This window comes from Coregonus clupeaformis, chromosome 17, assembly GCF_020615455.1.
Source record: "Coregonus clupeaformis isolate EN_2021a chromosome 17, ASM2061545v1, whole genome shotgun sequence".
Classification (NCBI taxonomy): Eukaryota; Metazoa; Chordata; class Actinopteri; order Salmoniformes; family Salmonidae; genus Coregonus; species Coregonus clupeaformis.
The window spans coordinates 33,264,756-33,336,844 of NC_059208.1; the positions used below are offsets into that span (position 1 = coordinate 33,264,756).

Below are 72,089 nucleotides of genomic sequence, written 5' to 3' on the forward strand. Positions count from 1 at the left end.
CAGAGTGGTCTTACCTTCCTGTGTGGTGTCCCGCATACAACAGGAGTAACTCGGGTACCCACCTTTGCTCCTTCTGGTAGGTCCCGGCATCCATTCATGAGCAGGGGATCAGTCTGGCACCCAGCTGTGTACTTAAGCCTAACAGACAAACAGGGTCAACAATTGTAATCATCCCTCAATTATAAACACAGCTCAAGAAATAACGTAATCTCATTCGGAAGCTAATTCTATGCTTTACAGATGTAAACTGACTGGCTCCAGACTGGATTAGATTCAGGCCAGTGACGCCGTTACCCCATGCAACCAACTGTGACATGTTTTGCTATGGCCCTGGGTTGGTCGCTGTTTGACCAAGGTAAAGTAGGTTTTATATCAGACATTCAACAGACATTTTCCGTTAAATCTCTTGTTCGCAATAACTTTTGCACTGATTGTCATAGAAACATCAAAACAAGTGCTAATTATTCTAACCACGTCAGGGACGTCCGAGCTGTCCTACTCCGCCCCCGGGAACACAGCCTGTTGATGAAGAGAGAGAAATGCGAATTCCACCAACAGGCCATCTCCTTCCTGGGATACCGGATCAGTCCTCAGGGGGTGTTCATGGAAGGAGTGAAGACGGACGCCGTCAGGTCATGGCCAGTTCCAACCACCATCAAGGGCCTACAGAGCATCCTGGGCTTCGCTAATTTCTACCGGCGTTTCATCAGGTCCTTCAGCTCCATAGCCGCCCCGCTCACCTCTCTTCTTAAGGGTGGGCCTCAGAAGCTGGCCTGGAACCATGAGGCTGACGCTGGCTTGAAGAGGCTGAAGGAGAGGTTCACCACAGCGCCCATCCTAAAACACCCAGATCCATCTCGTCCTTTCATCCTGGAGTTGGACGCATCGGAGGAGGGCGTGGGTGCGGTCCTCTCCCAGCGGTAAGGTAAGCCAGAGAAAATGTATCCCTGTGCCTTTTTCTCTAAAAAGCTTACCCCCGCAGAGAGGAACTATGGAGTTGGAGACAGGGAGCTGTTGGTGGTGGTCCTCGCTCTGGAGGAATGGAGACACTGTCTGGAGGGCGCAGTCCATCCATTCCGGATTCTTACTGACCACCGGAATTTGGAGCACATACGGGCAGCGAAACGGATGAACTCTCGTCAAGCCAGGTGGGCCCAATTTCTCACTCGCTTCCAATTTATTCTGTCCTACCGCCCAGGATCCCAGCATGTGAAGGCCGACGCACTCTCCAGCATGCACCATACCGGAGAAAGGAAGGATCTGTGGGGTCCTATCCTGCCCTCGTCTCTCATCGTTGCTCCTGTCGTTTGGGATGTGGACGAAGACACCCGCCAGGCGGCTCAGGAGGACCCAGCGCCTGCCAACGCCCCTCCGGGGCGCGTGTATGTACCCACCAGTGTGCATGACCACCTGCTGATCTGGGCGCACACCACCCTTACGACAGGGCACTCTGGTATTACGCACACCCTGCATTCTCTAACCCAAAAGTACTGGTGGCCCACCTTGGCTTCTGATGTCTCCCGCTACGTCAACTCCTGTTCCGTATGTGCCCAAATGAAGACACCTTGGAATGCCCCAGCAGGCAAACTAGATCCTCTCTCAGTGCCTCAGCGACCTTGGTCACACCTGTCCATAGACTTTGTCACCGACCTTCCACGTTCTGACAGCTTCACCACAGTCATGATGGTCGTAGATCGGTTCTCCAAATCATGCCATTTTTTGCCACTAACTGGTCTTCCTTCTGCTCTCCAGGTCGCTGAGGTCCTGTTCCAACAGGTCTTCTGGCATTATGGACTTCCGGAGGACATCGTCTCGGACCGTGGCCCACCAATTCACCTCCCAAGTGTGGAAGGCTTTCCTGGAGAAGATCGGGGCCACGGCCAGCCTCACTTCCGCCTGCCTCAGTTGAATGGGCAGGTGGAGCGCATGAACCAGGAGCTGGGGAGGTTTCTTTGTTGCCACTGTCAGGACCGGCAGGGTGAGTGGGCGAGGTTTCTTCCCTGGGCAGAATATGCCTAGAACTCTCTTGTTCACTCCTCCACAGGGCTCACTCCCTTCCAGTGCGTCCTGGGGTACCCAGGTCTGGGACGCTGCCAATGTCCATCTCCAGAGGGCCATTAGTCGTCACATCTCCTACCGTTGCTCCCCTCTGGCGTTCTGATTCGCCGGTCTACTGAGCCACCGGTCTGAGCACACCACCTCGGCAACACCGGAATGGAAACCCAACGCACCCTAATCAACTCCAGCGCACCTGCACCTGCACCTCATCATCTCATCACCACCCCTATTTAGCCCTGGACTGTTCTGGATGATGTTGTGTGTGATTGTTAAGCTTTGTGTCGTTTACTCTACTTGTTATTTATCTTGCTCATTGTTAAGTAAACCTTGACCTTGTTAATTCCTGCGTCTGCGTCCTGCCTCTTCGTATACTCAGTACACGTCACAGAATCCACTGCATCCTTCGATGTTGGCCTACCACATCTGTGGTGAAAGGTGGCAGAGCTACAGAGGTGTTTGTCAGACCAGGAGACATTATGAAATTCTGTCTTCTCACAAAAACGTCTGTAGTATCCGAACCACAGGAGGTTGTTGGCACCTTAATTGTGGAGATTCCATTTGCTCCGTTCTGGCCATTATTATGAGCTGTTCTCCCCTCAGCAGCCTCCACTGGTCCGCACGGTTTGGGCTACAAACTATTATGAACCCTTTTATGTAAGATGAGACTCTCACAAACACAAGAGACACACTTCAAAACAAGCTTCCTTTTGATTTATTTTTTGACTATCTGTTTTTCCATGTATGAATATGTTATTGAATGTGTTTGTATGGGATAATAGAAGTAAGTTTAATCAAATATACACTACCAGTCAAAAGTTTGGACACACCTACTCATTCAAGGGTTTTCTTTATTTTTACTATTTTTTACATTGTAGAATAATAGTGAAGACTTCAAAACTATGAAATAACACATATGGAATCATGTAGTAAGCAAAAGAGTGTTAAACAAATCAAAATATATTTTATATTTGAGATTCTTCTAGGGGTGTAACGATTCGTTTTAACAACGATTCGATTTGTATCACGATTCGTGGTTGTCGATACGATTCAAGGACGATATTGGTTCATTTAGAACGATACGATCCGAAACGATTCAGTGACTTGAAATCGATTCAGTAACCTTTTAGCCAAAAATTCAACCAGTGTGACTGAAATAAATACCTGGATACTGGACAGTGCAGGTGAAGTTTCCTAGATTCCTGTTTCTTGTAAGGACCGCAATGGTGGCTTGATAATTTCTCGCTCGTCGGCTTCTCCTCTGTCGTCCGCCATGCTATGTTTTGTTGTCTTTGCGCCTTTGCGCTGCTGCTGGCGCGGGCGATGACGTCACGGATAGGCAGACTGAATCGAGTAATGTTTAAAGCCTTTATCATTAAAAGTGCTAAGAAAAAACATCCATATAAAGTCTGACGTGCTTAAATCCAATGGGTTATTTCCTAGTATCGATACAATCGATTTATTACATTTTAAAACGATGTTAGATTGATATATGTTGTCCAAAAGGCCAACTCGCCGAGCACAGATCGATGTAGTTGGATCATAGGAATATAAATCGATACATCGATGTAGTAGATGGATCGTTACACCCCTAGATTCTTCCCTTAATAGCCACCCTTTGCCTTGATGACAGCTTTGCACACTCGTTTTGATGTTTCTATGACAAAAGTTACTTTACCTCGGTTTGAGTTTGTAGCTGCTAGTTAGTACACTGTTGTAGTCAGACATGGTTTAGCTAGTACCACCATAGCTGCATCCAATATTTATTTGTGCCCTAGACATGGGTTGCACCTGGGAGGCGTGACTGTTTTGTCTAAATTACACTAACTGTGATATGGAAATACGATGACATTACTAAAGTAGGCAAATAATTATTAGGAAACAACTTTGTCTTTAGAGAGATGGCAATGTTGTCATTACTGTTGCTAGCTAGCAAAGTTAATCAAAAATAGCTAGTGATGTTAATGTTAGCTAAAATACGGTGCTCCCCTCAATCTTAGTTTGCTGGCTAAAGTTATACTGCATCTAAAGTCAATCTGGCGACATCGCAATCCTGACAAAAGGTTTTCGTACTAATTATTTGTCTTCTTTTGAAAGGTTATTGTATTTCCAATCCAAATCCAAGTTGTATTGAGGTAGGCTAATGTTCGGTAGCTGGCTAGCTCATTAGATAGCTAGCAAAAAAAATTATAAAAATAAAAAGAATATTAAAAAGCAAACATACGAAGACAGAAAAATGTAGCTAGCTAGTTAGGTAGCTAGCTAGCTCACGTCAGCTATGCAAGCGATGATAATGATTATCAAAATATACATAACCAGCAGTCTATGGTCTAGCTACCGGTATACTAACCCCCACATATATGGCTTTTCAGTCTCAAACGGCTGTGATCCTTTGATTTGAATGCTTTGGGGGTGGTCTAAGTGGCGCAGTGGTCTAAGGCACTGCATCGCAGTGCTAGCTGTGCCACTAGAGATCCTGGTTTGAATCCAGGCTCTGTCATACGGGGAGACCCATGGGGCGGTGCACAATTGGCCCAGGGTAGGGGAGGGAATGGCCGGCAGGGATGTAGCTCAGTTGGTAGAGCATGGCGTTTGCAACGCCAGGGTTGTGGGTTCGTTTCCCACGGGGGGCCAGTATGAAAAATTTAAAAATAATGTACGCACTCACTAACTGATTGTCGCTCTGGATAAGAGCGTCTGCTAAATGACTAAAATGTAAAAATGATGAAACAACGGAGCCCTTTATGAAAAAAGATTGCTGTCAGAGTGCAGGCTGTAAATACTGCGTCCAAAACAACACCGGTTTTTTTTACTGCAGTAATTTTGCAGTGTAACTGCAGTTAGAGTGCAATTACTCCTTCCAAAATACCACAGTTGACTGCAGTTACTGAACTTTTATTGTAGTTTCAAAGCACGGGTTACCCCGGTGGGAGGACTTTGAACCGGGTGAAAAGTGATTGCATTGGTTTTGGAACCGGGCTGCCTCCCGGGCATGAGACAGGTGCCCCGCTCTGGCCGACGGCGATGTCGGCTGAAAACAAAAGTGACTTAATGATGTGATGAGTAGGATTCTGTGTTTTCACATGCAAAAGTGATTGCTTTTGATAAAAACGCGTTATCTGCCTTCCCAAAATTCGATCCCGCTTTAAATGATGTGCAGCTTATAAAGGCTTCATAAAGCCTACAGAAAGCCTTCATATAAACTACATAAATGTGTCACAAATAATCTATAACCGTATGTCATGCTCTATAAAGGGTTCATAAATGTGGCAAAACTGTGTGACATAACCACCGATGTTAAATGTGACATAACCCACTATGTCACATATGACCTGTGTTTTATAAAGGGTGGCATAAGCACTGCTTAATAAAGGCTTTATAAATAATATTCAATTGAGGCTTCACAAAGCATTTATAACTTTGTCATGCATCTTGGTAGAGCATTGCAATGCCAGGATAGTGGGTTGTATTCCTGGGACCACCAATACGTAAAAATATATGCACGGATGACTGTAAGTAGCTTTGGATAAAAGCGTCCGCTAAATTGTATATATTATATTATATTACTCTAAAACATTTATAGGATGGCCAAACTTCTTTCCCTCTTGGGTGCATAGCCAACATTGGACCTGACGGACCTCAACTTTCCCCAAAATGCTGTGCAGCAGGATGACACACACTTTAAAGGGCAGTCATGCACAGCAAAAAACGTTGGTAGGGCCTTTTAAAATCAGTTTGTATTTTTGCCTAATTCAGTTTTTTTGCCTAATTCCGTTTTCTCTGTTTTGTTTTTCCAGGTTTCGGATTCCATACACATTTCATAACAATAGTTCTACAGGCTCCGAGACACGCAAACTTCAAACACAGGACACTATGGAATATTGAAATAAAGAAACGTATTTGTTGTCAGTGTAGCAAGTGTTCATGTGCACCTGAACATCACATCCACTGGGAGGATTGCAAAATGGTAAATTATTGCATTTAAATATGAAACTGAAATGCTTCACAATGCAACTTCACCAAACATTTCCTGTACACAAAATTAGCCTTGCGCACAATAAATACCCATGATACTGGCAAAAGAGGAAAGGACAACAATATATACATTTAAGAGAAATCAATTACTAGTGTAGCTTGGAAAAAGTGGGCAGGATTTGTTTACATAATTGTAATCCAATCTCAATCTTCATTTACTCGCTGTGACGCACTGAGGTTCAAAACTCTGTTTAGATAAGACTGACTTTATGACCAAAATTATCCTATTTACACGTTGTTGTCAATTTTGACAGTAGAATGTTTTCAGACTCATATCGATGCACATAGGCCTTTTTCAAAGGGATTAGTTGGTTTCTAGGGGCAGTCGCTCTTCAAAATTCCCTAATATGAGAAACGACGCTAATATTTGTGTAAACTCTTCACAGTTGTGTTCTGTGTGTGTCACTGAGTAGGCTGATACTCCATTTCATGAACCCAAGATCCATATGTAAGGCTGTACATTGCAATATGAATGTCAATACGCACAATAGGCTGTATAGTGAGGTAATTTCCCACAGTTAAAGTTCCCTAATATAATATTTGTGTAAACTCTTCAGAATTGTAATCTGTGGGTCACCAAGTAGGTTTATCTTGTCCAAATATGGCATGATTCCACTATTTGTATCCGTTTGAATCACTTCCAATTGGGAACTTTTATTCTGAAGGCGAACCTCATTCCACTATTGTGGCTCATCCTTATTGTGGCTACTTTCACACAGGTGTCATGTTTGGAGGACGCTGCAGTCAGATGCACTGCGGTAAAAAGAACGCCAGACAGGGAGCGAGAAGTGTGTATTATTCACAATGCAAGCCCGGGATAAACATCTCTTCTAGGCCTACATGTCCAGGGTCATTTGATGGGTGGAATAATTTTTGCAACTCAAAAGAACTTCGCTTCATTAAATAATTTGTTGATCCATCAGAAGGAAAGGATAGCCTACATTTTCCCCCAGAGAAAGGACAAATCGGCATAAGGAGGCTATTTTTTTTTACACAAGGGACAGCGTGAGGACAGTAAAATGTGAGACAATGCAAATGATGATTATTTAAACCAAATAGCGCAATAACACATTTACAGTGTCCCTAAAAAAAGAAAATATAATTGGTATGTTTCTTATTTAGCCTAGGCCTTCTTTCTTGTGGCATGCAATTCATTATTAATGTAGCCTATGCAGTGGCTTGCAATTTTACAGTAGCCTATTTAAACCATAGCCCTACAATGTCGATTATTCAAATAAGCATAATATATAACCATGTCAATATAATTTAGAACTAGGCCTATTATTGTAATAGAATATCAGATTACAGTTGGTATAAATAGCCTATAAAGATAATAGCCCAGTACATTTGATATTAAGACTTCAGGGAACTGATAATCCCAGGCCAGTGTTTAGATTTGTAAACACTGTGTGTCAACAAAGATCTGGAACAATAGGAAAAACTGACCATAATCATAGCTATAGTTTAGGGATGTGTAGGCTATCTTGTAGCAACAATAATCAGATTAATGTTGCAATAAACATTGTAACCAATGTTTAACTTGTTAATTTAAGCCAAAGAACTGAAGCACTTTTATTTGCTAGATTTAAATGTAAAAAAAAAAATGTAAAAAAAGAAGAAGTGTATATTGGCTGCAGTGATCTTTTTAAGGGAGGCTTTTAAATAGGCCTACTGTATATTAGATTAGCACTCTTAGCCTTTATTGTGTATTCTACTTGTTCTCTAGTAAGTCTCTCCTTGGCCTATTGGCCTTATCTTTGCACTTTATTGAATTGAAATTATCAAGCTCCAGAGTTTTCCTAAAACACTTGAATTTTAAACAAATATTCATGGTAATACTTGCATGTATCCTGCATGAAAAAGCATATCAAAACAGTAGCCTATGTAACATAATTAATTCATTAATGCAAAAGTCTTTGATAAAAAGATTGTTTCCATTTAAAGAGAAGTGCATGGCACTAAGAGCATGGCGCCTGCAACGCCAAGATGGTGGGTTCTATTCCCGGGAGCACCCGTGAGTAAAATGTATGCATGCATGACTGTAAGTTGCTTTGGATAAAAGCATCTGCCAAATGGCATATATTATTATTATTATTATTATAATTATTATATCAAGTGTTGTTTGAAGGAATATAACACACGTCAAATGTATTATTGATGGTGTTGGGACTCCTATTTTTGTTATTTCTAAGGTCATTTCGGAGGAAGCAACTTCAGTCCCTACGATTTCTTACTTTGCTCAAACAACGTCTTTCTGGATAACATCTCAAACGAATATCTTACTCTCAAGTGTTCAAAGACACTGTTGGGATATTTTTTGATACCTTTTGAGGCTTCTCGGCCCTAGGATCTGTACTAACGTTGCTACATTACACTTGAGGACATGTCTGCTGTGCGGCTGCTGCTCCTGTCTCTGCTTTGTTCCCACTTTGGTAAGTGGAGATGACCACCTTTGTAGATTGACCATTTGTGGATAGACAACATCTTTCAATATATGGATATTCTTCTGTATACTGTTGAATTATGAAGCTACCCATTTCTAATATCAAAATATTAAGCACTAATAACATCTCTTCTCTTTCCTGTAAACAACAGTGTCCCTGTGCCATGGGGCCTGTTCAGAGGTGGACTCGGACACTGAGGCCGTTGCAGGCAAAGGGTTCAAACTGGGCTGCATCTCCTGTAAAATGAGGCCCGAGGTGGAAGCTTCTGCCACAGTCGACTGGTATTTCAAGGCCAAAGGGGAAGCTGACTTTGCACATGTGAGTATCTGAGATGGATTATGATTGCTATAGTATTCCAAATTACTACCAACTGTAGTAGATTGTAGGATTAGGGTTGGGGTTTTGTTTGTTCTGGTGCCACATAAAACATGCTGCCACTATAGTCCACAGTCTGTTTAGAGTATGCCAGCGGTAGTCCTCTAGACAATGCTGTCTTACGACACATGACCTAGAGCCCATCCCTAAGCACACAACCACAAGGCACAACACACAAAGTTATGCACGCACACATGCACACTCATGCACACACCACAATGCCCAACCATGATATGGCAGAGTGTTGCGTGTGGTTCAGATGGAATTAATCTGGATGACATTTTAGATCTCAGAGATCCACTGGGACAGCCGATAGGCAGATAGGCTCACAGCTACTTTATGAAACTTTGAGTATACTTTCCTACTCAAAGAACCTCTCTCAAAACAAAGTTGTATCCTTTTGAGTCCATTATCTTGGATGTTGCCAGATACGGGTGGCGATCTAGGAAATGAAACCGGAGAGATTTTCAGTGCCAGGTGAACGACCCAGATGTCATTGTGTCATTAGATATATAATTACAATGAGGGCCCCCACATTGTGGATGAGCGCTTCGAGGACCGCGTGGACTGGAACGGCAGTAAGAGGAGCCAAGACATACAGGATGCGTCCATCTACCTCTTCAATGTCACCTTTAACGACTCAGGCACCTACAGTTGCCACTTCCACCGGCTCCTGACGTACGAGTTCTACGAATACCAGACCGTTGTCAGCAAGCTTGTGCACCTGAAAGTGGTGGCTAAAGGTTCAGTATTACTATACAGACAAATACTTTTGTATGCAATTTGAATTCCAATGTTATTTATCCCAATTGTTAAGTGCTTTGTAAGTGCTAAGAGCCTATGTGGTGCCTTTTGAGAGCTTTGACTCCCCGCTCTCTCCCGCCATCTCTCTCTATAGCCACCAGAGGGACGGCCTCCATAGTCTCTGAGGTAATGATGTACGTGTCCATCATCGGGCTACAGGCTTGGCTCTACATAGAGATGGTATACTGCTTCAGAAAGATCTCAGCTGCAGGAGAGGAAGCAATACGAGAAAGCGCGTAAGTAACACTGTAACCCTACTTCCTCTCCTGCAGCTGTATCCTTTCGTTTTAGGTCCTCTATTACTGTCTCCCTCCATATAATCTCACTGTCCTTTTCTTGTCTGTTCTGTACCTGTCCATCCTGTTGATTTGTGTTCTCTCCTCTCTCTTCCAAAGTGCTGAGTAGTGCAATTCCTCTGTTCTTCCTTGTTCAATATTCTCTCCCTGTACTCAGTCTTTCTCTCTATCTTCGTCTTCCTTGCCACTCCCATTTTCTCTCACTCTTTCCTCCCTGTGTCCCGCAATCGTCACATTTGCCACTCTCTAGAAAAGCCAAAGAAGGTACAACATTTGTTTGCTTGCTTCAGCAGTCTAGAAGTATGTTTTCTAGTTGTGTAAAATGTTTAAATTGCTTAAAGGCTCATGTACAATTAAAACTGAATAGAAGTTGAAGGAGTTAAATATAGTTGTGTCAGGAGGAAACTCATGTATTCCATTGACATCACATTTAATTGAACATATAAATGTGTATGATAATAGATTTGGCCTTGGTGTTTAGGCTGTGCTCCGCGGGGTAGTACCAACTTGGGGAAAGTACTCAGTCAATTTATATGATCAAAACCAAGCTATAGGTAGGGTTCTAGAAGAAACTAACCAAAAGCAGGTGGGGCTGGGGGGCTGGTTGGCAAAAGCGCAGCAGTTACAAGCGATGATGTTTGCTGAATGGCCAAACTGAATAAGCTGCCATTAAATAAATGATGTTCAGTCTCTGATTGGATGTTAGCTCAGCTGACACTGCTTGCTTTGCATCGCTACATTAAAGCAATAAGTCTGGTTACTTAAGTTGGATGGATGGTTGCTTGATGGAAGGATAAAGGAAGCTATTATGGATGGATGGATGGATGAATGGAAAAAGGAGTACTGAATGAAGGTTAGAGGGGTTGTTGGATGGATATAGAGGTTAGAGGGCTAAGTGGATTGATAAAGAGAGGTTATGAATGAATAGATTAAGAGAGGTTGAAGTGGAATAGACGTAGGAATAGTAGGAGATATGCAGTGTAGTTATTACTGGTCACTTTAATCAAGTTTACAGTGCCTTCGGAAAGTATTCAGACCCCTTGACTTTTTCCACATTTTGATATGTTACAGCCTTAATCTAAAATGAATTAAATAAATAAAACTCCTCAGCAATCTACACAATATCCCATAATAAAAAACAGAAATACCTTTATTTACATAAGTATTCAGCCCCTTTGCTATGAGACTCGAAATTGTGCTCAGGTGCATCCTGTTTCCATTTTTCATCCTTGAGATGTTTCTACAACTTGATTGGAGTCCACCTCTGGTAAATTCAATTGATTGGACATTATTTGGAAAGGCGCACACACCTGTCTATATAAGGTCCCACAGTTGACAGTGCATGTCAGAGCAAAAACCAAGCCATGAGGCCGAAGGAATTGTCTGTAGAGCTCCGAGACAGGATTGTGTCGAGGCACAGATCTGGGGAAGGGTACCAAAACATTTCTGCAGCATTGAAGGTCCCCAAGAACACAATGGCCTCCATCATTCTTAAATGGAAGATGTTTGGAACCACAAAGACTCTTCCTAGAGCTGGCCACCTAGCCAAACTGAGCAATTGGGGGAGAAGGGCCTTGGTCAGGGAGGTGACGAAGAACCTGATGGTCACTCTGACAGAGCTCTAGATTTGCTCTGTGGAGATGGAAGAACCTTCCAGAAGGACAACCATCTCTGCAGCACTCCACCAATCAGGCCTTAATGGTAGAGTGGCCAGACGGAAGCCACTCCTCAGTAAAAGCCACAAGATAGCCCGCTTTGAGTTTGCCAAGAGGCACCTAAAGACTCTCAGACCATTATCTGGTCATATGAAACCAAGATTGAACTCTTTGGCTTGAATGCCAAGCGTCACGTCTGGAGGAAACCTGCCACCATCCCTACGGAGAAGCTTGGTGGTGGCAGCATCATGCTGTGAGGATGTTATTCAGTGGTAGGGACTGGGAGACTAGTCAGGATCGAGGGAAAGATGAACGGAGCAAACTACAGAGAGATTCTTGATGAAAACCTGCTCCAGAGTGCTCAGGATCTCAGACTGGGGTGAAGGTTCACCTTCCAACAGGACAACAACCCTAAGCACACAGCCAAGACAACGCAGGAGTGGCTTCAGGACAAGTCTCTGAACGTCCTTGAGTGGCCCAGCCAGAGCTCGGACTTGAACCCGATCGAACATCTCTGGAGAGACCTGAAAATAGCTGTGCAGCAACACTCCCCATCCAACCTGACAGAGCTTGAGAGGATCTGCAGAGAAGAATGGGAGAAACTCCCCAAATACAGGTGTGCCAAGCTTGTAGCATCATACCCAAGAAGACTCAAGACTGTAATCGCTGCCAAAGGTGCTTCAACAAAGTACTGAGTAAAGGGTCTGAATACTTATGTAAATGTGATATTTCAGTTGTTAATTTTTTTTATGAATTAGCAAAAATTTAAAACAAAAACGGTTTTAGCTTTTTCATTATGTCAACTATTTAATCAATTTTAGAATAAGGCTGTAACGTAACAAAATGTGGAAAAAGTCAATGGGTCTGAATACTTTCCGAAGGCACTGTACATACTGTTTTACCCACTTCATATGTATATTCTGTATTCTAGTCTCATCCTATATACACTGTCACTACTGCTGTACACACCTTTTCTATTCATATACTGTCCATTCTGTCTATACACACCATCATATACATTACAGTATATTTATATTCTGGACTCAACATTGCTTGTTCTGATATTTCTTAATTCCTTTCTTTTGGGGGTGGGGTGGGGTGGGGTGTGGGGGGGTGTATTGTTTGGTATTACTGCACTGTTGGAGCTAGAAACATAAGCATTTCGCTGCATCTGCGATAACATCTGCAAAATATGTGTATGCGACCAATATAATTTTATTTGAAACGAGAGTGGTTAGAATGGTTATAGATGGATAGATAGATGAATAAAGGATGAATGGAGGGATGAATGATTAAGTTTAGGATGAAACATAGAGATAGTTAGAGGAAGCAACATTGTATCTGTCCCACTATGGCGTCTATGAGAGCATGGGCAGTGCCATTGGGGCCATCTCCATTTTGAAGTAGTCAATCTTCTTCTTCTAATACTTCTATGAGTTGGTAAAGAAACTGAAAGGGTGCATACTGCCACCTGGAGTGGGATGTTTGAACAGGTATAAAGCCAAGGCACCTGCAGTTATGGAATGTTTGCTCACAAGTATAATTAATTGGCTGATCCCTCCTGATGGAAATATGTGATCCTTCCTTAACCAATGGTGAATGTCCTTAATGGCTCTGCCCATGCTAAAATTGTATTTTGGGCACTAAAGTCCTCTATCTATGTCTATGGGATGAAATCGCTCAGGTTTTTAGGTAATAAGCAGACGATATTCTAACCACTTATATCTTTCTCCTTTCTTTCCAGGAATGCAGAATATTTAGCTATAGCCTCGGAGAGTAAAGATAACTGTGCAGGAGTGCAAGTGGCAGAATAAACCAAGTATATCATGAAAAAAAACTGTTATCAGCAAGTAAAAGGATAAGTAAACTCAAAGCATAAACAATGTAAATGCAGTACAGTAGCCTACACAATTCAAGTATCGGAGTGAACATTGCTATGGGCACAGCCAAACAACGGACGTGATGGATTCGACTTCTGCTTTACATCCCTACTGCAGCGAGCTGGAGTCAAGTAAACAAGTATAAGTCAGTGCAAGTGTATAAGTGTCATTTAATTTTTATTTAATTCAAGTTCGCTAATGTTAGCTAGACCTACTAGTAGGCTACTTCTGTTGTGGTAGAGTTAACTAAGGCCCGGGCCATCCACCAAGCCAATAACTCTTACGATAACTATAATAATAAACTATAGGCTACATACCTATAAAACGTTGGTGAGCTTCCACCCTAGAGGAAAGTTTATAGTTTATCGTTCTAAAGTCCTACACCTGTTAATCAACTGATCAAAGCATCCTACTGCAGGCTGCCTATTAATAAGGTGGTAGTAACACAAGACCATTCATGAGGTCTCTAACGCACAGAGAGGCTACTGGTTCAGAGTGACCATTCAGTGCTTTCAGGGTGTGTTCATTGTGAACTGCAAATAATAGGCTACTTCAATGTACATGTAGGCATAATGAAAAATGATATAGTAAATTGTATTTAAATTTAGTGATTCAACAACAAACGCCATTAAGCCTGCACATATTTTACTGCATGCCATTGCCTTTTTGCTCAAGTGGTTTGCAAGTGATTTCCATTTTCCTAAAGGTTGTCAATTTCTTTGGGTCTTCTTTTTCACTGTGCTCATCTCCGTCTGTCCTGTGCAACTATTTGCAATGCTTCAGTGCAACAGTGTTATCATAACTGGCCAAAAGTGATCACACCAATGCACTTTCCCACCTCAACTTTCCTCGACATGCATATTCTATGCTGCTGTAGGCCTGTTTTACATTCAGCAATTAGCAAGAGCAAGCCTGCTTCTTTCCCCAAATAGGCTATTAGGCCTAATATAAAAAGGTAATCAAAATAGCTATAGCTTTTGTAGCCTATAGCTTTCACTGGGATTTCTCGTGAAGAGTAATGTCCTATTTCGGAGAGGCTTGCAGCATATAGCCTGTTGCGCACCGGAACAGCTGGAAGAGAGAGGCTAGTGATATGTAGCCGAAATAAGAAGCTAAATATTAGCTAGATATTAGGCCATTCACTAGCAAAATATTAAACTATAGGCTAAATATTGTTCTCAAGTGAATACGCAATTATTGTCCCTGAATAATTTGAACCGCTCACACATCCTGTTTTGTTTCATGCCGAACTAACTGCATAGGCCAACAGCATAGGCCTGATTATACAACCATTTGGATCTCCTTTCCAGTTTATGTCTATCCTCAACAGTGTAGAAGGTCCAGAAAGGTACATTATCAGGCCACTCATATGGTGTAGACCTATTTTGTCAGGATGTAGCCCGGTGTTAAGATAGGCCTAGGCATACTATAGGAAAATATGGACTTCTCCTTTCCAACCGCCCATTAATGCTGTAGCCTATTTTACATTCAGCAAGCATGCATCGCTCCACCAATAGGCTTTTTGTAGGCTAATGAAAATAAGTTGAAATACATGTCCAACAAGCTTTTGGCTTTTACTGGGACTCCACGAGATTTAAAAGGAATAGCCATGGCTGCGGAGAGGCCAGGTGCATAATTGCGCACCAGAACAATGAAGACAGACAGGCTTGACATGTAACCTAAAGCCTAAGTTAGAAGCGTATGCATATTCAACCATAATTCATAAGCTCAATGTTAGGCTTAATACTGCAGTAAATATATCCAGTCAAAGGAAAAAAAGTTGATCATTAAAATAAATAATAGGTAGCTTACACTATGTGCGCGCTCCCGAGGCTGCGCTGAGCGTGCTCCCTCCCAGTCCTCAGGTAAGCAGCTCGAAAATATACCCTATTGTTTAAGTTTTTTTGGGACAAGAAATGTATCCTACCTAGGCTACAACAACACAATGTAATGAAGAATGTTATTGTTTTCAAGTGAGTGCAAACTCTGGTCTAGGCTGTAAATTGCAGAATAGCCTGTCATTTGTGGTCCTCTGTAGCTCAGCTGGTAGAGCACGGCGCTTGTAACGCCAGGGTAGTGGGTTCAATCCCCGGGACCACCCATACACAAAAATGTATGCACGCATTACTGTAAGTCGCTTTGGATAAAAGCGTCTGCTAAATGGCAAATTATTATTTGAATAACCACTCAAAAGCCTGTCATTTAGAATGCATATTCATTTCGAAATAAGTGCAACTAGGTTGCCTGATTGGGCAACCATTTGGATCAGTTATGTTTTTTTTCCAAGGCAGTTTAGCCTATAAAAGTCCAGGACAGTAATATGGTGTGTTTTGTCATCATGTATCAGCTAACAGAAACCTGCTATTAAATACAGGGATTTTTAGTGGTGCACATATGAATTATGATAATGCATGAGCAAGGAGGAAGTTGTATCCATAGTTTCTGCATTTGGCTTCTGTGTTTTAAAAGTGTTCGAAAATTAGGTGGATATCGGTCAGCTAATACAGGACTAGTAAAGGCCCAGTGCACTACTTTTGTGAGAGAAAAAAGTAATCTATAAAAAAAACATATATAAAAAAAATATTCTGGTTTTTCGGGGGGGTGCTGCAGCACCCTCAGCACCCCTACTTCATGCGGCTATGCCTGCACCTCTGTATGTATTACACACAAAAGCATGTATCTAACTCAACTAATGAATCATTATGTGTATGAATCCTGCATCAAGGTATTTTTCGGTTGTAATGATATCCGTCTCTAAAATGTATGTACATTTATATTAAGAGGTATTGTGAGAGAATGAATCTGATTGAATGGCTATCAAGATAACTTTATCACATATTGTATTTAAGTTTTTTTTTTCAATAACTTTGGTGCAATTTTCACAAGTATGTGGTACATTTCCACAACTCTAATCACAAAAATCGCAACAGATCATCAAAATGTCATGTTTCAAAACTCTAAGCACATTTTCAATTGACTGAGTACAACAAACAAATTCAAAGTCACTCGTTCACTGCACCAAATCACTCTTTCAATTTGGATACATATTCAATCTAAGTATCCGTTTTTCAAAATGCAATATTCACTTTGCTTTTGATATGATTTTCTTGTCATTTGTTAACAACACAATTAACAATCACTTAATCATACTGCTCAAAACTGATATACTACTGAACCAAAATTATGTAGTGCCTAGTTAATGTATATAATTTGATAACTGCTTAACACTGAAAAATTATATATTTTTACCTCATAAATGTATCAATTTGACATCAATTTATGGTGGAAGGTAAAACCAAATCATATATGGATGTGGCTGTAAATACTACATCATAATTTTTCCATCAGCCAGTGTGCTTCAATTGGACAAAGTTGAAAAGAGTCACTCTACATGTATGTGCTACCATTTTGAATTATACTGTAGTGTACAATGCACTGCTGAAATACATAGGTCTGGTTTGTATATAACAATATATTCCACTCATTATCTGAATTTCAATGATACACTGAAAGCTGATGAATTTCAAGCAGAGAGAGAGAGGCGATACAGTATCAGTTGACAAGTCACATAGAAAAGGTGATCTTGTGCAATGTTGCATGGGGCAGAAATGGCATACAACACAGTGCTATGTTTTTACAACAGCCAACTGCTTTACAATACCCTTATTTCTGATGATTTGTCCTACATACACTATCTATACAAACGTTCGTGGACACCCCTTCAAATTAGTGGATTCGGCTATTTCAGCCACACCTTATGGTGACAGGTGTATAAAATCGAGCACACAGCCATGCGATCTCCATAGACAAACATTGGCAGTAGAATGGCCTTACTGAAGAGCATCGTCATAGGATGCCACCTTTCCAACAAGTCAGTTCGTCAAATTTCTGCCCTGCTAGAGCTGCCCCGGTCCACTGTAAGTGCTGTTATTCTAAAGTGGAAACGTCTAGGAGCAACAACGGCTCAGCCGCGAAGTGGTAGGCTTCACAAGCTCACAGAACGGGACCGCCGAGTGCTGAAGCACGTAGACATCGTCTGTCCTCGGCTGCTCACTCACTACCAGGTTCCAAACTGCCTCTGGAAGCAACGTCAGCACAATAACTGTTCGTCGGGAGCTTCATGAAAAGGGTTTCCATGGCCGATCAGCCACACACAAGCTTAAGATCACCATGCGTAATGCCAACCACCAGCTGGAGTGGTGTAAAGCTCGCTGCCATTGGACTCTGGAGCAGTGGAAACACGTTCTCTGGAGTGATGAACGATTCACCATCTGGCAGTCTGACGGATGAATCTGGGTTTGGCGGATGCCAGGAGAACTCTACCTGCACAAATGCAGAGTGCCAACTGTAAAGTTTGGTGGAGGAGGTATAATGGTCTGGGGCTGTTTTTCATGGTTCGGGCTAGGTCCCTTAGTTCCAGTGAAGGTAAATCTTAACGCTACAACATACAATGACATTCTAGACGATTCTGTGCTTCCAATTTTGTGGCAACAGTTTGGGGAAGGCCCTTTCCTGTTTCAGCATGACAATGCCCCTGTGCACAAAGCGAGGTCCATACAGAAATGGTTTGTTGAGATCAGTGTGAAAGAACTTGACTGGCCTGCACAGAGCCCTGACCTCAACCCCATCGAACACCTTTGGAATTAATTGGAACGTCGACTGCGAGCCAGGCCTAATCGCCCAACATCAGTGCCAGACCTCACTAGTGGAGGCTGTTATAGCAACAAAGGGGGGACCAACTCTATATTAATGCCCATGATTTTACAATGAGATGTTCGACAAGCAGGTGTCCACATACTTTTGGTCATGTAGTGTATGTATTGTATAAGGGTAATGAAACTAAGACTGACATATTTCTCAACATGCTCACAACCTGCCATTGGACACAAATTACTTAAAAAATTGTGCATGTCAAGTTATATTCAAACTGTATGGAAAATTATATTTACCATTTACTATTTCACTCTATTCAGCACCTTAAAAAGAACAGTTTTGATATTTGTATGTTATATTATTTGCTAATGGATTTTAATGGTAGTTAAAATGACTAAATAGTGAGCATTACCTGAGGTATTGCTGACTAAACTAAAATGTTCTCATGGTATTTCACAGAAAACTTAATATTTTGCATGAATGACTCAGGGGTGAAAGACCCCAATGAATGCATAATCAAAGGTTCTGAACATAACATAGGGGGTATTACAAGTGTTGTCAGTTTAGAGTTTTGCACTTAAGTTTTTAAAATTCACCACATGCTTGTGAAAACAGCACCAAAGCGATTGAAAAAAACCCGTAATGAATCCATCCACTCCACCTGTTTTATGTCTTACAAATTATGCACAATCATCATGAAATGTACTAAACTTCAAAAGGTATTTATAATATAATGTGATCGACTATGATGTCTTCTCAGTTCGATTGGTCTTGCTAAATGTAAATTGAATGGAGACATAGGCCTACAATGTACAATGTTATGTGATTATAATGACAAATAAAATCATACAATTAATTGAAGTGAAGATTGGCCGTTTTTAATATTGAACTTTTAATTTTCAATATTTAAATAACAATGAGTGCAATTAGAGCTGTCCATAGAACTCTTTTTTTGTTTAAATTTACAGACGCTCTTATCCAGAGCGACTTACAGTTAGTATAAGAAGCCAAAGCATTTCAATCAAACTGCTACAGCAAAAGACCCATCAATTTAGGTATAACCTTTCCTGCTAACAGTATATAAACATCTCACCAAATTCATAATGGATCCACTGAAATTGATAACCTCTCAAACCCCAAGTGTACTTACACAGCCTCTTCTATACATTTGGCACCAGTGGTTTAGCGGAGGGTAAACACAAGTAAATGGAAGCGTTACTTTACTCATCGCGAATAGCGATTAGTGTTTACCCACCTTTTTTTTTTTAAACCACTACTGTACACTACCGGTCAAACGTTTTAGAACACCTACTCATTCAACGGTTTTTCTTTATTTTTAGCATTTTCTACATTGTAGAATAATAGTGAAGACATCAAAACGATGAAATAACACATATGGAATCATGTAGTAACCAGAAAAGTGTTAAACAAATCTAAAAAATATATATTTTATATTTACGATTCTTCAAAGTAGCCACTCTTTGCCTTGAAGACAGCTTTGCACACTCTTGGCATTCTCTCAACCAGCTTCACCTGGAATGCTTTTCCAACAGTCTTGAAGGAGTTCCCACATATGCTGAGCACTAGTTGGCTGCTTTTCCTTCACTCTGCGGTCCAACTCATCCCAAACCATCTGAATTTGGTTGAGGTCCGGGGTCTGATGCAGCACTCCATCACTCTCCTTCTTGGTAAAACAGCCCTTACACAGCTTGGAGGTGTGTTGGGTCATTGTCCTGTTGAAAAACAAATGATAGTCCCACTAAGCCCAAACCAGATGGGATCGCGTATCGCTGTAGAATGATGTGGTAGCCATGCTGGTTAAGTGTGCCTTGAATTCTAAATAAATCACAGACAGTGTCACCAGCAACGCAGCCCCACACATAACACCTCTTCCTCCATGCTTTACGGTGGGAAATACACATGCGGAGATCATCCATTCACCTACACCATGTCTCACAAAGACACGGCAGTTGGAAGCAAAAATCTCAAATTTGGACTCCAGACCACCGGTCTAATGTCAATTGCTCGTGTTTCTTGGCCCAAGCAATTCTCTTCTTCTCATTGGTGTCCTTTAGTAGTGGTTTCTTTGCAGCAAATCGACCATGAAGGCCTGATTCACACAGTCTCCTCTGAACAGTTGATGTTGTATTGTGTCTGTTACTTGAACTCCGTGAAACATTTATTTGGGCTGCAATTTCTGAGGCTGGTAACTCTAATGAACTTATCTTCTACAGCAGAGGTAACTCTGGGTCTTCCATTCCTGTGGCGGTCCTCATGAGAGCCAGTTTCATCATAGCGCTTGATGGTTTTTGCGACAGCACTTGAAGAAACTTTCAAAGTTCTTGACTGACCTTCATGTCTTAAAGTAATGATGGACTGTTGTTTCTCTTTGCTTATTTGAGCTGTTCTTGCCATAATATGGACTTGGTCTTTTACCAAATAGGGCTATCTTCTGTATACCCCCCCTACCTTGACAAAACACAACTGATTGGCTCAAACGCATTAAGAAGGAAAGAAATTCCACAAATTAACTTTTAAGAAGGCACACCTGTTAATTGAAATGCATTCCAGATGACTACCTCATGAAGCTGGTTGAGAGAATGCCAAGAGTGTGCAAAGCTATCAAGGCAAACGGTGGTGTGATGAGTGTGATAGAAGGAGTCAGGCGCAGGAGGGTAAATCACAGAATACAGACTTTATTCCGTCGTACACAAATGCGCTGGATAACGACACACGGAAACAGGCACAGGGGAAACTATCTACCCTGGCAATACACGGTACGGGGGATACTCCAACAATATACAGGCACAGGGGAAATATCTACCCTGGCAATACTAAGGGAGAGTAGCTCCACCGAGCTACACTACTCTCACAAATAACAGTCACCCAACAAGGACAAGGGAGGCAGAGGGAACACTTATACACGGACTAATGAGGGGAAAAGAACTAGGTGTGTGTAATTGACAAGACAAGACAAATGGAATGATGATATATGGAGCGGCATTGGCTATTAAGCCGGTGACGACGAACGCCGAAGCCTGCCCGAACAAGGAGGGGAGGCAGCCTCGGCGGAAGTCGTGACAGTACCCCCCCCCCCCTTGATGCGCAGCTCCAACAGCGCGCCGACCCCGGCCTCGGGGACGGCCAGGAGGACGCGGAGCAGGGCGAGCCGGATGGCGACAGTGGAAATCCCGCAACAGGGAGGGATCGAGCACCATTCCTCCGGACCGTACCCCTCCCACTCCACAAGGTACTGAAGGCCCCCCACCCGACGCCTCAAATCCAGGATGGAACGGACAGAGTACGCCGGGGCCCCCTCGATGTCCAGAGGAGGTGGAGGAACCTCCCGCACCTCAGACTCCTGGAGCGGACCAACCACCACCGGCCCGAGGAGAGACACATGAAACGAGGGGTTATTACGGTAATCAGGGGGAAATAATAACCTATAAGTGACCTTGTTGATTCTCCTCAGGACTTTGAATGGCCCCACAAACCGCGGGCTCAGCATTCCGGCAGGGCAGGCGGAGGGGCAGATTCCGGGTCGAGAGCCAGACCCGATCCCCCGGTACGAAGACCGGGGCCTCACTGCGGTGGCGGTGAGCGTTGGCCTTCTGACGACGCACGGCGTGCTGGAGGTGAACGTAGGCAGCGTCCCACGTCTCCTCCGCCTCGGTCTGGCTCTGGTGCCATGGTGCCTGAACCGGTTGGTAACCTAAAACACATTGGAATGGCGTTAGGTTAGTAGAGGAGTGGCGGAGGGAGTTCTGGGCATATTCTGCCCATGGCAAGAACACCGACCACTCCCCCGGCCCGTCCTGGCAGTAGGACCGTAGGAACCTACCCACATCCTGATTTACCCGTTCCACCTGCCCATTTGACTCGGGGTGGAACCCAGAGGTCAGGCTGACCGAGACCCCCAGAAGTTCCATGAACGCCTTCCAGACCTTGGACGTGAACTGGGGACCTCGGTCGGACACTATAACCTCTGGTACCCCGTAGTGCCGGAAGACGTGAGTAAACAGGGCCTCCGCAGTTTGCAGGGCCGTGGGGAGACCGGGCAGAGGAAGGAAGCGGCAGGACTTGGAAATGCGGTCCACAACGACCAGGATGGTGGTGTTACCTTGGGAGAGGCGAAGATCAGTCAAAAAATCAACACTTAGGTGAGACCATGGTCGTTGTGGAACTGGTAAAGGTTGCAACTTACCCGCTGGGAGGTGCCTAGGTGCCTTACTCTGGGCGCACACCGAGCAGGAGGAGACGTACACCCTCACGTCCTTAGCCAAGGTAGGCCACCAGTACTTTCCGGTCAGGCAGCGCACTGTCCGACCGATACCTGGGTGACCAGAGGAGGGTGATGTGTGTGCCCAGTAGACCAGACGATCACGGGTAAGAGCAGGCATGTACCGCAGCCCAGCTGGACACTGAGGTGGAGATGGATCTGTGCGTAATGCCTGCTCTATATCCGCGTCCATCACCCATACTACCGGCGCACAATGCAGGAGGCCAGGAGTATGGGGGTGTTGTCTTTGGGCCTCTCCTCCGTGTCATACAGCCGGGACAGTGTGTCTGCCTTCACGTTCTTCGTACCCGGAATGTATGACAGTGTAAAATCAAACCAGGTGAAGAATAGGGCCCACCTGGCCTGGCGAGGATTCAGCCTCCTCGCTGCCCGGATGTACTCCAGGTTACGGTGGTCCGTCCAGATGAGGAAAGGGTGTTTCGCCCCTTCGAGCCAATGCCTCCACACGGTCAAAGCTTGGACAACGGTCAAAGCTTGGACAACAGCCAACAGCTCCCGATCACCAACATCGTAGTTCTGCTCCGCCGACCTGAGCTTCTTAGAGAAGAAGGCACAGGGGCGGAGCTTGGGTGGCGTGCCCGAGTGTTGCGATAGGACCGCGCCTATCCCTACCTCGGACGCATCCACCTCCACTACGAACGGTAGTGATGGATCGGGGTGGGCCAGTACCGGTGCTGAGGTGAACAGACCCTGCAGTTTGCTGAAGGCCAGGTCAGCCTTAGCAGACCAGCGGAGCCGGGACGGCCCACCCTTCAACAGGGATGTAATGGGAGCTGCGGCCTTGACAAAGCACCAGATAAACCTTCGATAGTAGTTGGCGAAGCCAAGGAAGTGCTGCACCTCCTTAACCGTGGTTGGATTTGGCCAATTACGCACGGCTGAAATGCGATCTCCCTCCATCTCCACACCTGAGGTGGTAATGCGGTATCCGAGGAAGGAGACGGACTGCTGGAAAAACATAAACTTATCTGCCTTGGCATAAAGGTCATTTTCCAACAGTCGGGCCAGCACTTTGCGAACCAGGGACACATGCTCAGCGCGCGTGGCGGAATACACCAGGATGTCATCGATGTAGACCACCACACCGCGACCAAGCATGTCCCGAAACACCTCGTTCACAAAGGACTGGAAGACGGATGGAGCATTCATCAAACCGTAGGGCATTTTCAGGTATTCATAATGCCCCGTGGTTGTGCTGAATGCTGTCTTCCACTCATCCCCCTCCCGAACACGCACCAGGTTGTATGCACTCCTGAGATCTAATTTGGTGAAGAAGCGCACCCCATGCATTGACTCAATCACTGAAGGAATGAGGGAGAGAGGATAACTAAATCTTATCGTCTCCTTGTTCAGTGATCGATAATCAATGCACGGGCGCAGACCGCCGTCTTTCTTCTTCACAAAGAAGAATCTCGAGGAGGCGGGTGAAGTGGAGGGACGTATATACCCCTGGCCCAGGGACTCGGTGACGTATGTTTCCATAGCCACCGTTTCAGCCTGCGACAGGGGGTACACATGACTCCTGGGAGGTACTGCGTCTACCCGAAGGTTTATCGCCCAATCCCCCGCCCAATGAGTTGGTAATTTTGTCGCCTGCGTCTTTGAAAACGCGTGCGCCAGATCGAGGTAGTCAGGGGGAATGCGTACGGTGGAAGTACCGTCTGGACTTTCCACCGTGGTTGCACCAACGGAGACACCTACCCTGACACTCTCGCAACCACCCCGTGAGAACCCTCTGCGGCCGTGAGAAGGTGGGGTTGTGGATGGCTAGCCAAGGGATACCTAATACCACAGGGAAAGCAGGAGACTCAATAATCGAAAAAGTTACCTGCTCACAATGAGTCTCCTGGGTGATCATGGTGACTAGTACAGTAACTTCCTTAACAAACCCGGACCCTAATGGTCGACTATCAAGTGCTCTGATGGGGAGTGGAATGGATAGGGGAACCAATGAAATGACTTGACGGCGTGAGAATGCCCTGTCCATAAAGTTCCCAGCTGCGCCTGAATCAACTAGCGCCTTACACTGGTGAACTACCATGTGATCGGGAAAGTAGATAGGTAGGGTACAGCGCGCAGCAGAGGGCTCTGAATGAGTGTGGGTGTTCGATACCTGGGGTGATGCGAGAGTGCCCTGCCTGCCACCTCCAGACCCAAAAAAGAGTTGACGACTACGTGTGGTGTACTGTCCCTTCGTGCCACCAGTGGCACTGTCGCTGTCATCCTCCACTCTCTCGGACGGCGGCTCCACCCAGCTCCATCAGCTCGGGATCCGAGTCGTCCGGGGTGGAAACGGGCAGACCCCTACCAGGACATCCTTTGGCTGCCAGCAGGTTGTCCAAATGGATGACCATGTCCACCAGTTGCGTGAAAGACAACATGGTGTCCCGGACGGCTAGCTCCCGTCGGACGTCCTCCCGCAGATGGCACCGGAAATGGTCGATCAGGGCCCGCTCGTTCCACCCGAACCCCGCTGCAAGCGTCCGAAACTCCAACGCGAAGTCTTGCGCGGTCCTCGTTCCCTCAGGTGGACCAGCCGCTCGCCCGCCTCTCGACCCTCGGGCGGGTGATCGAAGACCGCCCGAAAGAGACGAGAGAACTGCCCGTAGTTCTCCAACGCAGCTCCTCCTTCGTTCCAAACCGCGTTGGCCCACTCCAGGGCTTTTCCCGAGAGGCAGGAAACAAGGACGGACACCTTCTCCCGCTCCGATGGGGCCAGCCTGATGCTGGAGAAGTAGAGCTCCAGTTGGAGGAGGAATCCTTGGCAGAGCGCCGCCGTCCCGTCGAACACCCGTGGTCGGGATATCTGGATCCCTCCGGGTGCTGGGGTGTAGGTGGCTGGATCCGGTTGACCAGCTGGTCTCGACAGATCAGGTCCTCTCCTCTCCAGGCGTTGGACGACCTGAAGAACCTGATCCATCGCTTTCCCCAAGCTGGCCAGCATCGTGGAATGATCCTGAACCCGTGCCACGACTCCAGGCATGCGCTCCTCTCCCGCTGACTCCATAGCGGGTGGGTGATTCTGTGATGAGTGTGATAGAAGGAGTCAGGCGCAGGAGGGTAAATCACAGAATACAGACTTTATTCCGTCGTACACAAATGCGCTGGATAGCGACACACGGAAACAGGCACAGGGGAAACTATCTACCCTGGCAATACACGGTACGGGGGATCCTCCAACAATATACAGGCACAGGGGAAATATCTACCCCAGCAATACAAAGGGAGAGTAGCTCCCCCGAGCTACACTACTCTCACAAATAACAGTCACCCACAAGGACAAGGGGGGCAGAGGGAACACTTATACACAGACTAATGAGGGGATAAGAACCAGGTGTGTGTAATTGACAAGACAAGACAAATGGAATGATGATATATGGAGCGGCAGTGGCTAGTAAGCCGGTGACGACGAACGCCGAAGCCTGCCCGAACAAGGAGGGGAGGCAGCCTCGGCGGAAGTCGTGACAGGTGGCTATTTGGATTTGTTTAACGCTTTTTTTGTTACTACATGATTCCATATGTGTTGTTTCATAGTTTTGATGTCTTCACTATTATTCTACAATATAGAAAACAGTAAAAAGAAAGAAAGAACCTTGAATGAGTAGGTGTTCTAAAACTTTTGACCGGTAGTATACATCACTGGTTGGCACTACTGCAGCTGGTACACACAGTCAGTATTGGGGTACTGAGGTAGGTTGAGCTGGTGCTTCTTATCCATGGCAAGAGGCACAAAACGTCCCCCCAGATAGCGGTAGCGTCAATATGGAAGTGTGTTGTTGACTTCTTAGGGGCAGTCAGGGACATGAGCATGTCTGGCTGGAGTCCATCTGTGCTGCCCTGCTCCACATCCCAACCTGAAGAAGACATACATTATGTGAGGATATCACTATCACAAATAGAAACATTTTGGGCCAGCTAATAGACTTAAGGCACACTGTATTGAACCTATGGATTCAACAAATAACATTCCTTATGATTTCTGAACAAAATACTGCCCAAAATGTTGTTTTTATCAAGCCAAGGACAGTACCTTTTGCGATTGAGATATAGCATAGACTGGATCTTTTTACTCAACTAGCTTATCAGTGAAAAACACCAATATCTGCCCTCTAGATTTTAGTTTGAAGTGAGTTAGGTGCCCACCCACCTGAGGGGATGTCGGTACTAACTATGGGTCTTCTTCAGCACGTCCAGGATGGAGTCAAAATGCTCCCGAACTGCACCCTTGAAGCTAAAGCCAAAGATGGCGTCTATCACCAGGTTGTAAGCCTCGTCAATCACCATTGCCTAAGAGAAGCATCTCTGTCACTGTCAGCATTAACACAACCTGCACAGCATCACATATACACACACTCCGAGATAACTACATCAACAACCGGGGCGGCAGGTAGCTTAGTGGGTAAGAGCGTTGTGCCAGTAACCGAAAGGTCGCTGGTTCTAATCCCCGAGCTGACTAGGTGAAAAATCTGTCTGTGCCCTTAAGCAAGGCACTTAACCCTAATTGCTCCTGTAAGTCGCTCTGGATAAGAGCGTCTGCTAAATGACTAAAATGTAAAATGTAAAATGTAAACAACCTTGCATACAACAACACTGGCACTCACAGATAAACTCATGTGAGGTAGCCCAGGAGTCAGGACACACACCTAACAACCAAATAGACTGCTGTGAGATTAACACAGGAGCCATGGCCCAGTACTACCTCAGGCATCTCAGTCAAGAAAGGGATGTCTATCTTCTCACACTGGGTGGTCAGGCCCTGGAACAATGGTTTATTTGGCCTCTTTGGGTACAGAATAGTAGGTACAAAGCATAGTCAGTATACACTCAGAACCACAGACTGTAGGTATGTTACTTAGTAATAAATACTAATTGGCCTATTTGACAGTCACTATTACAGAAAAAGCACAACACAGCATTGATTCCAAAAGCAATAGATGCCTTTAAGAAGAATTGGTTCATTATAACATGAACCAATTCTCTAATCTCTACTGCATGCCTTGATTTTCAGAAACATATTGGATGAGAAGGATGAGACACTCACAAAGAATTTGAGATGTCTGGCACAGACCAGGCCATCTCCTCCATTGTTACTTGGGCCACAAATCACAAGCAACGAGGGTCTGGCTTTGACCTGAGAGCTGGTGGGGCAGGCCTGGAACAGAAGAAAGGCAACAGGTGAATAAAAAGGTTGCCAGAAAGCCACACTTAAAACACGTCAAGCCTAAAACCATTTAAACCAGCCTAAAGTAATAATAATAATAATAATATGCCATTTAGCAGACGCTTTTATCCAAAGCGACTTACAGTCATGCGTGCATACATTTTTGTGTATGGGTGGTCCCGGGGATTGAACCCACTACCCTGGCGTTACAAGCGCCGTGCTCTACCAGCTAGGGTAGGGCCCTCATGACTTCAAACTGTGACATTTCACCATTACACCATGCAGAGTCTAGACTAAATTAATAGGCTGAGAAAGGCTGGACTGATGGCTCGTAGGCCTTTTGTAAGGCAGGTCCTCACCAGACATCACCGGCAACAATGTCGCCTATGGGCACAAACCCTCCGTCGCTGGACCAGACAGGACTGGCAAAAAGTGCTCTTCACTGACGAGTCGCGGTTTTGTCTCACCAGGGGTGATGGTCGGATTCGCGTTTATCGTCAAAGGAATAAGCGTTCCACCAAGGCCTGTACTCTGGAGCGGGATCGATTTGGAGGTGGAGGGTCCGTCATGGTCTGGGGCGGTGTGTCACAGCATCATCGGACTGAGCTTGTTGTCATTGCAGGCAATCTCAACGCTGTGCGTTACAGGGAAGACATCCTCCTCCCTCATGTGGTACCCTTCCTGCAGGCTCATCCTGACATGACCCTCCAGCATGACAATGCCACCAGCAATACTGCTCGTTCTGTGCGTGATTTCCTGCAAGACAGGAATGTCAGTGTTCTGCCATGGCCAGCGAAGAGCCCGGATCTCAATCCCATTGAGCACGTCTGGGACCTGTTGGATCAGAGGGTGAGAGCTAGGGCCATTCCCCCCAGAAATGTCCGGGAACTTGAAGGTGCCTTGGTGGAAGAGTTTGGTAACATCTCACAGCAAGAACTGGCAAATCTGGTGCAGTCCATGAGGAGGAGATGCACTGCAGTACTTAATGCAGCTGGTGGCCACACCAGACACTGACTGTTACTTTTGATTTTGACCCCCCTTTGTTCAGAGACACATTATTCAATTTCTGTTAGTCACATGTCTGTGGAACTTGTTCAGTTTATGTCTCAGTTGTTGAATCTTGTTATGTTCATACAGATATTTACACATGTTAAGTTTGCTGAAAGTAAACGCTTTTGACAGTGAGAGGACGTTTCTTTTTTTTGCTGAGTTTATATACACACACACAAAAAAAAAATTATATATATATATATATATAGATATATATATATATATACAGTTGAAGTCGGAAGTTTACATACACCTTAGCCAAATACATTTAAACTCAGTTTTTCACAATTCCTGAAATGTAATCCTAGTAAAAATTCCCTGTCTTAGGTCAGTTAGGATCACCACTTTATTTTAAGAATGTGAAATGTCAGAATAATAGTAGAGAGAATTATTTATTTCAGCTTTTATTTCTTTCATCACATTCCCAGTGGGTCAGAAGTTTACAAACACTCAATTAGTATTTGGTAGCATTGCCTTTAAATTGTTTAACTTGGGTCAAACGTTTTGGGTAGCCTTCCACAAGCTTCCCACAATAAGGTGGGTGAATTTTGGCCCATTCCTCCTGACAGAGCTGGTGTAACTGAGTCAGGTTTGTAGGCCTCCTTCCTCGCACACGCTTTTTCAGTTCTGCCCAGAAATGTTCTATAGAATTGAGGTCAGGGCTTTGTGATGGCCACTCCAATACCTTGAATTTGTTGTCCTTAAGACATTTTGCCACAACTTTGGAAGTATGCTTGGGGTCATTGGCCATTTGGAAGACCCATTTGCGACCAAGCTTTAACTTCCTGACTGATGTCTTGAGATGTTGCTTCAATATATCCACAGAGTTTTCCTTCCTCATGATGCCATCTATTTTGTGAAGTGCACCAGTCCCTCCTGCAGCAAAGCACCCCCACAGCATGATGCTGCCACCCCGGTGCTTCAAGGTTGGGATGGTGTTCTTCAGCTTGCAAGCATCCCCCTTTTTCCTCCAAACATAACGATGGTCATTATGGCCAAACAGTTCTATTTTTGTTTCATCAGACCAGAGGACATTTCTCCAAAAAGTATGATCTTAGTCCCCATGTGCAGTTGCAAACCGTAGTCTGGCTTTTTTTATGGCGGTTTTGGAGCAGTGGCTTCTTCCTTGTTGAGCGGCCTTTAAGGTTATGTCGATATAGGACTCGTTTTACTGTGGATATAGATACTTTTGTACCTGTTTCCTCCAGCATCTTCACAAGGTCCTTTGCTGTTGTTCTGGGATTGATTTGCACTTTTCGCACCAAAGTACGTTCATCTCTAGGAGACAGAGCGCGTCTCTTTCCTGAGCGGTATGACGGCTGCGTGGTCCCATGATGATTATACTTGCGTACTACTGTTTGAACAGATGAACGTGGTACCTTCAGGCGTTTGGAAATTGCTCCCAAGGATGAACCAGACTTGTAGAGGTCTACAATATTTTTTCTGAGGTCTTGGCTGATTTCCTTTGATTTTCCCATGATGTCAAGCAAAGAGGCACTGACTTTGAAGGTAGGCCTTGAAATACATCCACAGGTACACCTCCAATTGACTCAAATGATGTCAATTAGCCTATCAGAAGCTTCTAAAGCCATGACATCATTTTCTGGAATTTTCCAAGCTGTTTAAAGGCACAGTCAACTTAGTGTATGTAAACTTCTGACCCACTGGAATTGTGATACAGTGAATTATAAGTGAAATAATCTGTCTGTAAACAATTGTTGGAAAAATTACTTGTGTAATGCACAAAGTAGATGTCCTAACCGACTTGCAAAAACAATAGTTTGTTAAAAAGAAATTTGTAGAGTGGTTGAAAAACTAGTTTTAATGACTGCAACCTAAGTGTACAGTGAGGGAAAAAAGTATTTGATCCCCTGCTGATTTTGTACGTTTGCCCACTGACAAGTACATGATCAGTCTATAATTTTAATGGTAGGTTTATTTGAACAGTGAGAGACAGAATAACAACAACAAAATCCAGAAAAACGCATGTCAAAAATGTTATAAATTGATTTGCATTTTAATGAGGGAAATAAGTATTTGACCCCCTTTCAATCAGAAAGTATAAAAGACACCTGTCCACAGAAGCAATCAATCAATCAGATTCCAAACTCTCCACCATGGCCAAGACCAAAGAGCTCTCCAAGGATGTCAAGGACAAGATTGTAGACCTACACAAGACTGGAATGGGCTACAAGACCATCGCCAAGCAGCTTGGTGAGAAGGTGACAACAGTTGGTGCGATTATTCGCAAATGGAAGAAACACAAAAGAACTGTCAATCTCCCTCTGCCTGGGGCTCCATGCAAGATCTCACCTCGTGGAGTTGCAATGATCATGAGAACGGTGAGGAATCAGCCCAGAACTACACGGGAGAATCTTGTCAATGATCTCAAGGCAGCTGGGACCATAGTCACCAAGAAAACAAGTGGTAACACACTACGCCGTGAAGGACTGAAATCCTGCAGTGCCCGCAAGGTCCACCTGCTCAAGAAAGCACATATACAGGCCTGTCTGAAGTTTGCCAATGAACATCTGTATGATTCAGAGGAGAACTGGGTGTTGTGTTGTGGTCAGATGAGACCAAAATCGAGCTATTTGGCATCAACTCAACTCGCCATGTTTGGAGGAGGAGGAATGCTGCCTATGACCCCAAGAACACCATCCTCACCGTCAAACATGGAGGTGGAAACATTATGCTTTGGGGGTGTTTTTCTGCTAAGGGGACAGGACAACTTCACTGCATCAAAGGGACGATGGACGGGGCCATGTACTGTCAAATCTTGGGTGAGAACCTCCTTCCCTCAGCCAGGGCATTGAAAATGGGTCGTGGATGGGTATTCCAGCATGACAATGACCCAAAACACACGGCCAAGGCAACAAAGGAGTGGCTCAAGAAGAAGCACATTAAGGTCCTGGAGTGGCCTAGCCAGTCTCCAGACCTTAATCCCATAGAAAATCTGTGGAGGGAGCTGAAGGTTCGAGTTGCCAAAAGTCAGCCTCGAAACCTTAATGACTTGGAGAAGATCTGCAAAGAGGAGTGGGACAAAATCCCTCCTGAGATGTGTGCAAACCTGGTGGCCAACTACAAGAAACGTCTGACCTCTGTGATTGCCAACAAAGGTTTTGCCACCAATTACTAAGTCATGTTTTGCAGAGGGGTCAAATACTTATTTCCCTCATTAAAATGCAAATCAATTTATAACATTTTTGACATGCGTTCTTCTGGATTTTTTTGTTGTTATTCTGTATCTCAAAATTCAAATAAACCTACCATTAAAATTATAGACTGATCATGTCTTTGTCAGTGGGCAAATGTACAAAATCAGCAGGGGATCAAATACTTTTTTCCCTCACTGTATGTAAACTTCCGACTTAAACTGTATGTATGTATGTATGTATGTATGTATGTATGTATGTATGTATGTATATATATATATACATACATACATACATACATACATACATACATACATACATACATACATACTGTGATGTCACGAGAGGCTGTGTCCTGGAGGGACGTTACATCCCCCTGAGATGGCTGCAAACCCAGACAGCTATGGCTCCATCTGCTGGTATGGTCGGGAACTCCAACCCTCTATGGCCAATCTTCCCACGCAGCTGAAACAAATGAGGAGCTGATGAGCTGAAGGTTTGGGGAAGGGAAGAGACACAGTCTCCAACCTGGGCTCTCTGGAGGACAAGAGTGCTGCACGTCCACTTCCATGAGGAATATAAGGATTTGGAGATACTTACCTTTGGGAAATACTCACCTTTGGATATATGCACCTGTGGAAATACGTGAGAGACATTTGGAAGGACTTTTTGCTGGGTTGGCCACTAGCTGCAACGTGGAATACAGTAAGACTGGGGAAAAGTTATTTGAGCGAGGGAGAGTTATGATTTTGGATGTGGAAGAGACATCCCTGAACTGTTAACCCTTAAAGAGCCACCAGAGAACAGAATTGTGTTATACTTTCGTTAGTTTCCCAAGACCTTTAATAAAATCCTTGTTTTGGTTGAACCTGGTCTCCTTGCACTACTTGAGCAATCCCGCTGAAAGCTGTGTAGCCTCTCGTGACATCACAGATGGTGGAGAATACAGGCACGCTCAAGCGTTAATAGTGCATGTCAGAGGAGGATACCGAAGGTTTGATCACCCAGTTTTCCAAGTTGGCCGTAGGCTCCCCGCCCGACTGAAATGGAGGACATATTGAAAGCCCTTGTTGCTGGCCAGCAAGCCCAGATGCAAGCAAACGTGGCTCTCTTGGAGGAGCAAAAGAAAGCCAACCTTCTGAAGGCAGAGGAATTGCAGTTGCAGAGACAGAGGGTGGTCCAAAATACCCGCCCAATAAAGGCAAGTGACTTTATATCTAAGATGGGAGCTACCGATGACATTGAGGCATACCTGCATGCATTTGAGGCCACGGCCACTAGGGAAGCCTGGCCCAAGCAACAGTGGGTTGGTCTGTTAGCCCCCCTTCCTAACCGGGGGAAGCGCTGAATGCTGTCCGGGACCTGGGCCCTGACCAGGTTACTGACTATGATGCCCTGAAGTCTGAGATCCTCAGCAGATATGGACTCACAAGGTTTGGTATGGCCCAGCGCTTTCACAGTTGGACCTTCCAACCAGACCAACCTCCTCGGGCGCAGATGCATGAACTTGTCCGAATCGCAAGGAAATGGCTGGATCCGCAGAGGAATACAGCAGCGGCGGTGGTGGAGGCCGTTGTGGTGGATCGTTACCTACGCGCCCTGCCTTATGAGGCAAAACGGTTCATCAGTCAACAGGCCTTGACCACGGCTGATCTGACCGTGGAAGCTGTGGAAAAGTACCAGGCCACAGCGGAGATGCTGAATGCTTCCCGAAAAGACCCCAGGAGTGCGGCCCCACCACAAATGGGAAGAACCCGTCCAAAGGACCCCAAGGTCTCGAACCCAGCCACGTCAGGACTTATCCCGGCTCCAGGGGGAGCCAGAAACCAGGCGGGTCCAAGAAGAGTACACCAGGAGGGGGAAACTTCGACAGTGTTACCGGTGTGGGGAGATGGGACATATCTCCTGGCAGTGTGGGAAACCAGCCGATGAACCTATGCCCACTGCGGAGTCCTTCAGCTCAGCACCCACACACCGTTTTGCCTCGCTCTTGGGAGTCGTAGATGGCGGCCCAGATCGACCCCCCACCTGCCCGGTAACTGTGAATCACCATGATGTGGAGGCCTTACTGGATTCTGGTAGCCGGGCCACCCTGGTGCGTAAGGATTTGGTGGGCCCAACGTGTCTGACCCCCGGGGAAAGTCCTCCCAGTTTCCTGTGTCCATGGGGACACCAGAGAATACCCCATTACTGAACTTACAATGACCAGCACACGGGGAACCATACACACGACGGCGGGGGTGGTTGATTCCCTCCCCGTCCCTGTCCTAATTGGACGAGACTGCCCAGCCTTTTACCCACTCTGGAGAGAGTCTCAGGAGGATAACCCGAGTACCTCGGAAACGGAGAGGCAAGACTCATCCTGGGAAGGCTCCGGTGCAATCCTCCGAGTTGCTCACTCCCGCCCGGGCTCTGATAGGGATGGCAGGTGCCCAGACCGACACAGAGACGGAGCTACAGAATCTGGACAAAGAACTGTCTGGTCTGAAGGGGACCGCTGAGAGGTATCGTTTGTTAAAGCAACAGTTAGACATGAAGACAGAAGAGTTAGATATCCTCCAGGCTAAACTCCAACAGAGCTCCTTCCCTAAGCAACAGGAGGAGCTGGAGAGGCTGCGCAGGACCATCGAGGAGTGTGAGGAGACCCTGCGCAGTAGTAAGGAGGTCCAGAAGAAGGCAGAGGAGAAGTACAAGGTGTTGGAGAACAAGATGAAGAATGCGGAGGCAGAGAGAGAGAAGGAACTGAAAGCTGCTCAACAGAAGCTAAACTCTGCTAAAACCAAGGCTGATGCGTTCAGTAAGAAACTCAAGGAGAGACAACAGGAGGCTGAGTCCCTGGTCCTAGAGTTGGAGGAGTTGAAGAGAGAGCAGTCTGGCAAGCACCACGGCAATGCGGACGCCCTCTCCCGGCGTGATGCCTTCTTCGCTGCCTTTACCCCGACGAGGACGTCGGTCCCGAGGGAGGGGATGTGTGATGTCACGAGAGGCTGTGTCCTGGAGGGACGTTACATCCCCCTGAGATGGCTGCAAACCCAGACAGCTATGGCTCCATCTGCTGGTATGGTGGAACTCCAACCCTCTATGGCCAATCTTCCCACGCAGCTGAAACAAATGAGGAGCTGATGAGCTGAAGGTTTGGGGAAGGGAAGAGACACAGTCTCCAACCTGGGCTCTCTGGAGGACAAGAGTGCTGCACGTCCACTTCCATGAGGAATATAAGGATTTGGAGATACTTACCTTTGGGAAATACTCACCTTTGGATATATGCACCTGTGGAAATACGTGAGAGACATTTGGAAGGACTTTTTTGCTGGGTTGGCCACTAGCTGCAACGTGGAATACAGTAAGACTGGGGAAAAGTTATTTGAGCGAGGGAGAGTTATGATTTTGGATGTGGAAGAGACATCCCTGAACTGTTAACCCTTAAAGAGCCACCAGAGAACAGAATTGTGTTATACTTTCGTTAGTTTCCCAAGACCTTTAATAAAATCCTTGTTTTGGTTGAACCTGGTCTCCTTGCACTACTTGAGCAATCCCGCTGAAAGCTGTGTAGCCTCTCGTGACATCACAATACATACATACAGTGGGGGAAAAAAGTATTTAGTCAGCCACCAATTGTGCAAGTTCTCCCACTTAAAAAGATGAGAGAGGCCTGTAATTTTCATCATAGGTACACGTCAACTATGACAGACAAAATGAGAATTTTCTTTCCAGAAAATCACATTGTAGGATTTTTAATGAATTTATTTGCAAATTATGGTGGAAAATAAGTATTTGGTCAATAACAAAAGTTTCTCAATACTTTGTTATATACCCTTTGTTGGCAATGACACAGGTCAAACGTTTTCTGTAAGTCTTCACAAGGTTTTCACACACTGTTGCTGGTATTTTGGCCCATTCCTCCATGCAGATCTCCTCTAGAGCAGTGATGTTTTGGGGCTGTCGCTGGGCAACACGGACTTTCAACTCTCTCCAAAGATTTTCTATGGGGGTTGAGATCTGGAGACTGGCTAGGCCACTCCAGGACCTTGAAATGCTTCTTACGAAGCCACTCCTTCGTTGCCCGGGCGGTGTGTTTGGGATCACTGTCATACTGAAAGACCCAGCCACGTTTCATCTTCAATGCCCTTGCTGATTGAAGGAGGTTTTCACTCAAAATCTCACGATACATGGCCCCATTCATTCTTTCCTTTACACGGATCAGTCGTCCTGGTCCCTTTGCAGAAAAACAGCCCCAAAGCATGATGTTTCCACCCCCATGCTTCACAGTAGGTATGGTGTTCTTTGGATGCAACTCAGCATTCTTTGTCCTCCAAACACGACGAGTTGAGTTTTTACCAAAAAGTTATATTTTGGTTTCATCTGACCATATGACATTCTCCCAATCCTCTTCTGGATCATCCAAATGCACTCTAGCAAACTTCAGACGGGCCTGGACATGTACTGGCTTAAGCAGGGGGACACGTCTGGCACTGTAGGATTTGAGTCACTGGCGGCGTAGTGTGTTACTGATGGTAGGCTTTGTTACTTTGGTCCCAGCTCTCTGCAGGTCATTCACAAGGTCCCCCCGTGTGGTTCTGGGATTTTTGCTCACCGTTCTTGTGATCATTTTGACCCCACGGGGTGAGATCTTGCGTGGAGCCCCAGATCGAGGGAGATTATCAGTGATCTTGTATGTCTTCCATTTCCTAATAATTGCTCCCACAGTTGATTTCTTCAAACCAAGCTACTTACCTATTGCAGATTCAGTCTTCCCAGCCTGGTGCAGGTCTACAATTTTGTTTCTGGTGTCCTTTGACAGCTCTTTGGTCTTGGCCATAGTGGAGTTTGGAGTGTGACTGTTTGAGGTTGTGGACAGGTGTCTTTTATACTGATAACAAGTTCAAACAGGTGCCATTAATACAGGTAACGAGTGGAGGACAGAGGAGCCTCTTAAAGAAGAAGTTACAGGTCTACCTCCCGAGTGGCGCAGTGGTCTAAGGCACTGCATCGCAGTGCTAGCTGTGCCACTAGAGATCCTGGTTCGAATCCAGGCTCTGTCATAGCCGGCCGCGACCGGGAGACCCATGGGGCGGCGCACAATAGGCCCAGCATCGTCCAGGGTAGGGGAGGGAATGGCCGGCAGGGATGTAGCTCAGTTGGTAGAGCATGGCGTTTGCAACGCCAGGGTTGTGGGTTCGATTCCCACGGGGTATGAAAAACAAAAACAAAAATAATGTATTCACTAACTGTAAGTCGCTCTGGATAAGAGCGTCTGCTAAATGACTAAAATGTAAATGTCTGTGAGAGCCAGAAATCTTGCTTGTTTGTAGGTGACCAAATACTTATTTTCCACCATAATTTGCAAATAAATGTATTAAAAATCCTACAATGTGATTTTCAGGATTTTTTTTTCTCAATTTGTCTGTCATAGTTGACGTGATGAAAATTACAGGCCTCTCATCTTTTTAAGTGGGAGAACTTGCACAATTGGTGGCTGACTAAATACTTTTTTTCCCCACTGTACATACATACACGCACACATATACACACACAACTTATTCGAATGTCACTCAACAACCGTAGGATGACATCAACTGACCTACAAAAAGAATGGCAAACGGCAGCTGGGGTGAAGTGCACGGCGAGGACGGTTCGAAACAGGCTACTAGGGGCAGGGCTGAAGTCGTGCAAAGCTAGAAAAAAGCCCTTCATCAATGAGAAGCAAAGAAGAGCCAGGCTGAGGTTTGCAAAAGACCATCAGGATTGGACCGTAGAGGACTGGAGTAAGGTCATCTTCTCTGATGAGTCCAATTTTCAGCTTTGCCCAACACCTGGTCGTCTAATGGTTAGACGGAGACCTGGAGAGCCACAGTGTCTTGCACCCACTGTGAAATTTGGTGGAGGATCGGTGATGATCTGGGGGTGCTTCAGCAAGGCTGGAATTGGCCAGATTTGTCTTTGTGAAGGACGCATGAATCAAGCCACGTACAAGGTTGTCCTGGAAGAAAACTTGCTTCCTTTTGCTCTGACATTGTTCCCCAACTCTGAGAATTGGTTTTTCCAGCAGGACAATGCGCCATGCCACACAGCCAGGTCAATCAAGGTGTCGATGGAGGACCACCAGATCAAGACCCTGTCATGGCCAGCCCAATCTCTAGACCTAAACCCCATTGAAAACTTCTGGAATGTGATCAAGAGGAAGATGGATGGTCACAAGCCATCAAACAAAGCCAAGCTGTTTGAATTTTTGCGCCAGGAGTTGCATAAAGTCACCCAACATCAATGTGAAAGACTGGTGGAGAGCATGCCAAGACGCATGAAAGCTGTGATTGAAAATCAGGGTTATTCCACCAAATATTGATTTCTGAACTCTTCCTAAGTTAAAACATTAGTATTGTGTTGTTTAAAAATGAACATGAACTTATTTTCTTTGCATTATTCGAGGTCTGACAACACTGCATATTTTTTGTTATTTTGACCAGTTGTCATTTTCTGCAAATAAATGCTCTAAATGACAATATTGTTATTTGGAAATTGGGAGAAATAAATGTTATTTTTACCCAAACACATATAGTAAAATAGTAAACCAGAGAAACTGATAATTTTGCAGTCGTCTCTAAATTTTTTCCGCAGCTGTATATATATGGTATGTTTATTTGAACAGTGAGAGACAGAATAACAACAACAAAATCCAGAAAAACGCATGTCAAAAAACGATATAAATTGATTTGCATTTTAAATGAGGGAAATAAGTATTTGACCCCGTCTCAATCAGAAAGATTTCTGGCTCCCAGGTGTCTTTTATACAGGTAACGAGCTGAGATTAGGAGCACACTCTTAAAGGGAGTTCTCCTAATCTCAGTTTGTTACCTGTATAAAAGACCTGTCCACAGAAGCAATCAATCAATCAGATTCCAAACTCTCCACCATGGCCAAGACCAAAGAGCTCTCCAAGGATGTCAGGGACAAGATTGTAGACCTACACAAGGCTGGAATGGGCTACAAGACCATCGCCAAGCAGCTTGGTGAGAAGGTGACAACAGTTGGTGCGATTATTCGCAAATGGAAGAAACACAAAATAACTGTCAATCTCCCTCGGCCTGGGGCTCCATGCAAGATCTCACCTCATGGAGTTGCAATGATCATGAGAACGGTGAGGAACCAGCCCAGAACTACACGGGAGGATCTTGTCAATGATCTCAAGGCAGCTGGGACCACAGTCACCAAGAAAACTATTGGTAACACACTATGCCGTGAAGGACTTAAATCCTGTAGTGCCCGCAAGGTCCCCCTGCTCAAGAAAGCACATATACAGGGCTGTCTGAAGTTTGCCAATGAAGATCTGAATGATTCAGAGGAGAACTGGGTGAAAGTGTTGTGGTCAGATGAGACCAAAATCAAGCTCTTTGGCATCAACTCAACTCGCCGTGTTTGGAGGAGGAGGAATGCTGCCTATGACCCCAAGAACACCATCCCCACCGTCAAACATGGAGGTGGAAACATTATGCTTTACATTTACATTTTAGTCATTTAGCAGACGCTCTTATCCAGAGCGACTTACAGGAGCAATTAGGGTTAAGTGCCTTGCTCAAGGGCGAATTTACGTCATTTAGCAGACGCTCTTATCCAGAGCGACTCACAAATTGGTGCATTCACCCTATAGCCAGTGGGATAACCACTTTACAAAATTTTTTTTTGGGGGGAGGGGGGTAGAAGGATTACTTTATCCTATCCCAGGTATATGCTTTGGGGGTGTTTTTCTGCTAAGGGGACAGGACAACTTCACCGCATCAAAGGGACGATGGACGGGGCCATGTACTGTCAAATCTTGGGTGAGAACCTCCTTCCCTCAGCCAGGGCATTGAAAATGGGTTGTGGATGGGTATCCAGCATGACAATGACCCAAAACACACGGCCAAGGCAACAAAGGAGTGGATCAAGAAGAAGCACATTAAGGTCCTGGAGTGGCCTAGCCAGTCTCCAGACCTTAATCCCATAGAAAATCTGTGGAGGGAGCTGAAGGTTTGAGTTGCTAAACGTCAGCCTCGAAACCTTAATGACTTGGAGAAGATCTGCAAAGAGGAGTGGGACAAAATCCCTCCTGAGATGTGTGCAAACCTGGTGGCCAACTACAAGAAACGTCTGACCTCTGTGATTGCCAACAAGGGTTTTGCCACCAAGTACTAAGTCATGTTTTGCAGAGGGGTCAAATACTTATTTCCCTCATTAAAATGCAAATCAATTCATAACATTTTTGACATGCGTTTTTCTGGATTTTTTTGTTATTCTGTCTCTCACTGTTCAAATAAAGCTACCATTAAAATTATAGACTGATCATGTCTTTGTCAGTGGGCAAACGTACAAAATCAGCAGGGGATCAAATACTTTTTTCCCCTCACTGTGTGTATATATATATATATATACACACACACATACATACACAGTTGAAGTTGGAAGTTTACATACACTTAGGTTGGAGTCATTAAAACTCGTTTTTCAACCACTCCACAAATTTCTTGTTAACAAACTATAGTTTTAGCAAGTCGGTTAGGCCATCTACTTTGTGCATGACACAAGTAATTTTTCCAACAATTGTTTACAGACAGATTATTTCACTTATAATTCACAATTCCAGTGGGTCAGAAGTTTACGTACACTAAGTTGACTGTGCCTTTAAACAGCTTGGAAAATTCCAGAAAATGATGTCATGACTTTAGAAGATTCTGATAGGCTAATTGACATAATTTGAGTCAATTGGAGGTGTATCTGTGGATGTATTTCAAGGCCTATCTTCAAACTCAGTGCCTCTTTGCTTGAAATCATGGGAAAATCAAAAGAAATCAGCCAAGACCTCAGAAAAGAAAATGTAGACCACCACAAGTCTGGTTCATCCTTGGGAGCAATTTCCAAATGATTGAAGGTACCACGTTAATCTGTACAAACAATAGTACGCAAGCATAAACACCATAGGACCACGCAGCCGTCATACCGCTCAGGGAGGAGAGGTGTTCTGTCTCCTAGAGATGAACGTACTTTGGTGCGAAAAGTGCAAATCAATCCCAGAACAACAGCAAAGGACCTTGTGAAGATGCTGGAGGAAACAGGTACAAAAGTATCTATGTCAACAGTAAAACGAGCCCTATATCGACATAACCTGAAAGGCCGCTCAGCAAGGAAGAAGCCACTGCTCCAAAACCGCCATACAAAATCCAGACTACGGCTGCCGTTTTACAGCCCTCTAACCAATTGTACTATTATGTGTGTTTTTCCGCGTTATTTGTAATTTATTTTGTACATAATGTTTCTGCCATCGTCTCTTATAACCAAAAATTACTCACCTCGTATTGGACTAATCATTTTTCTTCAACGAGGCGGCCGCGAAGGATATCCTACAGACACCCGACAAGGCCCAAATCCCCGTCATTCGCATGAGGAAGAGACGGAGATATCGTGGACGTAGGTCGGGGTGCCTTGTAAGGATCTGACGGCGAGCGAGTAAACTGCCGCTCCCATCAATCATATTAGCCAATCTTCAATCATTGGAAAATAAATTGGATGACCTAAGATTACGGTTATCCTACCAACAGGACATTAAAAACTGTAATATCTTATGTTTCAACGAGTCGTGGCTGAACGACGACATGGATAACATACAGCTAGCGGGCTATACGCTACATAGGCAGGATAGAACGGCTGACTCCGGTAACACAAGGGGTGGCGGTCTGTGTATATTTGTAAACAACAGCTGGTGCACAAAATCAAATACTAAGGAAGTCTCGAGGTTTTGCTCGCCTGAGGTAGAGTATCTTATGATAAGCTGTAGACCACACTATTTACCAAGAGAGTTTTCATCTATATTTTTCATAGCTTTCTATTTACCACCACAAACCAATGCTGGCATTAAGATTGCACTGAATGAGCTGTATAAGGCCATAAGTCAACAGGAAAACGCTCATCCAGAGGCAGCGCTCCTAGTGGCCGGGGACTTTAATGCAGGGAAACTTAAATCCGTTCTACCTAATTTCTACCAGCATGATAAATGTGCAACCAGAGGAAATAAAACTCTAGACCACCTTTACTCCACACACAGAGACGCATACAAAGCTCTCCCTCGCCCTCCATTTGGCAAATCTGACCATAACTCTATCCTCCTGATTCCTGCTTATAAGCAAAAACTAAAGCAGGAAGCACAAGTGAATGGTTAATAAAAAAGTGGTCAGATGACGCAGATGCTAAGCTACAGGACTGTTTTGCTAGCACAGACTGGAACATGTTCTGGGATTCTCAGATAGCATTGAGGAGTACACCACATCAGTCACTGGCTTCAGTGGTCCTCTGTAGCTCAGCTGGTAGAGCACGGCGCTTGTAACGCCAAGGTAGTGGGTTCGATCCCCGGGACCACCCATACACAAAAAAAATAATAATGTATGCACGCATGACTGTAAGTCGCTTTGGATAAAAGCGTCTGCTAAATGGCATATTATTATTATTATTATTCATCAATAAGTGCATCGATGATGTTGTCCCCACAGTGACCGTACGTACATACCCCAACCAGAAGCCATGGATTACAGGAAACATCCGCACTGAGCTAAAGGGTAGAGCTGCCGCTTTCAAGGAGCGGGATTCTAACCTGGACGCTTATAAGAAATCCCGCTATGCCCTCCGACGAACCATCAAACAGGCAAAGAGTCAATACGGGACTAAGATTGAATCGTACTACACCGGCTCTGACGCTCGTCGGATGTGGCAGGGCTTGAAAACTATTACAGACTACAAAGGGAAGCACAGCCGCGAGCTTCCCAGTGACACAAGCCTACCAGACGAGGTAAACCACTTCTATGCTCGCTTCGAGGCAAGCAACACTGAAGCATGCATGAGAGCACCAGCTGTTCCAGATGACTATGTGATCACGCTCTCCGTAGCCGATGTGAGTAAGACTTTTAACAGGTCAACATTCACAAGGCCGCAGGGCCAGACGGATTACCAGGACGTGTATTCCGAGCATGTGCTGACCAACTGGCAAGTGTCTTCACTGACATTTTCAATGTCCCTGACTGAGTCTGTAATACCAACATGTTTCAAGCAGACCACCATAGTCCACTAAGATAACCTGCCTAAATGACTACCGACCCGTAGCACTGACGTCTGTAGCCATGAAGTGCTTTGAAAGGCTGGTCATGGCTCACATCAACACCATTATCCCAGAAACCCTAGACCCACTCCAATTTGCATACCGCCCCAACAGCTCCACAGATGATGCAATCTCTATTGCACTCCACACTGCCCTTTCCCACCTGGACAAGAGGAACACCTACGTGAGAATGCTATTCATTGACTACAGCTCAGCATTCAACACCATAGTGCCCTCAAAGCTCATCACTAAGCTAAGGATCCTGGGACTAAACACCACCCTCTGCAACTGGATCCTGGACTTCCTGACGGGCCGCCCCCAGGTGGTAAGGGTAGGTAACAACACATCTGCCACACTGATCCTCAACACGGGGGCCCCTCAGGGGTGCGTGCTCAGTCCCGTCCTGTACTCCCTGTTCACCCATGACTGCATGGCCAGGCACGACTCCAACACCATCATTAAGTTTGCCGACGACACAACAGTGGTAGGCCTGATCACAGACAACGATGAGACAGCCTATAGGGAGGAGGTCAGAGACCTGGCCGTGTGGTGCCAGGATAACAACCTCTCCCTCAACGTGACCAAGACAAAGGAGATGATTGTGGACTACAGGAAAAAAAAGAGGACTGAGCACGCCCCCCATTCTCATCGACGGGGCTGTAGTGGAACAGGTTGAGAGCTTCAAGTTCCTTGGTGTCCACATCACCAACGAACTATCATGGTCCAAACACACCAAGACAGTCGTGAAGAGGGCACGACAAAGCCTATTCCCCCTCAGGAGACTGAAAAGATTTGGCATGGGTCCTCAGATCCTCAAAAAATTATACAGCTGCACCATCGAGAGCATCCTGACTGGTTGCATCACCGCCTGGTATGGCAACTGCTTGGCCTCCGACCGCAAGGCACTACAGAGGGTAGTGCGTATGGCCTAGTACATCACTGGGGCCAAGCTTCCTGCCATCCAGGACCTCTATACCAGGCGGTGTCAGAGGAAGGCCCTCAAAATTGTCAAAGACTCCAGCTACCCTAGTCATAGACTGTTCTTTCTGCTACCGCACGGCAAGCGGTACCGGAGTGCCAAGTCTAGGTCCAAAAGACTTCTCAACAGCTTCTACCCCCAAGCCATAAGACTCCTGAACAGCTAATCATGGCTACCCGGACTATTTGCACTGCCCCCCACCCCATCTTTTTACGCTGCTGCTACTCTGTTAATTATTTATGCATAGTCACTTTAACTCTACCCACATGTGCATATTACTTCAACTACCTCAACTAGCCGGTGCCCCCGCACATTGACTCTGCACCGGTACCCCCCTGTATATATAGCCTCCCTACTGTTATTTTATTTTACTTCTGCTCTTTTTTTCTCAACACTTTTTTTGTTGTTTTATTTTACTTTTTTAATAAAAATAAATGCACTGTTGGTTAAGAGCTGTAAATAAACATTTCACTGTAATGTCTGCACCTGTTGTATTCGGCGCATGTGGCCAATAAAATTTAATTTGATTTGATTTGATGGGGACAAAGATCATACTTTTTGTAGAAATGTCCTCTGGTCTGATGAAACAAAAATAGAACGGTTTGGCCATAATGACCATCATTATATTTGGAGGAAAAAGGGAACGCTTGCAAGCCGAAGAACACCATCCCAACCGTGAAGCACGGGGGTGGCACCATCATGCTGTGGGGGTGCTTTGCTGCAGGAGGGACTGGTGCACTTCACAAAATAGATGGCATCATGAGGAAGGAAAATTATATGGATATATTGAAGCAACATCTCAAGACATCAGTCAGGAAATTAAAGCTTGGTCGCAAATGGGTCTTCCAAATGGACAATGACCCCAAGCAAACAAGTTTTAATGACTCCAACCTAAGTGTGTGTAAACTTCCGACTTCAACTGTATATATACACACACACACACACACACACACATCTATATATATATATATATATACACACAGCTGCGGAAAAAATTAAGAGACCACTGCAAAATTATCAGTTTCTCTGGTTTTACTATTTATAGGTATGTGTTTGGGTAAAAATAACATTTTTGTTTTATTCTATAAACTACTGACAACATTTACGGCAATACGGACTTTCAGCTCCCTCAAAAGACTTTCTATTGGGTTCAGGTCTGGAGACTGGCTAGGCCACTCCAGGACCTTGAGATGCTTCTTACGGAGCCACTCCTTAGTTGCCCTGGCTGTGTGTTTCAGGTCGTTGTCATGCTGGAAGACCCAGCCACGACCCATCTTCAATGCACTTACTGAGGGAAGGAGGTTGTTGGCCAAGATCTCGCGATACATGGCCCCATCCATCCTCCCCTCAATACGGTGCAGTCGTCCTGTCCCCTTTGCAGAAAAGCATCCCAAAGAATGATGTTTCCACCTCCATGCTTCATGGTTGGGATGGTGTTCTTGGGGTTGTACTCATCCTTCTTCTTCCTCCAAACACGGCGAGTAGAGTTTAGACCAAAAAGCTCTATTTTTGTCTCATCAGACCACATGACCTTCTCCCATTCCTCCTCTGGATCATCCAGATGGTCATTGGCAAACTTCAGACGGGCCTGGACATGCGCTGGCTTGAGCAGGGGGACCTTGCGTGCGCTGCAGGATTTTAATCCATGACGGCGTAATGTGTTACTAATGGTTTTCTTTGAGACTGTGGTCACAGCTCTCTTCAGGTCATTGACCAGGTCCTGCCGTGTAGTTCTGGGCTGATCCCTCACCTTCCTCATGATCATTGATGCCCCACGAGGTGAGGTCTTGCATGGAGCCCCAGACCGAGGGTGATTGACCGTCATCTTGAACTTCTTCCATTTTCTAATAATTGCGCCAACAGTTGTTGCCTTCTCACCAAGCTGCTTGCCTATTGTCATGTAGCCCATCCCAGCCTTGTGCAGGTCTACAATTTTATCCCTGATGTCCTTACCCAGCTTTCTGGCCTTGGCCATTGTGGAGAGGTTGGAGTCTGTTTGATTGAGTGTGTGGACAGGTGTCTTTTATACAGGTAACAAGTTCAAACAGGTGCAGTTAATACAGGTAATGAGTGGAGAACAGGAGGGCTTCTTAAAGAAAAACTAACAGGTCTGTGAGAGCCGTAATTCTTACTGGTTGGTAGGTGATCAAATACTTATGTCATGCAATAAAATGAAAATTAATTACTTAAAAATCATACAATGTGATTTTCTGGATTTTTGTTTTAGATTCCGTCTCTCACAGTTGAAGTGTACCTATGATAAAAATTACAGACCTCTACATGCTTTGTAAGTAGGAAAACCTGCAAAATCGGCAGTGTATCAAATACTTGTTCTCCCCACTGTGTGTGTATGTTATATATATATATATATATATATATATATATATATATATATATATATATATATATATATATATATATATATATATATATATATATATATATATATCTGTTCTATTCACTTTGATTTAGTTCCTATTGCAACTCAAATGACAGAATGGATGACATACTGACTGACTGAACTGAATGAAGGATGAATTAAATATTCAAATATGTTGGAATGACGAGTTGCATGCATCATGCATGCTCTGCACTTTATTTGGCTAGGAGGCAAATAGGCCTAGATTAGACTATAATGACTATGGCTGTATGCCTCCAGAAGGGCATCTTCTGAGGCTGAAGGGATCTTTCCCGAAGGCACATGGTGCTCACAAGCTCTTCAACTGGGCAACAGTGTCGTGATGGAGGGAACAGCCTATACAGAGACTACCTAAGACCACTGCAACAGAGTCATTGTAAAGTATGGGAATAAGCTTATCTCCCTTGTTCATTTCAAAGTCCATATGTTCATGAGTTATGACCCAATTCATGTACATAATGTCAAATTATTTTAAATTCATATTAACCCCTCCTACAGAATATGCTTTAGCAATATTTTGAGTGATGAAATACATTTCAAAATATTCTATAGAAAAATATTTTGCGTGGCAAAGACTCCAGTGGTCATACATTATTCATAGATTCACCAAACATCTATTATTATTCTGTTTCATTATTCCTTGTATATACTACTGGTTATGATTGCAGAAAATAGGGTAGTGCAATTCTGAATTAGTCATATTTTGATAAGGTGCATGCATGGGGATGTCCACGTCACCCAAATATATGCCCATGCTGTAGAGATACACCTAGCAGACTGAAACTTCACATAATACAGCTAGTGCTATCTAGACTTGCGCTGGCAAACAAATCCATTACATTAGCTACCTAAATGTGAAGTAAACTCAACTGAGGAGTAATAGAGAATGGAGACTTTTAACTTTAACCGGTTTCCCTGACTTCTGGGTTTTTTACACTATGTTATGCTTGTTCGTGTAGCACTCCTCACAGGCCATTTGAAGTATGTTTTTTTTGTTGGTGAGATGAAACTGCCAAAACTCTGAAAGGTATTATTGTAGGTCAGAATTGCAACACAAGATTTGTTCAAGTCAATTGCAAATTAGTATGACATAATGTATCTTATCTCACCACCACTAATGAGATGGGTGTGCTTGATGCATGCAGAGTCAGAGCTTCTCAAAGTCAGGGGGCGTGGTTGACTGTGCGCACCTCATATGGAGCCAGATAGCTGCCAAAAGGTTGAACATAGGTATCTTTGACCTTCTAGGCAGAGTTGCAAAGAAAAAGCCATATCTCAGACTGGCCATCTTGATATTTTCTTTTTATTGGCCAGTCTGAGATATGGCTTTTTCTTTGCAACTCTGCCTCGAAGGTCAGCATCCCGGAGTCACCTCTTCACTGTTGACGTTGAGACTGGTGTTTTGCGGGTACTATTTAATGAAGCTGCCAGTTCAGGACCTGTGAGGCATCTGTTTCTCAAACTAGACACTCAAATGTATTTGTCCTCTTGCTCAGTTGTGCACCGGGGCCTCCCACTCCTCTTTCTAGTCTGGTTAGAGCCAGTTTGCGCTGTTCTGTGAAGGGAGTAGTACACAGCGTTGTACGAGATCTTCAGTTTCTTGGCAATTTCTCACATGGAATAGCCTTCATTTCTCAGAACAAGAATAGACTGACGAGTTTCAGAAGAAAGTAATTTTGTTTCTGGCCATTTTGAGCCTGTAATCAAACCCACAATTGCTGATGCTCCAGATACTCAACTAGTCTCAAGAAGGCCAGTTTTATTGCTTCTTTAATCAGCACAACAGTTTTCAGCTGTGCTAACATAATTGCAAAATGGTTTTCTAATGATCAATTAGCCTTTTAAAATGATAAACTTGGATTAGCAAACACAACGTGCCATTGGAACACAGGACTGATGGTTGCTGATAATGGGCCTCTGTACGCCTATGTAGATATTCCATTAAAAATCAGCCGTTTCCAGCTACAATAGCCATTTACAACATTAACAATGTCTACACTGTATTTCTGATCAATTTTATGTTATTTTAATGGACAAAAAAATTGCTTTTCTTTCCAAAACAAGTACATTTCTAAGTGACCGCAAACTTTTGAACGGTAGTGTATATTATAACTTACCTTCTTGGCTGGACGTAAGGTATCAAGAATGATAATATTTTCATGTATTTCCATTCTTTCTGATTGGTTCCCCCAGAACCGCTGGGTTGGGCCTTCCGTAGGTGCCTTACAAAAGTGTCACGGAGGGACTTCCATCTGGTTTTGCACAATTCAACATCTGTGAAGAGTAAAATAGAATTGATTGTTAACCAATAACAAAACATTTATTTTGTCATTACAGGTACTTTTGCAGCCTGGCCTTCACCTATCGTCTTGGAATCGAGACAGTGTTGCAGCGCATTATGGAGACCTGTGAGGCCTTAGAGAGGAGGATGCTGGCGACCCATCTGCCACGACCCACTGAGGAAACCTGGAGACAAACTTCTCAAGAGTTTAATGAAAAATGGGACTTTCCCAATTGTTTGGGATCGGTTGTGGAAAACATTATGACCACCAAACTCAGGGAGCCGTTTTTTTAATTATAAAGGAACCTTCTCCGTGGTGCTACTTGCCCTTGTGGATGCCAATTACTGTTTCACAGCTATTCAAGTGGGGGATTTTGGGAGAAACAGCGATGGCGGAGTCTATGCCAACTCACCACTTGGAAAGGCAATGGCTTCAAAAACCCCGCAGGTGCCCCAAGATGCCTTTCTGCCTGGGGGTGAAGATTTGGGAAAGATACCATACACAATGGTGGGGGACGCTGCCTTCCCACTAAAGCCCTACCTGATGCCGGGCACAACATCAACTATGAGAAATAAATCTTCAACTATTGTCTCTGTCGAGCTAGAATGACAGTGGAGTAAGTATTTGGGATCCTTGCGGCCAGAAGGAGGATCCTCTACAAAAAAGGTTGATACCCTAGTGGTTGCAATGTGCATCCTCCATAACTTCCTCACAAAGCCTTGTGATGTGGCTACAGCAGAGTGGGGCAGGGATGAGGCAAGGCATGAGAGGCATAGCCATCTAGGCCAACAGAGCAGGTCAGGAGGCAGTTTCTGAAGTATTTCACCTCTGTGGCAGGCAGAATTTACTTACAGGATAGAATGGCTGTAGCTAGGCCTACTTAGATGCACTGTGTGTGAGTGTGTGTGTAGTTAAAAAAAAAAATTATACCTGATTAATGATCAACGTGGGACAGTAAGGTGAAAAATCTGTCGATGTGCCCTTGAGCAAGGCACTTAACCCTAATTGCTCCTGTAAGTCGCTCTGGATAAGAGCGTCTGCTAAATGACTAAAATGTAAATGTAAAAATGTAAGTTCAACTTTGACAACATCTTCATTTGTTTTGTGTATTCATTCTACACTTTAAAACTATTGTACAATTCCACCATTATTTCAACAATGAACAAAAAAAACATGAACATTAGACAAATTGAAATACTAGTAATTTTCCAGCTAATTTTCTCACGACTGTTGGCTTCAGAGGATTTCTGTGTTTAAAGAAGCATACAGCACACATGCCATTCACATTCAGCTAGCTAAATGAGTTCGTTTTATAGCGGGGATGAACATTGCGTTGTTATACTTTACCTGAAGTGCGCATGGTCTTTGCAATCTCTCTCCAGAACGTATCTTTTTTAGTTGCATCCTTGTAGAATTTTGAAGACAGGTCATATAACAGTGAGTACTTCTCTACTTCCACGATACATCTCTCCTCATTCATCTTTCAAGCACCCACGTTGGCATTTGTTTACAGGAAGTACGGGAAGTATGTTCGTTGTGAGAACCAATGAATTGATGGGAGGCGGGACTTCCAGACTTGATATGGCGGTTGGCAACCAGCTTTACGGTGCATTACCGCCACCAACTGGACTGGAGTGTGGACCTCAGTTAATATTTCAATCACCCCACGTGGGTATATGCTCCTAAAATCCAATGAGGAGATGGGAGAGGCAGGACTTGCAGTGCGTCAAGTGTCACAAATAGAACCAAATTCAATTTTAGCGCCTGGCTACGCAGACGCTCGTTGACGTGTCAGTGATGAGAAAGTGTATGATGTCGCTTTTGTTGTTAGAAATGAATCCACATAAGACTCATAATAATATACTACTTCTATACACTACTTCCATACTTCTCAGTGTTACGTTAGTAAAAATGGGTACAAAATAAATTATTATACTGTGATTTGTTTGTTTGCGACCCACAATGATGATATCATTATAGGTTACATGAAACTGGCTATATTTTGCGCGCGCTTGCATAATGCATTTGTTACAATGATTCCATTCTGATATCATTTTGCAATATTCCATTATGGGTTTGATGGTAATAATAATAATAATAATAATAATAATAATAATAATAATAAAAACAACAATTGAAAGCTTTTCTGAACAGCACGGTCTTGAGCTGTGCCTGAAAAGACAGAGACTGCAGCCATAAAAGTGTTTTAGCCTCTGTTTGAAGGATTATGGGGTCGTTACCAACTTGTCAATGTTTCCGAAGTGGAGGGAAAGTTGAAAGTCTAGTGTTGACCTGCTGATGCATGCAAGTTGTATTGTCTGATTACCCAAAAATTAAGTTAGTATACATTTTACTCATTCAGCTTTAGCAGACTAGTATGGTTACTAGTCCACTTTTCGAATGGCACATTTTCTTCCACGAACACAACGCCAGGGGGCACTCTTGCTACTTATATCAGTGTACAGTACACAGTCACTTATAGTCCAGCGGATAGGTGAAAAATTGTTCCGTTTTAGGATACAAATATCAAACTTGGTACACTAATACTATATACCTTAAGGAACATTTTAAAGATTGGAGGCAGTCTGGGAAGCCTACCAGTCAATACAGATTTCCTGTTAGAAGAAAAATAGGGTAAAATCATTCCAAACAATATAAAAATGTCTTTGTAATGTTATTTACCCACTAAATAAACCCCACTGATAATATAGACAATATTTCTGATAACGAAATACTCTTAAGACCTTCATGGGGGTCACATTGAGGTCATTTTGACCATAGTCCAGCGGCTACAGGAAAACATTTGGACTTTGTAATAGAGCCACCAAATTTCACACACAGCTAGGGCATGTCTAAATAAGTAATGTTGGCTATATTGCCATCACAGATTTTGTCCATTAGCCCCCTGGCGGTCATTTCCAATATGGCCGATGAAAAATAGACTAAGAAACCCAAGATAGGTAACTGGTTGGATAGATGTCACCGGGGTACTCTGCTCCGGTCAGAGAGCTAGCAGACAACAGAGGCAGTGCCAAAGTTCAGATATTTATTTAGGACTTGTGGTTGGACATGGTAAAGTTGGATTTGTGTGTTGTTCTGCAACAAATGAGACATAGAGTACCACAGTATGAGTCATAATACCCATAAAACCTAGCGGTCAAACAGGGAAATGGTTCTAGGGCTGTCCCCGACCCCCCAAAAAATCTTGGTCAACCTAGAGTCTTCTGTTCTTTCGACCAATTGCTTGGTCTAAATTTTAAAAATACTATTTTTCCCAATATAGCAACAACCTATGTGTTGAAATAAAATCACCTATAAGTAGGCTACTGAGCTTGTCTGATGCTTTAAGCATACTGTGATTAAATAATTAAGACACCCAAATGGCTTGAGGGAGCCAGAGATCAAGATACCTAGTTTCCCGCTCCAGCGAGCTCCTGACAGACATAGCTGTAGGCTATTTGCGCAAGGAATAAGAAGTAATCAGGTAGGCCTATTTTATGACATTTCCACCGGATCTGAGCATTACATTTTTTCCCTCCTTTCACGCTGAGTGGTTATTGAAAGAGACCTGGAACGATTTTTCAAATAAGCTACGTTGAGGAATTATTGTCATTCTCAATAGATGTAAAAACAGACTTTGTTTACTTGCTGTTTGAGGTGAAGACATTTTTTATTTCAGAAGTTCCACAGTGGTGGTGAGTTAAGACAATCAGAAATACTATCAGATCCCCAAATGGGCACATTTATAGGCCTACATTTGTGCGCAGACCAGGTAGCCTAGGCCTACTTCTATGTATAATCAGGTGTGCGTCCTTACTCAACATTGACATGAGTGCTACAAACAAACTACAATTAATAAATTGACAACTCCTAAATGGAATGAAATAAACCAAAACTTGTTCCTCAAAAGTGTAGCCTATGTTGTGCGGTCCGCAAACAATGTGTCCACTCCGACAATGAGAACGGTAAAAGACTGTAATAATAATAATATATTGAATGCATAAACAGAAATTACCGCAACCAAACAAACATTGTAGATATAGAAAATATGGGAATTAACGGTAAATGTACTACTGGTGATCCCCGCGGCCTCCGCAATGGATTAGTCCACTGAGACAGGCGTCTTGTGCCATAAAAAAATATATATACAGTACCAGTCAAAGGTTTGGACACACCTACTCATTCCAGGGTTTTTCTTTATTTTTACTATTTTCTACATTGTAGAATAATAGTGAAGACTTCAGTACTATGAAATAACACATATGGAATCATGTAGTAACCAAAAAAGTGTTAAACAAATCAAAATATATTTTAAATTTGAGATTCTTCAAAGTAGCCACCCTTTGCCTTGATGACAGCCTTGCATATGCTTGGCATTCTCTCAACCAGCTTCATGTGGTAGTCACCTGGAATGCATTTCAATTAACAGGTGTGCCTTGTTAAAAGTTAATTTGTGGAACTTCTTTCCTCTTAATGCATTTGAGCCAATCAGTTGTGTTGTGACAAGGTAGGGGTGGTATACAGAAGATAGCCCTATTTGGTAAAAGGCCAAGTCCATATTATGGCAAGAACAGCTCAAATAAGCAAAGAGAAACGACAGTCCATCATTACTTTAAGACATGAAGGTCAGTCAATCTGGAAAATTTCAAGAACTTTGAAAGTTTCTTCAAGTGCAGTCACAAAAACCATCAAGCGCTATGATGAAACTGGCTGTCATGAGGACCGCCACAGGAAAGGAAGACACAGAGTTACCTCTGCTGCAGAGGATAAGTTAATTAGAGTTACCAGACTCAGAAATTGCAGCCCAAATAAATGCTTCACAGAGTTCAGGTAACAGATACATCTCAACATCAACTTTTCAGAGGAGACTGCGTGAATCAGGCCTTCATGGTCGAATTGCTGCAAAGAAACCACTGCTAAAGGACACCAATAATAAGAAGAGACTTGCTTGGGCCAAGAAACACGAGCAATGGACATTAGACCAGTGGAAATCTGTCCTTTGGTCTGATGAGTCCAAATCTGAGATTTTTGGTTCCAACCGCTGTGTGTTTGTGAGACGCAGAGTAGGTGAACGGATGATCTCCGCATGTGTGGTTCCCACCGTGAAGCAAGGAGGAGGAGGTGTGATTGTGTGGGGGTGCTTTGCTGGTGACACTGTTGGTGATTTATTTAGGATTCAATGCACACTTAACCAACATGGCTACCACAGCATTCTGCAGCGATACGCCATCCCATCTGGTTTGCGCTTAGTGGGACTATCATTTGTTTTTCAACAGGACAATGACCCAACACACCTCCAGGCTGTGTAAGGGCTATTTGACCAAGAAGGAGAGTGATGGAGTGCTGCATCAGATGACCTGGCCTCCACAGTCACCTGACCTCAACCCAATTGAGATGGTTTGGGATGAGTTGGACTGCAGAGTGAAGGAAAAGCAGCCAACAAGTGCTCAGCATATGAGGGAACTCCTTCAAGACTGTTGGAAAAGCATTCCAGGTGAAGCTGGTTGAGAGAATGCCAAGAGTGTGCAAAGCTGTCATCAAGGCAAAGGGTGGCTATTTGAAGAATCTCAAATATAAAATATATTTTGATTTGTTTAACACTTTTTTGGTTACTACATGATTCCATGTGTTATTTCTTAGTTTTGATGTCTTCACTATTATTCTACAATGTAGAAATAATAAAAATAAAGAAAAACCCTTGAATGAGTAGGTGTGTCCAAACTTTTGACTGGTACTGTATATATTTTAGACTGCTCGACAAAAAAAACGATTGACCAGTCAACTAAATGGGGTCAGCCCTAAATGATTCCAATAGTTTTTCCACCATTCATTTTACCCATAGGGGATTTTAGAAACACTTAAAATAAGGGCTGTGTTTCATGTAGGCTTCCCCTGGAGTGACGTTTTGATAACCGTGTAAATCTCTCAAACAAGGTGACTTTTATCAATATATTTGCCTGTATTTACCCCCCAAAATGAAATGCTAATTAGCTGCTAGTGTGGCTATCATACAGAAATACACAACACCTGTTAGTAAAGGTGTCAGCTAATGATGACGTGCAGGATTATGCAGGAATCTGTAGTCTTGCATGATGTCTAATTTGATGCCAATTAGCATTTTCGAATCTGAGAGTAAATAGAGCCAAATATATTGATAAAAGTCACCTTGTCCGAAAGAGATTTACACAGTTATCAAAACACATCCCTTATTTTAAGTGTTTCTAAAATCCCATATGGGAAAAATTAATGGTGGAAAAACAATTGGAACCATTTCCCTGTTTGACCGCTAGGTTTTATAGGTATTATGACACATCCACTGTGGGGCTCTATTATAAGCAGGTTGCATAACATAAAAGGTAAAGGTGATAAGGATGAATCTATTAAACCAATACATCTCAAATAAGGAAATTACATGACATTTTAACGTTATGACTTAACCATTTATTTTTATGAGCCTATCAAGGCAGTCCTGATAATTAGTGACAAGTGTGTGCCATTTATATAGTCAGTCAACAGGTGAAATCAACTTGGTTAAACAAGTTCATCTCAGTAGCATGCTGCTCCACTCTGAGGGCTTTTGTACAGGCGCCAACCAGCTGCATAGGGCCATATTGGACACGATTCACATGGCCATATCTCATATATAATTGGTACATACAGCCCAATGATGTCTTAAAATGTTTGAGGGGGTCTGGAAAACAATAAAATGGCCCAAAGATGCCATATACGTATCCTTTAAAATCTTACTAGAAAAGTGGTGAAAACGTGTGCCAACTTAATGTTGTTTGTACATTGTTTCATAGCTAGTTCCAATAGTTTACATGTAAACACTAAAAAGTAATATGGTTGTTCCCTGAAGTCTACTGATTGCAATTATATATAATATGATATTCTGTTTTGTGTCAATTTTAAGACAAATTACAGGAAACCTGCTTACACATAACTTTTTATCCCATGAATGTACACTAAAAGTATGTGAACACCTGCTCATCGAACATCTCATTCCAAACTCTTGGGCATTAAAATGGAGTAGAACCCCCCTTTGCTGCTATAACAGCCTTCACTCTTCTGGGAAGGCTTTCCACTAGATGTTGGAACATTGCTGCAGGGACTGATGTTGGGTGATTAGGCCTGGCTCGCAGTCGGCGTTCCAATTCATCCCAAAAGTGTTCGATGGGGTTAAGGTCAGGGCTCTGTGCGGGCCAGTCAAGTTCTTCCACACCAATCTCGACAGACCATTTCTGTATGGACCTCGCTTTGTGCACGGGGCATTGTCATGCTGAAACAGGAAAGGTCCTTCCCCAAACTGTTGCCACAAAGTTGTAAGCACAGAATCACCTAGAATGTCATTGTATGCTGTAGCATTAAGATTTTCCTTCACTGGAACTAAGGGGCCTAGCCCGAACCATGAAAAACAGCCCCAGACCATTATTCCTCCTCCACCCAACTTTACAGTTGGCACTATGCATTGGGGCAGGTAGGGTTCTCCTGGCATCCGCCAAACCCAGATTCGTCCGTCGGACTGCCAGATGGTGAAGCATGATTCATCAATCCAGAGAACGTGTTTCCACTGCTCCAGAGTCCAATGGCACCACTCCAGCCGACACTTGGCATTGCGCATGGTGATCTTAGGCTTGTGTGTGGCTGCTCGGCCATGGAAACCCATTTCTTGAAGCTCCCGACGAACAGTTCTTGTGCAGATGTTGCTTCCAGAGGCAGTTTGGAACTCGGTAGTGAGTGTTGCAACCGAGGACACACGATTTTTATGCGCTACACACTTCAGCACTCGGCAGTCCCGTTCTGTAAACTTGTGTGGCCTACCACTTCGCGGCTGAGCCATTGTTGCTCCTAGACGTTTCTACTTCACAATAACAGCACTTACAGTTGACTGGGGCAGCTCTAGCAGGACAGAAATTTAATGAACTGACTTGTTGGAAAGGTGGCATCCTATGACGGTGCCACGCTGAAAGTCACTGAGCTCTTCAGTATAGGCCATTCTACTGCCAATGTTTGTCTATTGAGATTGCATGGCTGTGTGCTCGATTTTATACACCTGTCAGCAACGGATGTGGCTAAAATAGTAGAATCCGCTAATTTGAAGGGGTGTCCACCTACTTTTGGCCATGTAGTGTATTATGTCCAGCTGGTTGGTGGCCATAGCTGGCCATATTAGAAATGGCTGCCACGGGTGTAATGGACAAAATCTATGATGGCTCTTGCCAAAAATATTTATTTAGACATGCTAAAAAAACATCCCGTAGCCGCTGGACTATGGTCAAAATGACCTCAATATGACCCCCATGAAGGTCTTAAGAGTATTTTATGATCAGAATTATTGTCTATATCATCTGAGGAGTTTATTCATAGATAACATAAAGTAATTTTGATATTGTTTGGAATGATTTTACCCTATTTTCTTCTAACAAGAAATCTGAATGTCAGCCATTTTATTAAATGGCCGCCCTGGTTGACTGACATGCTTCCCAGACTGCCTCCAATCTTTAAAATGTTCCTGAATGTATCTAGTATTAGTGTACCAAGTTTGATACTTGTATCCTAAAGTAGAACGATCTCGGGTATATTTGGTTCTTATCCCCTGGACTATTATTAATTAGCCTATAGTACACCGCTGTTTCATTGAATATGAGTGTTCTAACAGAAAACTCCCTTCTCCCTCCATCAGTCACGAGAAACCGGAAACAGAGGAGGTTCTCCAACTGGAATGTAGGTATCGGTTGTGTGTGGGGGTGTGCAATTTCCTCTGTTCAAACGGGTAATTCTGGAATGTTCAAATGTGTGTGTGTGTGTGTGTGAGAGAGAGAGAGTGTGAAAGTGTGCTTATACATATACAATGATTATGAGGTTAAAGTGCAGACTGTCAGCTTTAATTTGAGGATATTTTCATCCATATCGGGTGAACAGTTTAGGAATTTCAGCACTTTTTGTACATAGTCCCCCCATTTTAGGGGACCAAAAGTATTGGGACAAATTCACTTATATGTGTATTAAAGTAGTCAAAAGTTTAGTATTTGGTCCCATATTCCTAGCACGCAATGATTACATCAACCTTGTGACTATACAACACTTGTTCGATGCATAACCTCCCCTGTTATTGTAATGGTGAGAGGTTAGCATGTCTTGGGAGTATGTAACTTTCTCACTCATCATTATTCACGATTCATTCAGGACTATCCGTAATCATGGTAGCATCCACATTTATGTAGTAGTGTTTAGAAACATATTCTATTCTTATTTACAATAAAAATGACTCCAAAATGACACAATACATTATTTACCATTAATTTCTATTGGGCACAAAATAATCTGAAACACAACCAAAACAAACAGCAAATGCATCCAACAAGTTTGTAGTCACAAGCTTGATGTAATCATTGCATGCTAGGAATATGGGACCAAATACTAAACTTTTGACTACTTTAATACACAAACACAGTAAGTGAGTTTGTCCCAATACTTTTCGTCCCCTAAAAAATGGGTACTATGTACAAAAAGTGCTGTAATTTCTAAATGGTTTACCCGATATGGATGAAAATACCCTCAAATTAAAGCTGACAGACTGCACTTTAACCTCATATTCATTGTATCATTTGAAATCCAAAGTGCTGGAGTGCAGAGCCAAAAGAACAAAATGTGTCACTGTCACAATATTTAAGGAGGGCACTCTATATGTATTTACACTACCGTTAAAAAGTTTGGGGTCACTTAGAAATGTCCTTGTTTTCGAAAGAAAAGCAATTTTTTGGTCCATTAAAATAACATCAAATTGATCAGAAATACAGTGTAGACATTGTTAATGTTGTAAATGGCTATTGTAGCTGGAAACGGCTGATTTTTTATGGAATATCTACATAGGCGTACAGAGGCCCATTATCAGCAACCATCAGTCCTGTGTTCCAATGGCACATTGTGTTTGCTAATCCAAGTTTATCATTTTAAAATGCTAATTGATCATTAGAAAACCCTTTTGCAATTATGTTAGCACATCTGAAAACTGTTGTGCTGATTAAAGAAGCAATAAAACTGGCCTTCTTGAGACTAGTTAAGTATCTGGAGCATCAGCAATTGTGGGTTTGATTACAGACTCAAAATGGCCAGAAACAAATAACTTTCTTCTGAAACTTGTCAGTTTATTCTTGTTCTGAGAAATGAAGGCTATTCCATGCGAGAAATTGCCAAGAAACTGAAGATCTAGTACAACGCTGTGTACTACTCCCTTCACAGAACAGCGCAAACTGGCTCTAACCAGACTAGAAAGAGGAGTGGGAGGCCCCGGTGCACAGCTGAGCAAGAGGACAAATACATTAGAGTGTCTAGTTTGAGAAACAGATGCCTCACAGGTCCTCAACTGGCAGCTTCATTAAATAGTACCCGCAAAACACCAGTCTCAACGTCAACAGTGAAGAGGTGACTCCGGGATGCTGACCTTCTAGGCAGAGTTGCAAAGAAAAAGCCATATCTCAGACTGGCCAATAAAAAGAAAAGATTAAGATGGGCAAAAGAACACAGACACTGGACAGAGGAAGATTGGAAAAAAGTGTTATGGACAGACGAATCGATGTTTGAGGTGTTCAGATCACAAAGAAGAACATTTGTGAGATGCAGACCAAATGAAAAGATGCTGGAGGAGTGCTTGATGCTATCTGTCAAGCATGGTGGAGGCAATGTGATGGTCTGGGGGTGCTTTGGTGGTGGTAAAGTGGGAGATTTGTACAGGGTAAAAGGGATCTTGAAGAAGGAAGGCTATCACTCCATTTTGCAACGCCATGCCATACCCTGTGGACGGCGCATGATTGGAGCCAATTTCCTCCTACAACAGGACAATGACCCAAAGCACAGCTCCATACTATGCAAGAACTACAGTGGGGAAAAAAGTGTTTAGTCAGCCACCAATTGTGCAAGTTCTCCCACTTAAAAAAAGATGAGAGAGGCCTGTAACTTTCATCATAGGTACACGTCAACTATGACAGACAAATTGAGATTTTTTTTCTCCAGAAAATCACATTGTAGGATTTTTAATGAATTTATTTGCAAATTATGGTGGAAAATAAGTATTTGGTCACCTACAAACAAGCAAGATTTCTGGCTCTCACAGACCTGTAACTTCTTCTTTAAGAGGCTCCTCTGTCCTCCACTCGTTACCTGTATTAATGGCACCTGTTTGAACTTGTTATCAGTATAAAAGACACCTGTCCACAACCTCAAACAGTCACACTCCAAACTCCACTATGGCCAAGACCAAAGAGCTGTCAAAGGACACCAGAAACAAAATTGTAGACCTGCACCAGGCTGGGAAGACTGAATCTGCAATAGGTAAGCAGCTTGGTTTGAAGAAATCAACTGTGGGAGCAATTATTAGGAAATGGAAGACATACAAGACCACTGATAATCTCCCTCGATCTGGGGCTCCACGCAAGATCTCACCCCGTGGGGTCAAAATGATCACAAGAACGGTGAGCAAAAATCCCAGAACCACACGGGGGGACCTAGTGAATGACCTGCAGAGAGCTGGGACCAAAGTAACAAAGTCTACCATCAGTAACACACTACGCCGCCAGGGACTCAAATCCTGCAGTGCAAGACGTGTCCCTCTGCTTAAGCCAGTACATGTCCAGGCCCGTCTGAAGTTTGCTAGAGTGCATTTGGATGATCCAGAAGAGGATTGGGAGAATGTCATATGGTCAGATGAAACCAAAATATAACTTTTTGGTAAAAACTAAACTCGTTGTGTTTGGAGGACAAAGAATGCTGAGTTGCATCCAAAGAACACCATACCTACTGTGAAGCATGGGGGTGGAAACATCATGCTTTGGGGCTGTTTTTCTGCAAAGGGACAAGGACGACTGATCCATGTAAAGGAAAGAATGAATGGGGCCATGTATCGTGAGATTTTGAGTGAAAACCTCCTTCCATCAGCAAGGGCATTGAAGATGAAACGTGGCTGGGTCTTTCAGCATGACAATGATCCCAAACACACCGCCCGGGCAACGAAGGAGTGGCTTCGTAAGAAGCATTTCAAGGTCCTGGAGTGGCCTAGCCAGTCTCCAGATCTCAACCCCATAGAAAATCTTTGGAGGGAGTTGAAAGTCCGTGTTTCCCAGCGACAGCCCCAAAACATCACTGCTCTAGAGGAGATCTGCATGGAGGAATGGGCCAAAATACCAGCAACAGTGTGTGAAAACCTTGTGAAGACTTACAGAAAACGTTTGACCTGTCAGAAAACATTTGACCTGTGTCATTGCCAACAAAGGGTATATTACAAAGTATTGAGAAACTTTTGTTATTGACCAAATACTTATTTTCCACCATAATTTGCAAATAAATTCATTAAAAATCCTACAATGTGATTTTCTGGATTTTTTTTTCTCATTTTGTCTGTCATAGTTGACGTGTACCTATGATGAAAATTACAGGCCTCTCTCATCTTTTTAAGTGGGAGAACTTGCACAATTGGTGGCTGACTTACGCACGACAAAGCCTATTCCCCCTCAGGAGACTGAAAAGATTTGGCATGGGTCCTCAGATCCTCAAAAAATTCTACAGCTGCACCATCGAGAGCATCCTGACTGGTTGCATCACCGCTTGGTATGGCAACTGCTTGGCCTCCGACCGCAAGGCACTACAGAGGGTAGTGCGTACGGCCCAGTACATCACTGGGGCCAAGCTTCCTGCCATCCAGGACCTCTATACCAGGCGGTGTCAGAGGAAGGCCCTCAAAATTGTCAAAGACTCCAGCCACCCAATCATAGACTGTTCTCCCTGCTACCGCACGGCAAGCGGTACCGGACTGCCAAGTCTAGGTCCAAAAGACTTCTCAACAGCTTCTACCCCCAAGCCATAAGACTCCTGAACAGCTAATCATGGCTACCCGGACTATTTGCACTGCCCCCCCACCCCATCCTTTTTACGCTGCTGCTACTCTGTTAATTATTTATGCATAGTCACTTTAACTCTACCCACATGTACATATTACTTCAACTATCTCAACTAGCCGGTGCCCCGCCATTGACTCTGCACCGGTACCCCCCTGTATATATAGCCTCCCTACTGTTATTTTATTTTACTTCTGCTCTTTTTTTCTCAACACTTTTTTTGTTGTTGTTTTATTTTTACTTTTTTCGTTTAAAATAAATGCACTGTTGGTTAAGGGCTGTAAGTAAGCATTTCACTGTAATGTCTGCACCTGTTGTATTCGGCGCATGTGACCAATAAAATTTGATTTGATTTGATTTGACTAAATACTTTTTTTCCCCACTGTATTTAGGGAAGAAGCAGTCAGCTGGTATTCTGTCTATAATGGAGTGGCCAGCACAGTCACCGGATCTCAACCCTATTGAGCTGTTGTGGGAGCAGCTTGACCGTATGGTACGTAAGAAGTGCCAATCAAGCCAATCCAACTTGTGGGAGGTGCTTCAGGAAGCATGGGGTGAACTCTCTTCAGATTACCTCAACAAATTGACAACTAGAATGCCAAAGGTCTGCAAGGCTGTAATTGCTGCAAATGGAGGATTCTTTGACGATAGCAAATTTTGAAGGACACAATTATTATTTCAATTACAAATCATTATTTCCTATGCATTTTGCTATATTTCCTATTATAATATAATATAATATAATAATATAATAATAATATAATATGCCATTTAGCAGACGCTTTTATCCAAAGCGACTTACAGTCATGCATGCATACATTTTTTTTTTTTGTGTATGGGTGGTCCCGGGGATCGAACCCACTACCTTAGCATTACAAGCGCCGTGCTCTACCAGCTGAGCTACAGAGGACCACATTCAAACTCATTTCATGTATGTTTTCATGGAAAAGAAGGAAAATTCTAAGTGACCCCAAACTTTTGAAAGTTAGTGTATATTTATTATTATTATTATTATTATTATTATTATTATTATTATATATTTATTATTATATATTTATTTTTCTTTTTTACAAATTCCGTTTTTAACCCTGTCTTCTGAGGGACCTGAGTTCCAATCAGGTTTGACCTAGTATCTAGGTGTGGCAGTATGTGGTCTATAAATAGTTAGCATGGTGTGTGGATCGCCACACTTCTCACTTATCCCTCCCAACTCCACATTGGAATGGACTTTCCCTAGCTAAACCCTCAGGAAATGATCACCTCTTTGTATTTACCCTCCTATTTTGGCATGATTGGTTTGTGATTGTGTTTATCATGACAAAACATTAGAACGAGAGAAAACAAAACAAAAACTGTCCCACTTACCTGCCAGCCCCAGAGACCTTGGTGAACAGGAGATTCTACAGCATGGCAATTCAAATTGGACTACTTTCGCTCAAATCCCCTAAAACTGACCCCCTCCCATCTTTGGTAGACAGACGTGTGGTGAATCCACTAGTCGTGATGAATCATACGTCTTAGTGTCCCTGTCAGGTGAACATGATGTATGGTATATTTAGATTTAGGTTATAGGATGACCGAAGGAGTCCTCTTCAATGAGGCAAGGAAACGTCTCGGTAACACAAAACGTCTCGGTAACACTTTATTTGGATAGTCCATCTGTACATGCTCTACAGACTATCAGTAACATTTCAACTAACCCTAGCCCTTACCTTTATCCTAACCCTAAACTTAACCCTTACCCTAGCCCTAACCCTAACCTTAGCAAGCAGTTGCTTATCAACATATGGTCATACTATCAACAAACTATCTGTAGAGCATCTACAGATGGACTATCTGGACTATGACTATATAATATATTATATAATATATAATATGACTACTATAAATGTTTATCATTCTAATTTGGATTTGTGCACAATGTATTTGAATACACTGTCAATTTGTTTGTTTTATGAGCGTAGGTTTTACAATGGGTAACGGTGACATTAAATTCGACCATTTATTTGTCTTGGTCTCTCTACGCAGGAAGATGGATGGCCCACGGGCACCTAGGGAGAGAGGAGAAGAGCGAAAATAATTTATCTGGCAAATCGAGACTTAAAAGTAGAAGTTCAGACTTACCATGGGCATAGAGAGAAAAAGGAGGAGCCTTACTAAATGTTTTCGTGTAATTACTTTAAGTATATTGTGTAAATAGTATTGACTAGCCTCCGAATGGGAGTATGGCTCATGCTGTAGCTTTGACAACTAAGCTATGGGATTGTTGTATTTGCAGTGGAGAGGCGGAGAAGAGACAAGATCAACAACTGGATCATCACTCTCACAAAGATCATCCCAGACTGCAACATAGACAGTACTAAGACTGGAACAGAGTGTGGTAAATTATTCTATAGAGATTTAGTCCCATAGAACCCACTATATAATGTAAGACACTTTATGGGACGGTTTCCTGGACACAAATTAAGCCTAGTCCTGGACTAGAAAGCAATCGAAACTCTCCATTGAAACTCTCAATCAAAACTCTCCATTGAAATAAGTTTTTAGTCCAGAACTAGGTTTAATCTGTGTCCGAGAAACTGACCCACAATGGAAGATAGTGCAAAATCATGTTTTCTTATAATAGAAGTCATGTGCAACCTCTTCTCTCTAGAGTAAAGGAGGGATCCTGTTGAAAGCGTGTGACTACATCTGGGAGCTGAGACAGAATAAACAGAGACTGCAGGACCACTTCAGAGGTGTTGAGAGTTCAGGCGGACAACGAGCTACTCAAACAACAGGTACACATTTATACAGTGCATTCAAAAAGTATTCAGACCCATTCCCTTTTGTTACGTTACAACCTTATTCTAAAATGTATTAAATAAAAAATTGTCCTCATCAATCTACACATAATGAAAAAGCGAAAAAAAAAATATATATATATATATATATATATATACAGTGGGGAAAAAAAAGTATTTAGTCAGCCACCAATTGTGCAAGTTCTCCCACTTAAAAAAGATGAGAGAGGGCCTGTAATTTTCATCATAGGTACACGTCAACTATGACAGACAGAATGAGAAAAAAATCCAGAAAATCACATTGTAGGATTTTTAATGAATTTATTTGCAAATTATGGTGGAAAAATAAGTATTTGGTCAATAACAAAAGTTTCTCAATACTTTGGTATATACCCTTTGTTGGTAATGACACAGGTCAAACGTTTTCTGTAAGTTTCACAAGGTTTTCACACACTGTTGCTGGTATTTTGGCCCATTCCTCCATGCAGATCTCCTCTAGAGCAGTGATGTTTTGGGGCTGTCGCTAGGGCAAGACGGACTTTCAACTCCCTCCAAAGATTTTCTATGGGGTTGAGATCTGGAGACTGGCAGGCTACCCAGGACCTTGAAATGCTTCTTACGGAAGCCACTCCTTCGATGCCCGGGCGGTGTGTTTGGGATCATTGTATGCTGAAAGACCCAGCCACGTTTCATCTTCAATGCCCTTTTGTTGATGGAAGGAGGTTTTCACTCAAAAATCTCACAATACATGGCCCCATTCATTCCTTTCCTTTACACGGATCAGTCAGCCCTGGTCCCTTTGCAGAAAAAACAGCCCCAAAGCATGATCTGTTTCCACCCCCAAGCTTCACAGTAGGTATGGTGTTCTTTGGATGCAACTCAGCATTCTTTTTGTCCTCCAAACACGACGAGTTGAGTTTTTACCAAAAAGTTATATTTTGGTTTCATCTGACCATATGACATTCTCCCAATCCTCTTCTGGATCATCCAAATGCACTCTAGCAAACTTTCAGACGGGCCTGGACATGTACTGGCTTAAAGCAGGGGGACACGTCTGGCACTGCAGGATTTGAGTCCTGGCGTAATGTGTTACTGATGGTAGGCTTTGTTACTTTGGTCCCAGCTCTCTGCAGGTCATTCACTAGGTCCCCCCGTGTGGTTCTGGGATTTTTGCTCACCGTTCTTGTGATCATTTTGACTCGCACGGGGTAAGAGATCTTGCGTGGAGCCCCAGATCGAGGAGATTATCAGTGGTCTTGTATGTCTTCCATTTCCTAATAATTGCTCCCACAGTTGATTTCTTCAAACCAAGCTGCTTACCTATTGCAGATTCAGTCTTCCCAGCCTGCTGCAGGTCTACAATTTTGTTTCTGGTGTCCTTTGAGCAGCTCTTTTGGTCTTGGCCATAGTGGAGTTTGGAGTGTGACTGTTTGAGGTTGTGGACAGGTGTCTTTTATACTGATAACAAGTTCAAACAGGTGCCATTAATACAGGTAACGAGTGGAGGACAGAGGAGCCTCTTAAAGAAGAAGTTACAGGTCTGTGAGAGAGCCAGAAATCTTGCTTGTTTGTAGGTGACCAAATACTTTATTTTCCACCATAATTTGCAAATAAATTCATAAAAAAAATCCTACAATGTGATTTTCTGGAATTTTTTTCTCAATTTGTCTGTCATAGTTGACGTGTACCTATGATGAAAATTACAGGCCTCTCTCATCTTTTTAAGTGGGAGAACTTGCACAATTGGTGGCTGACTAAATACTTTTTTTCCCCACTGTATATTGTTTTGCACATTTATTAAAAAACAGAATTACCTTATTTACATAAGTATTCAAACCCTTTGCTATGAGACTCAAAATTGAGCTCAGGTACATCCTGTTTCCATTGATCATCCTTGAGATATTCCTACAACCTGTGGTAAATTCAATTGATTGTACATGATTTGGAAAGACACACACCTGTCTATATAAGGTCCCACAGTTGACAGTGCATGTCAGAGCAAAAACCAAGCCGTGAGGTCGAAGTAATTGTCCGTAGAGCTCCGAGACAGTATTGTGTCGAGCCACATATCTAGGGAAGGGTAACAAAAAATGTCTGCAGAATTGAAGGTCCCGAAGAACACAGTGGCCTCCATCATTCTTAAATGGAAGAAGTTTGGAACCACCAAGACTCTTCCTAGAGCTGGCAGCCCAGCCAAACTGAGCAATCAGGGGAGAAGGGCCTTGGTCAGGGAGGTGACCAAGAATCCGATGGTCACTCTGACAGAGCTCCAGAGTTCCTCTGTGGAGAGGAGAATCTTCCATAAGGACAACCATCTCTGCAGCACTCCACCAATCAGGCCTTTATGGTAGAGTGGCCAGACGGAAGCCACTCCTCAGTAAAAAATGTATAACTGCCTTAATTTTGCTGGACCCCAGGAAGAGTAGCTGCTGCCTTGGCAGCAGCTAATGGGGATCCATAATAAATACAAAAGGCACATGACAGCCCGCTTGGAGTTTGCCGAAAAGCAGCTAAAGGACTCTCAGCCATGAGAAACAAGATTCTCTGGTCTGATGAAACCAAGATTGAACTCTTTGGCCTGAATGCCAAGCGTCACATCCGCCGGAGGAAACCAGGCAGCATCCCTACGGTGAAGCATGGTGGTGGCAGCATCATGCTTTGGGGATGTTTTTTCAGCGGCGGTGACTGGGAGACTAGTTAGAATCGAGGGAAAGATAAACGGAGCAAAGTACAGAGAGATCCTTGATGAAAACCTTCTCCAGAGAGCTCCGGACCTCAGACTGGGACGAAGGTTCACCTTCCAACTGGACAACAACCCTAAGCACACAGCCAAGACAATGCAGTAGTGGCTTCGGGACAAGTCTCTGAATGTCCTTAAATGGCCCAGCCAGAGCCCGGAATTGAACCCGATCGAACATCTCTGGAGAGACCTGAAAATAGCTGTGCAGCAACGCTCCCCATCCAACCTGACGGAGCTTGAGAGGATCTGCAGAGAAGAATGGGAGAAACTCCCCAAATACAGGTGTGCCAAGCTTGTAGTGTCATACCCAAGAAGACTCGAAGCTGTAATCGCTGCCAAAGGTGCTTCAACAAAGTACTGAGTAAAGGGTCTGAATACTTACGTAAATGTGATTTTTCCGTTTTTATTTTTAAATGAGCAAATATTTATAAAAACCTGTTTTTGCTTTGTCATTATGGGGTATTGTGTGTAAATTGATGAGGGGGAAAAAGCAATTTAGAATAAGGCTGTAACATAACAAAATGTGGAAAAAGTCAAGGGGTCTGAACACTTTCTGAATGCATTGTATGTGTAACTCACACCTTGCACTCACCTTGCTGTCTGTGTCAACAATACGTCATGGGGGAATTCATTAGTACAAAAACATTTCGCAATGAAAAGATTCATTGCTTATTGGACACTTTTTTGTTGTTGTTTTTTGTCCCTCCACGTTTCAGCCTGTTTGCATTTGTTTGGTTCCTAGTGAATACACCCCAGTTGATTTTTAAGCATTTTTTTATGTCTATATATATGAAGGGGTTTCAAAAGGCCCACATTAAAGAGTATTTTCTCATATTTGGTAGTGTTGGCATTTGGTTGTTAACGTTGTTTAATTGCAATGTTCTGTCATGTTATAGATTGAGGAGCTAAAGAATGACAACACAGTGCTTCAAGCTCAGCTACAAAGGCACGGCATAGAGATCAATAGAGATACGACACCACAGTGATGGACTGGACACACACACACTCTCTCTTACTCACTGGAACACTGGTAAGTTACAAATACTCATAGAAAACATGAAAATGCACATGCTCGTATGCATCATCAGAAATTCACACACATACACACAGAACAGAGGGCTTGAGAGGAAGAAGTGATGGACTGCAGACTGATCAAGCCCCCTCCGATCCCAACACACACTCTTCCAAGGCTGAAAGCTGAAGTTCATGACTCTGTAGCTTAATGAGTTCCCCACCTCTGCTCAAAGAATAACCAACTCTTAAAATGTAGTGCTTTCACGTGACTCTCTTTTAGTTGGAATTATGGATAATGACAATTTGCATTAATAGAATAATGTATTTTATTCTGTTTTAACCTACTGCAGTTTTTTTCTGACATTTGTTGTGAGTAATACTACCGTGTCTGATATGAATGAATCCTTATGTTTGTCATTTAATTTATTAGTTTACAATGAATGTGTATACAGAACGAAAAGACAGTTGCAGTAGGGATCATTGTGTAAATATATGGCTGAACTTTGCTGTGCCTTTCTCCCTTAGAGAAATGTAGACAAATCAGGTACCTTCATCCATTGATGCACACCATTTCAAAGGGTTTTTTCATTGTCAAGTAGAGGTAGATAAGATAATACTGATTTAAGCTGTTTTAAAGTGCCGTAATATAAAGGTATGGTTGTTGTATTGGCACCAGGCCTGACATTGCAGACTGTCAGGGCAGTATGTGATAGCATAGCTCAGGTCATTAGGACATAGTATGATATACACTGAGAGTACAAACCATTAAGAACACCTGCTCTTTCAATGAAATAGACTGACCAGGTGAATCCAGGTGAAAGCTATAATCCCTTATTGATGTCAGTTGTTAAATCCACTTCAATCAGTGTCGATGAAGGGGAGGAGACAGGTTAAATAAAGATTTTTAAGCTTTGAGACAATTGAGACATGTATTGTGATGTGTGCCATTCAGAGGGTGAATGGGCAAGACAAAATATTTAAGTGCCTTTGAATGGGGTATGGTAGTAGGCAGTGTTGTAGTACTTGAGACCAGTCTCAATCTCAAGTCTGGTTGAGACCACATATTGAGTGTCTCGGTCTTGACTCTGTCTCGGACAGTGAGGACTCGTAATTTCTTCCCGAGACCAGCGGAGTAAAAAACTCTGAATTATCAGTTTCCATTCAGTCAGCGCATAAAACCGCTTCGCCAGGCCAAATATATACACTCCTTTCTTTAAACTTGAATACAGTATTTTAACAGCCTTTATATCTATTATGAGCAGTGGCGAACCTATAGGCCTTCAGTGTGTGACTGGTTCGTGATTCTGAAAGGAAAGCAACCATAATACCAGCGCACTCATGTAAGAGAGTGCACTTTTTGTAAAACAAAAGGGCCAGTGGTGTAGTGGAGGCTATATGCAGGTATAAGCCGTATACCCATTTTTTTTCAGTGGGCATTGCGTATAGGTACTCACTTCTTAATCCCTATTGATGCGTATAAAAGTAGTGTAGTGGCAGTATACGACTTAGCAATTATTTAGTACAATAGAGAAGTCATGCACAATCGCAAAGCACGTGAAATATATTCACATGCGCGCCACACACACAGCCTAGTTTCAGCAGAATATAATCAGTAGCCCTTACAACATTTACATTTTAGTCATTTAGCAGACGCTCTTATCCAGAGCGACTTACAGTTAGTGAATGTATACATTATTTTATTTTTCCTACCCCCTGTGGGAATCAAACCCACAACCCTGGGGTTGCAAACACCATGCTCTATCAACTGAGCTACATCCCTGCCGGCCATTCCCTCCCTTACCCTGGACGACGCTGGGCCAATTGCGCGCCGCCCCATGGGTCTCCCGGTCGCGGCCGGCTACGACAGAGCCTGTATTTGAACCAGGATCTCTAGTGGCACAGCTAGCACTGCGATGCAGTGCCTTAGACCACTGCGCTACTCGGGAGACCTTACAACAAAAGATTGCAGTAAAAGTGCAGTTACTGCAGTCGACTGTGATATTTTAGACGCAGTAATTGCAGAACTGCAGTTATACTGCACTGTAACTGCAGTTACACTGCAGAGTTACTGCAGTAAAAAACAGTGTTATTTTGGACGCAGTATTTACAGCATACTGCAGTGCTACTGCGGTGTACTGCAGTTATACTGTACTCTGACTGCAATCTTTTTTCATAAGGGAGGCAGTAAGAGTGTGCAGCTCTCAACTAGTTTTGACATGGAGCAGCTCACAGAAGGATGACATCGGTAGCCAGTAGGGTATAAAAATATATTTTTTTCTATTTATGATATCTACCAGGAAATGCAAACTAAGGCAACAATGGGTATGCAAACCAGGTATTGAAAAAGTTTCATCCGAAGTGTTGGTTAGTAGGCTATTTGTGATGCGCAAGGGCGTAGACATAGATTGGCTTGGGTGAACAGAGGCCCACCCCCTGGGGAGCCAGGCCCTGACAGGCCCCCCAATCAGATTGATGTGGTTTAAGCATTGTTGTGGACTTAGACCATCAATTTTTGTATTTTTTGTATAAAAAGAAAAGTGCGATTTTGAGAGTGAAAATCTGAAAATATAGGACAACTCATAACAAAACATAGGAAAACATAGGATCTTTCACACAGGGTGCCTTTTCTTCACTGGACGGGCCATTTGGGAAGTTTTTGGCAAAATTAGAGTATACCCACTTCTCCAGGCACCACTACACCACTGTATAGGGCTGATGGAAAGACAGCAGTCACACATAGCATGATGTTAAAGGATAAACAGTCCATAAACTCGGACATAATAAGCCAGTAGGTCCCAATCATAAGAATACAAAAACACAGCCATTAAGCATTTCCCAATCGAAATGTATAACTATTACTTCCCATTACAAAAAACATTTCATGTTTAGCACACAAAGTAAACAGTGACCTAAAGTTTAAAGTGGAACTGACAGCGTTTTAACTACTTTGCAGATATGAAACAAACAGACAATCATAATATCAGTCAGAAATATCAAATTCCCAGTTTATGCTACAAAACCAACTTTATAAGAGGTTTTAAATATAGATTATATTTGACTCAACGTTCCATGATGTACACTAAGACATTGTTGGCAGAATAGATGGATGCAGTTCAATGCATGATTAATATAATTCACCAGTACATTTCTTGGTAGTCCCAAAAATATTGATATCAGGTTGAAAATCACAGCTGGCCTGGTACATTGTTTGCTGCCTCCATTCGGGATGCACCGTTTCAGTTTCAATGCGTCAGTATTCTGGACAAAAATGTATGAATGTAACTAAGGCTGGGAATGTCAATACAATCAAACTAGCAAGGATTACAAGTCAGTCATAATGTGGCTAATAGGCTAGCATATCTATTTACATTTTAGCAGACGCTCTTATCCTGAGCGACTTACAGGAGCAATTAGGGTTAAGTGCCTTGCTCAAGGGCACATCGACAGATTTTTCACCTAGTCAGCTCAGGGATTAGAACCAGCAACCTTTCGGTTACTGGCACAACGCTCTTAACCACTAAGCTACCTGCTATTTATGTAGCAAGCTAAAAACAGAGCCTAATGTTAGCTAGACAGGATGTCATACCATTGGAGGAGTGGGTGAGTGACTGACTTTTTCCCCTCATATCGTTTTTTGGTGGCTATACACAGCTAGAGATGCAGGGACATTTGGTTAGCTAGCAAGAACTTGAACGACTGTTATCCAGTTAGCATATCTCTTGCGTTTGCAAATTCACTCTGGCTATCTACTCCGATTTCAGAGCACTCTTGTCTGAGTGTGCCAGAGAGCGGACAACTGATTCATTTACGAATGCGCAACACCCGCTGAATATGACAGGTGTCAGTAAAAGTAATAGTTAGTCAAGAATGCTCTAGATAAAATGTAAACAGCCTAACCAGCTCTGCTACGGCGAGTAAAATGGCCAGAGTGAGGTGTTCTCTCATTTGTGTCTGGAAGTAGCTAGCTAGCAAGCTAGCCAACTTTAGCCAGTTAGCGAGGGTG

The 72,089-nt window shown here is 43.5% G+C and overlaps 1 protein-coding gene, 1 long non-coding RNA gene and 1 pseudogene across 7 annotated transcripts; 1 reads left to right on the forward strand and 2 right to left on the reverse strand.

Annotated features, from left to right (window-relative positions):
• Positions 1–6,819: 6,819 nt before the first annotated feature.
• Positions 6,820–15,639, forward strand: LOC121586275 (sodium channel subunit beta-1). Of its 6 annotated transcripts, none has more exons than XM_041902852.1 (7): positions 6,820–7,111; positions 8,035–8,115; positions 8,283–8,522; positions 8,686–8,852; positions 9,418–9,652; positions 9,808–9,949; positions 13,409–15,639. In XM_041902852.1, exons 3-7 carry the CDS (start codon positions 8,474–8,476, stop codon positions 13,476–13,478), a joined length of 663 nt encoding a protein of 220 aa, XP_041758786.1. In that variant the 5' UTR covers positions 6,820–7,111; positions 8,035–8,115; positions 8,283–8,473; the 3' UTR covers positions 13,479–15,639. The 6 variants fall into 6 exon arrangements, with proteins under 6 accessions (XP_041758786.1, XP_041758788.1, XP_045082219.1 ...); XM_041902854.1 differs by having other exon boundaries at positions 8,035–8,104; XM_045226284.1 differs by having other exon boundaries at positions 6,820–8,115.
• A 10,471-nt stretch (positions 15,640–26,110) lies between these two features.
• Positions 26,111–26,921, reverse strand: LOC121585531 (annotated as a pseudogene).
• A 156-nt stretch (positions 26,922–27,077) lies between these two features.
• LOC121585532 lies at positions 27,078–50,253 on the reverse strand. Its single transcript, XR_006003860.2, has 3 exons — positions 50,007–50,253; positions 48,495–48,651; positions 27,078–27,649 (listed from the first exon to the last, which is right to left on the reverse strand). It is a non-coding gene; the product is annotated as an uncharacterized LOC121585532 (long non-coding RNA).
• Positions 50,254–72,089: the final 21,836 nt, after the last annotated feature.

Bases quoted from the DNA above. Each gene is read 5' to 3' on its own strand.
- LOC121586275 (XM_045226284.1), top strand. From the start codon at position 8,474: ATGTCTGCTGTGCGGCTGCTGCTCCTGTCTCTGCTTTGTTCCCACTTT. The intron at 8,853-9,417 runs GTGAGTATCTGA...TTGTGTCATTAG, and splicing joins GGGAAGCTGACTTTGCACAT to ATATATAATTACAATGAGGG. The intron at 9,950-13,408 runs GTAAGTAACACT...CTTTCTTTCCAG, and splicing joins GAAGCAATACGAGAAAGCGC to GAATGCAGAATATTTAGCTA.